Genomic DNA, 57,860 nt, shown 5'->3' on the forward strand with positions numbered 1-57,860 from the left:
CCCAGAGCTGGAACAACCACTCCCAGTAAAGTTGTAGAGCTGGCTAGGTAACTAGCAGAGGGTGTGATCTGATTAGAAGGCTAGGGCTAGCTAGGGTCTGTGGGGAGTGGGGAGCAGCTTGCTGAACCCGAAGCTGATCTGTCTGGTGTTCATAAATAGCAAGGCTTGGGAACATTCTCCAGAGCCTGCCATATACTCTGAACTTCATGATAGTCAATTTCAAAAAGTAAAACTTCCCCTCCCAATCCCTGGACATCAGTTTCTTCAAACCAAAATGATCATCTAGCACTAAAATCCTATAGGATTGGCAGGTTCCATAGTTAGAGATTCTAAGAGAGAATATCGTTTACAAGAGATGGGAGAGTCTGAAAAGCAAAAGTTTTGTCTGCCTGTACATTCACCATCGATCCCAACAAGGAAAAAGAAACCAATGCTGCTGCACGGGATGCTCTCTGATGAGACTAGATGTAAAGGATTTTATTTTTTAATTTTTTTTTTTAGGTTTTTGCAATGCAATGGGGTTAAGTGACTTGCTCAAGGCCACACAGCTGGGTCATTATGAAGTGTCTGAGGTCAAATTTGAACTCAGTGACTCCTGACTCCAGGGCCGGTGCTCTATCCACTGCGCCACCTAGCTGCCCCCGTAGAGAATTTTATTGGGAACAACAACAATAAAACTAGAGGGAAGGGTGAAAAACTGAGGATGAATTTGGAAGAGTGAGCAGGACCAGGTAGAATGTCAGAGCCTGGAAGTACCAGAAGCTCCAAAACAAGGATTAAAGAAAACAAAAAAGGCTTTTTTTACCTTTTGGAAGAAAAGGAACAAAGGAGGGAGAGGCCATCTCCAGGGAAGTAAGAAGGTGCAAGGAAAGGAGTTGTCCTTGACTCATTCAGCCTTTTGGAAAAGTGAATTTTTAATTGGCAAATGTTATCTAAAGTTTCATCAATTCACAACTAATGTTAAAATATATGAAGAAAAAGCAAAGAAGAAACAAGTATCACATGAGCAAGGACATGGAAAACCTGTAAACAAGTCAAAGAAAAAACAAAATAAAAAAATAAAATCTACTTATTAAAAAACCCCAATTTAATACATAACCCAAGAGTGGCCATGAATGACATAAGTCTAGTCTTTTCTTGCTAGTATGGTGAAAAGAAAAAAGAAAAAACAAGACAACCTGTACTACATGAACTGTAACAGTAACACTAGCATCCACTATCTTGATAATGAGTTATGTTACAGTTTGCTTTCTGCTTCAGTTTTGATTTCCAAGGTTATTTTGTATGTTTTGTATTCCTCCTTACTTGCACCAGAAGGATATTATATACAAATTATTTAGTCACATTGGGCACATTGTTTCCATCTTGTTTCTTTTGCTGTTACAAATAGTGTGGCCAGTTTTGTACAGATGGGTCTTTGGCTTCAGAAGTATATAAGCTGAGGGACAGCTAGGTGGTGCAGTGGATAGAACACTGGCCCAGGAGTCCCCGAGTTCAAGTACAGCCTCAGACACTTAATAATTAGCTGTGTGGCCTTGGGCAAGTCACTTAACCCCATTTGCCTTGCAAAAAAACCTAAAAAAAAAAGAAGTATATAAGCTGAAAAATGCAACAAAAGCTATGGATGTTTTGTAACTATTTTGGTGTAATCTCAGTTTTGGGTTTTTTTTTTAGGTTTTTGCAAGGCAATGGGGTTAAGGCCACACAGCTAGGTCATCACGAAGTGTCTGAAGCCAGATTTGAACTCAGGGACTCCTGACTCCAGGACTGGTGCTCTATCCATTGTGCCACCTAGCTGCCCCAAGCATAGCCATTGGAAAGAAGCAATCAAAAACCAAATTAGATCTAAGAAGCTTGGGAGGGATACTCCAAGTGAATTAAGTTCTGGAGGACAGCAGAAACTATAATTTAAGGTACCCTCAAATTCATGTGAGCAATCTTTGAAGAATGGTTCTTAAAAATTTAAGATGAGCAAATATTATCTTGATTTGCAAAGATGGGGAACAAAGTAGATCCTGGCAATTACAGATTAGTCACCCTGACATGGTTGCCTAGCAAAGTCAGCAAGGGGAATGGTTTCTCAGCTTGAAAAGGAAACACAGGCACTGTGAAAAAGCAATCAAAAAACCAAATTAGGTACAAGAAGCCAGGAAGAGTTATTCCAAATCAATTCTTGAGGACAGCAGGAACCATAACATAAGGTACCCAGCCCCAAAATGCACATGAGTATTGAGCAACCTTTGAGGACTGGTTCTTGAAAACTCAAGATGAGCAAATATCTTGATATTCAAAGATGGGAAACAAAGCAAATGTTGGCAACTATACAGATTAGTCACCTTGACTTTGCAGCCTAGCAAAGTCCTAGCACAGATATTAAATAGATGGTTCATGAGTACTTAGGGAAAAACGGCAGGGAATGCTTGGAGTTAACATGAATTTTAGTAAGTTTGAGTCTTGTCAAGCTAATCTCATTATTTTTGACTTGTTCTATCAAGGCCATTTGATGTAAGAGGGGGGAGGATTCGGAGGATGGAGTGTTTCCAGCAAAGCACATCATTCAATCTTTAATCTTTCCAGTTTCTTTCTTCTTGCTGATTCCATTGTAGCAAAATATTACAATTTATGTAACCATTCCCCTGTTATTAGAGATTTCAGTTGCTTTTTTAAAAAGTAGCACCATGTGTTCTAGGAACATTGTCAACCAGATAGCTTCTTTTTGATAAAGAAAAACAAGAGATTGTGAAAATATCCCTGACAAATGTAACAAATAATAACCTTTGATGGATGGAGGAAAGTGTCAAAAAAGCCACAGTGATAATTCTGTTACATGATGGCTGCATGGTCAAAGAATATGGACAAAGGATTTTCAGAAGAGGAAACAGAATTTGTTAATAGTCATTTGAAAAAACTGCCCAGCCTTGGTAATAATCAAATGGTTGCCAAGGAGTCATCATCAGCCATGGTCTCATTCGGTTTAATTGCATTTCCTTTGTTGTGAGGGAGTTGTATTGGAAAGCGACATCAATATTTTTAACAAGAGCATCAATAAAATATTTTTAAAACTGTCTGGTACTGGATGAAAATTAGAAAAGTCCATCAGTTGAATAGATTAGCTAAGTGAGATTCAGGGAAAAGCAAAGACAAGGAATGGGACCTATTCTTTGATCAATCCCAAATAAGAAAATTCTGAGGGAAGTTCTTGGGAAAAGACCATTCTCTTTACTCAAAATGATCTTTGGGAAAATTAGAAGGTGATTTGGAGAAAAACTGGTTTCAGTGAGCACATGCTACAAGACTCCAACAGGATACATGAGGCACACAAATAAAAAGGTATGCTCTTCATGAATTAGAAGAGAAATGAACATTCTCTTTTGTAGAGCTGTGGTTCCAGAGCTTGGCACACAGTAGGTGCCTAACTAATGTTTATCACTTGACTGTCCAAGAAGTCCAGAATCAGTCAGAGCATTGAGAATTCAACAGAAGGCTAAATCAGCTATTTTGAACACATCCAAACTAGAAGCTTTCACACACACACACCCCACCTAGAACTAGAAGAAAAGATAAGGAGTGAGGAAGGGGGAGGATCTTCACCCAAAACATTTTGGACAAAGGTCAGACATTCAATATTTCAGAGGAATTTACACAAATTTTAAAAATTGAGAGCTATGGCTCAATAGGTAAGAGACCAAAGAATATGAGCAGATAGTTCTTCAAACTAAGAAGCATAAACTATTAATAGCCATCTTTAAAAGGGCCCCAAATGACTATAATCAGAGAAATGCAATAACCAGAGCTGAGTTTTAAATCACATGGTGAAACAAATGGGAATGCATGGATACAATGGAACGTGTTGTACCAAAAGAAATAATAAAAATAAGGAATTCAGAAAAACCTGGATGGACTTCTATGAGCTGCTAAAGACTGAGGTAAGTTTAACCAGAGGAATAATATATACAATGTCTACAATGTAAACAGAAAGACCAATAAAATGAACACGGAGGCTGTATAATTATGATGACTAAGCTTGACCCTGGAGAAGAGATGAGAAAATGGAGCTCTCTCTTTTTTAGTGGAGAAGGAAGGGGCTAGGAATGTGGAACATTGCTGACAAACATGGTCACTGATTGGTTTCACTGTACTCAGATCTGTGTGTGTCTGTGTGTGTGTGTGTGTGTGTGTGTGTGTGTGTGTGTGTGTGTGTGTTAATCTGTGGTATGACTTGACTGGTAGAGGAGGGGAAGGCATATATTCAGAAACTAATTCCATTTAAAAATGTGAATGTGCTATTGAAAACCTGATAAAACTATATAAAATAAACCTCATGCTCATCAAACTGGAAAAGATGGTAAAAGATGGAAACTACTTCTTTGTTGGCAGGATGCAGGAAAGAAGAATGCTAAATTCACTGTTGATGGAGCTGTGAATTAGTCTAATTATTTGAAAAATGGAAATATTCAAGAAAAGTTTTGAAATTATTCATTCTCTTTCACACAGTTGTTTTGTATGTATACCAAGTGTAAGTTATTGACAACAAGATTTTTAACTGTGCCATTTGTCATTAATGCCAGTTCAGGGATTGATTGGATGACAGTCTACCTTGCAACTCTGCATTCTAGGATTCTTTTCTCAGAGGTACCTAGTGCAGGAGTGTACCAAAGCCCACTCAAATTGACTCCAGAACCAGTTAGGAACTGTTCACTGTAAGCACTTAACCCTCAGAAATATCCAGTATGACAGTTCAAGGTTGGCTTTTCTGTGTATGGATTTAATAATCATGGGGAAAATGGTAATAATGTGGATTAACCTTAAAAGTGTATCCTGGGGTGGCTAGGTGGTGCAGTGGATAGAGCACCAGTCCTGGAGTCAGGAGGGCCTGAGTGAGTTCAAATTTGGCCTCAGACATGTAATAATTAACTAGCTGTGTGGCCTTGGGCAAGCCACTTAACCCCATTGCCTAGCAAAACCCTAAAACAAACAAACAAACAAACAAACAAACAAACATAAAAGTGTATTCTGTATACTTTCTTCCCCTGGTGATCCTGTTGTTAAACATTTACCAGCATACTCCTACACCTATATAATGCCTAGGTTAACTGAAATCATGGTATGATTCTGTCCTCTGGACAGATGACATTTGGAATATTGTTTTTTAGTTCTGGGCAGCACATTTTACAAGGTTTTGAGTTTTACATTTTTCTCCCTCCCTCCCTTCCCTCCCCCCTCCCCCTGACAGAAAGGAATCTAATATAGCTCTACATGTACAATTATCTAAACATAGATCCATATTAATCATGTTGTGAAAGAAGAATCAAATCTAAATGGAAGAAAATAAAACAACAGAGAGAAAAAAATGACACAATCTATATGACAAGTTTAAAAAATTGAAGATAACAAGCTTTGGTCTACATTTAAACTCTGGAGATGGATGGCATGTTCTATCACGAGTCTTTTAGAATTGCCTTTGATTGGGGCTGCTAGGTGGCGCAGTGGATAAAGCATTGGACCTAGAGTCAGGAGTACCTGGGTTCAAATCTGATCTCAGACACTTTAATAATGACCTAGCTGCCTTGGGCAAACCACTTAACCCCATTGCCTTGCAAAAAAAAAACCCTAAAAAAATTGCCTTTGATTATTGATTGTACTGCCGAAATGAACAAGTCCATCTTTGTTGACCAGCACCCAATGCTGCTGTTACTGTATACAGTGTTCTTCTGGTTCTGCTCATTTCACTCAACATCAGTTCATTAAGTCTTTCCAGGCTTTCCTGAAGTCCCATCCCTCATGATTTCTTTTGAATTTTTTCAATTTTTCCTCTAATCTCACTTCCCTCCCCCCACTCCCCACAGAAGGCAGTCTGTTAGTCTTTACATTATTTCCATGGTATACATATTGATCTAAGTCCTCATGATTTATTATAGAACAATAACATTCCATCACATTCATGTATTACAATTTGTTCAGTCATTCCCCAATGAATGGATATCCCCTCAATTTCCAATTCTTTGCCACCATGAAAAGAGCTGCTAATGAATACTTTTGTACATGTGGCTTTTTACCCTTTTTCATGATCTTTGTGGGATATTGACCTAGTAGTGCTATTGTTGAATCAAAGGATAGGCACGATTTCATTGGGCAGCACACTTTAAAGAAACATTCTGAGAAACTGAAGTGTGTACAGGAGGTGATCATAAAAGTGAAGAGTCTGGAAACTCAGTCATATGAAACAGCTCAATGAACTAAGGATATTTTTTTTCATCATAGAGTTGGAGGAATCCTTGAAGGTTAGTTACCTAGTTGTCTAGAAACAGTTGAGTGACATACCAGGCAAGCTAGAGTAACGTCTAGATGGGAAGGATCTGCGGTCATGGTTCATCTAGGAGGCAGCAAGAGAAAACTGAACAAGAATATAAACTCTCTGAGGGCAGGATTGTTACACTGAGTCCCCCCTCACTCCCCAGCCCTAGTACATTGCTAGTTTATTTCATTTTTTAAGGCATTTTATGTTTCCCAATTATAAGTAAAGATAATTTGTAGCCTTTATTTTTACAAGATTTTGAGTTCCAAGTGTTTCATTCCCCGCCCCCCACTCCACTCTTCCTAAAATGGTAAGTAATTTGATATAGGTTATATTTCTTTGGTAATTTTGATCACTATTTGTTGAATGAATTGGAGCCAGGGTAGAATCTGAGCCCTGGACTCCGGTGGATTCAAATCTAGCCCAGGAGCATAACCCAACAATCGAGCTGACAGGTACCAGAGGAGCAGGAATCCAAAGGTAGAGTAAGAAGTGGGATTCTGGGCAGTTAGGTGTCACTATAGTAGCCCTGACCCTGGACTCAGGATGCCTCCCTGAGGTCCAGTCCAGTTGCAAACACTTCCTAGTTGTGTGACCCTGGGCAAGGCACTTCCCCATTTGCCTCCATTTCATTACCTGTCCAATGAACTGGAGAAGGCAATAGCAACCCACAACAGTATCTTTGCCAAGAAAACCCCAAGTGGAGTGAGGAAGGGTCTGACAGGACTGAAACAGCAAACAACAAAGAGTGGGAGGCATAGAACCTAGGGGAGCTTGCTAACTGCAGCAGGTGTCTGCCTCAAACCTCCAGGTTATTTTCTTGTCCCAGATTGGATCTAAGCTAAAGGCTTGCAGGAAGGTCAAGTAGGAACTACCCCTGGTGGGAAGCCTGGTGGTGGGAAGTAAGGCTGAGAGGCCATAAGTTCCCAGTGACCCAGAAGCTATTGAAGCAGAGGCTGAATGACTATGTCACAAAAGTTCTGAAGCAGTACCTCACTAGCTGAAGGATTCTCCCATGAAGTCAAGCCTGCATTCCAAAACATGGGATTTGAATGAAAGTTTAAGACAATGTCCTTATCCTTGAGTGAGAGGGGGAGGAGGAGGGGAGGGAACCTAACATACACCAAAGGACTAGAGAATCATCAAAGGTCAGACTAGGGAGCACCTCGAAGGGAGAGAAAAATCGGTAGGGCCTGGAGGAGGCAGAAAAACCAAAGAATGATGTCAGACATCAGACAGGTTCTTAGGGGGCCAAGTGGAGCACTGGAAAACTCATTGGCTTCAGGAGGAAGAAAACCTCTGATCTAGTCTGGGCTTTGCCATTTCTGAGACCCATGGGCAAGTGACTGCTTTATTGTGCCTCAGTTTCTACATCTGTAAAATAAAGTGGCTATAGTCTAGATCAGGAGTTTACTTTTGCTATGACATGGATCACTTCTTGATTTTTAAAGCATTAAATAATAATACATGAGATTACGAAGGACACCAATTATATTGGAAAATAGTTCTCAAAATATTTTTTTTGTTTTGTTTTGTTTTGAAGTACCTGACCTCTCAGGAGGCCCTGCTCTCAGCTAGTTCATGATCAATTACACCCAGTGTAATTGACCTTGGATCAAGTCCATCAAAACTGCCTAAGATGCTGAGAGCTGGGACCATGTTTAGCATCACCTACTCCCTTCTCCTCTTAGACAAAGCAAGACTTGAACCCAGGTTTTCCTGTCCCTGAGGTCAACATTTTAGAATGAATGCCTCTTTACATGGTGGTAGTGGTGGTTTTGGGCTGTGTGTGTGTGTGTGTGTGTGTGTGTGTGAGAGAGTGAGAGAGAGAGAGAGAGAGAGAGAGATTTTTAACACATTGACTGCCTTTTTTCAGCACAGTTTGGATCCTGCCACAATGAATGAATGAAGGAAGAAACAATACAATTATCTATGTGTTTCTTTTGTGCCTCACATTTAATAAATACTGTTTCATTTGATCATCACGACAACCCTGGGATATAGATCCTATTATTATCCTCATTTTACAGTTGAGAAAACTGAGGCAAACAGGTGCTGTAACTTGTCCAGGGTCACACAGCTAGGAAATAAGGAAGGGTTTGAGGCTGAATTTGAAATCAGATCCTCTTGACTCCAGGTCCAGGGCTCTGTGCACTGTGGTACCACCTAGCTGCCTCAAAGGATTGAGTTCATCAGTTTGTCACATCCTGAGGATGCATGAACGGGGGCAGGAGAATGAAATCTCTGTTAATAAGATTTGAATAACACAGAATAGGCAATTATTAAATCTCTCTCACTCATTTTTAAGAACAGGAAGCTCAGAGCTGTCTGAGGAACACAGTAGGGCTGTTTCTTGACACGATAATGACATGACAATCCTGGAGCTATGATTCGGTTACAATTAGCACAGATATCCTTAAGTCCCTCTTAAATCCACTTGGCCCTTGGTTCTTGGCCCTTACTTGAGCACCTACTTAGTCTTTCTGATATCAGTATCCTACAACTTTGGGGAGTCATTAATCTGGAAATGCCAGCCTTGGGCTGAATTGACCTAATAGGTAAGTGAATGAATGAGTGAGAATTTCCCTAACTCACTTTTTTTCAGGCCAGACCATGCTTTGTACCCTACCCACCAGAAAACCATACTCAGGGTTTGTGGATTTTACCATCTGGACATTGGAACCCCTACATCAACCCCCTCCCCACTTCTTGCTCTAACTATGAGAACAATAAAGAATCTGATGTTACCATTTCTTCTGGCCTGGGCCTGACAATTGGTTGCCTCTTGGAGTCTCTTTTCTATATCCCTGGGGATGCATCACACCAAACTCTCCTCCCTGGTCCTCTGTCCCTTATGTGCTGCCTCCCCTTATTAGAATCATGGGTAAACTTACCTGTCAGTTCTATGGATTGGAGAAGAGTCTATAACCATCAGGAGATAGAATTATGGGATAATCTGGATTACATGAAATTAAAAAGGTTTTGCACAAACAAAACCAATAGAGTCAAAAATAAGAACAAAGTAGGAAACCTGGAAATTTTCATGTCCAGTCTCTCTGATAAAGGCCTTATTTCTTAAATATAAGGGAACTGAGTCAAACTTGTAAAATCAAGAGCTATTCATGCCCAAAGGGCAACAAAAATGTGCATCCCCTTCCACCCAGCAATACCACTACTGGGGCTATTCCCTGAAGAGATGATGAAAAAGGGTAAAAAAAATCACTTGTACAAAAATATTCATAGCAGCCCTGTGTGTGGTGGCAAAGAATTGGAAATCAAGTGAATGTCCTTCAGTTGGGGAATGGCTTAGCAAACTGTGGTCTATGTGTGTCATGGAACACTATTGTTCTATTAGAAACCAGGAGGGATGGCAATTCAGGAAAGCCTGGAATGATCTGGATGAACTGATGCTGTGTGAGATGAGCAGAACCAGAAGAACATTGTACACCCTAACAGAAACATGGGGGCGATGATCTACCTTGATGGACTAATTCCATCAGTGCAACAATAAGGGACAATTTTGGGCTGTCTGCAATAATAATTTTTTTAAAAAAGAAAAAAAAAGTAAGAACTATTCCCCAGTTGAGAACTGGTCAAAGGATATGAACATGCAGTTTTCAGAAGAAGAAATTCAAAGCTAGCAATATATGAAAAAATGCTCTAAATGACCATTGATAAGAGAAATACAAACTAAAACAGCTCTGAGGTAAGTACTTCATACCCACAGGAGTGGTTAACATGACACAAAGGAAAATGACAAGTGCTGAAGGGGATGTGGAAAAATCAGGACACTAATGCACTGCTGGTGGAGTTGTGTACTGGTCCGACCATTCTGAAAAACTATTTGGAACTATGCCTAAAAGGGCTATTGTCTGTTTTGTTACAGTCATTTTCAGTAATGTCTTTGTGACCCCATCTGGGTTTTCTTGGCAAAGATCCTGTTGTGAGTTGCCATTGCCTTCTCCAGCTCATTGCACAGATGATGAAATGGAGGTATACAAGGTGAAGGGACTTTTCCAGGGTCACACAGCTAGTAAGTATCTGAGGCCAGATTTAAACTCAGTAAAGATGAGAGTTCCTGATTCCAAGATCAATGCTCTATCCATTTTTTCTCAAAAGGCTATAAAATCGTATATAATCTTGGACCCAGCAAATCTCAAAGTGATGGAAGAAAAGGGGAAAGGACCTATATAATATGCAAAAATATTTACAGCTGCTCTTTTAATGGTGGCACAAAAATTGGAAATTAAGAGGATTTCTGTCAATTAGAGAATGGCTGAATAAGTTGTGGGGGTCTGATGATGAAGGAACATTATAAGAAATGATGAGTAGGATGATTAAAAACAAACAAAGTGGGAAGGGTTATATGAACTGACACAAAGTGAGGGGAGCAGAACCAGAACATTGCAGGCAGTAACAGCAACACTGTGTGAAGATCAGCTAAGATGGATTTAGCTGCTCTGACCAAACAAGTATCCAAAAATATTCCAAAGGACCCATGGTGATAAAATGCTATTCACTTTCAGATAGAAAACTAATGAACACTGAGTGTAGATTGAAGCATATTCTTTATTTTTTTTTCTTTTTGGAAACACGGCTAATATGGAAATGTTTTACATGTTTTTTGAAACTCAAAAAAAAAAATCAAGTTGTTTTTTTTTTGTTTGTTTTGTTTTGTTTTGTTTTTAAAGCAACCGGTCAGTTCCTTGAGGGCAGTGACTACCTCACTTTTGTCTTTGTATCCCTAGAGCCTAGCAGAGTTCTTGGAAGAATGGAGGTGTTCAATATATGTTCATTGATTCTTTTGTTCACTTTACACGTCAATGAAGGAGAAGATTCTATTTATATTTTATTTATTTAAAATAAGTTTTATATATTTTGATTTTATATGAGCTATATTTTCTCTTAAATAACTTTATATATTTTTTCAATTTACAAGCACTTTCTTCCCCACTCCTCCAGTTGGGACCCCCCAACAACCCCAAATCCTTGTGACCAATCTAACAAACCCAAATATTGATCATATTCAAAAATGTCTTTTAGATCTCATTGTGCACCTCATGTCTGTCGTCTCTTTGCAGGAAGGGGAGTAGCTTGCTGCTTTATTTTTCCTGGGAACCTGGATCTTTCTAAGTTGTTTTGTCTTCGCAATGTCATTACTGTATAAATTGTTCTCTGCTCTAGTTCATACCAGACAAGGCTCCCCAAGTTTCTCTCAAACCACACTTTTTGCTATTCCTAAGGGCTCAATTATATTTTATTTCAATCTTCAACCATAATCTATTTAGCCATTCCCCAACTGATGGGTGCACCTCCCTCCCCCCTTAGTTTTTAGTTCTTGTTATAACACTATTACTATTTTTTCCTATGGTCTTTCTTTTCTGTTAATCATTAGTGATGGTTTTAGCATGTTTGGGGACATGGTGCCAGATTGCTTTCTAGAGTGGAGCTTTCTAGGGCTCCAACCACAATCCGTTCTTGTGCCTGTTTTCCTTCAACTCCTCCAATTGTTGTTTTCCCTTTTCAGTCACTTGTGCCATTATAAGAGTAGGAGGGCAACTCTGAAGTTGTTTTAATGTAATCATTAAGGATTTGAAGTTTTCTCACTCATAGATGGTACCTACTATGTAGATACACCCTATGTATTACCTTAAATAATCCTCATACCAACCTTGGGAGGTAGGAATTAGTATGATTCCCACTCTACAGATGAAGAGACTGAGGCAAACAGAAGTGAAATGACTTGTCCAAGGTCACACAAGTATCACTTATCTGAGGCAAGATTTGAATTGAGTCGATCACCCACCCATCAGATTGGCCAAACTGAGAAAAAGGGAAAATGATCCACTTTGGAGAGGTTGTGGGAGGACTGGGACATTGATGCATTGCTGGTGGAGTTGTGAACAGATCTACCCTTTCTGGAGAGCCATATAGAACTCTGCCCAAAGAGCAATAAAGCTGTTCATACCCTTTGACCCAGCAATTCCAATCTTAGTTCTATAGTCAGAAGAAATTATTTAAAAGAGGGAAAAGTCCCACACGTTTCAGAATATTCCTAGCAGCTCTTTGTAGTGGCAACGAATTGGAAACTGAGGAGATGCCCATCCATTGGGGAATGGCTGAACAAGTTAGTACATGAATACCATGGAATACTATTGTTGTATAAGAAACCGTAACTGGTCAGACTTTAGGGAAGTGTGGAATGACTTACAGGATCTGATGGTGACCGAAGGGAGCAGAACCAAGAGAACAGTGTCCACATCAACAACAACATGGGGAGATGATCCAGCTTGATGGAAGCAGCTCCTGTCGGCAGTTCAGAGAGCTGGGATGACCGTATCAGATCGGTTCCGAACAATGTTATCTCCATGAGGAGGAAGAAAAAAGGAAACAAAACAAAAAGACCAGCCCTTCCGAATCTGCTGAACACTTTATAAAAATGTTCTGTAGCTCTTTCCTTAATCCTAATTCCTTATTCTGAAAATAATTAATCTGTAAACATGTTTATCAAAGACATGCATGTACAATGTTAACCTGACTGTTCACCGCTGGGGGGAGGGGGTGGGAAGGGAGGGGGAGGGAGATTTTTGTAACTTAAAAATATACATGTGCACCTGGATGAAAATAAATAAATTAGTAAAAAAAAAAAGATTTGAATCAGGTCTTCCTGACTCCAAATCCAATCCCAAATCACCTCGCTGGGATCTACTGATTTCTCTACAAATATTTTGATGTTTATTGGGTTCTCTCTCTCTTTTTTAATCATTAATCACCTTGGGGTAGTGTATTTACATTTTAAACTTCTTTTGTAATCATTGATCTTTGAGGTCTTAGAAAGTGGGAAAAACTTTCTCTTACCACAATGGAGCAAATATTGGGAGAAGGAGAAAGTACTTAGCTCTTTAATAGAGAGAGCACCCCTTCCGGGATTGTCCCCCCCAGGGCTGGAAGTACCGTGACAAAAGGGTTTTATCTAATCTAACTTTCTCTTTAACTACAAACCCACCTTTCTAAAGTGAGGTCAAGTTTGCAAATTGCTTTTTAGGGACTCTGTACAACCTAATGAGGCAGCAAGTAAGTTTCTTGCTAACAGATCAGAGGCAGAAAGTGACTCAAGCAAGGTCACACAGCAAGTACCGAGTAAGTCTCGAGATTTCGAGTAAACCAGTTGGGTGCTCCACATATGAATTCTGTGTCTCTCTCTGCTGGGTGGCCCTTAGCATGGGGGCAGGTGGTGGGTCCTCTGCACTCAAAAGACATGCGGAGTAATTTACTGTTGATTGGAGAAATGCAAATGGGAACTATAGGACAAAAAGGAAAATGACATGTTGGAAGGGATGTAGGAAAAAAGGAGACATCCCATGCTTTGTGGATGGAGTTGAAGTATTCTGTAGAGCAATTTGGAACTCTGCTCAAAGGGGTGTACCCTTTGATTTAGTAATACCACTTACTAGGTCTGTATCCCAAAAGAAATGTAAAACAAAAAAGGATATTTATTTATAGCAGCTCTTTTCTGGTGGCAGGGACTTCGAAATTGGGGTGACTGGTTGAGGAAATGTGATTGTTTAGGATGGAATAGTACTAGAAATGACGAGCAGGGTGCTCTCAGAAGAACCTGGAAAGACTGATATGAACCGAGACAAAGAAAGGCATGGTCAAAAAGCCATCCCTGAGGGGATCAGCTTGAGTGTCTTCGCTTTTCTCAGCAATTCAACGATCCGAGCCAAGTGTGAAGCAGTCCGGATGAAGAATGCCCTTCATTCCCACAGAAAGGAGCGGGTGACTCCTGAACATCCATGGAAGCATGTTTTTAACCTTTATTTTTCTTGTTTTAATGGGGGGGATGGCTCAATATTTTCTTTGACAACATGGCTATTATGGAAATATGTTGCATGACTCCACATGTAAACCTGCATCTCGTGGCTTGTCTTCTCCGTGGGGGTGGGGGGTGGGGAGGAAGGAAAGGAAGGGAATCGGGCAACTCCAAGTTTGGAAAACGAAAGTTAAAACCTGGCGGGTGGGGGGGGGTAAAAGTACTAGGAGGAAGAAAGAAGGCACTGCTGAGCTGCCCCCCGTGGCTGCCCCTTCACTCCCAGTGGGGATCCCAAGAGCCTCTGCGCTGGGAGCGCTGAGTGCCCGCCGGCGGAGGAGGGGCCCCTCGCGGGGTCTCCCGCCGCCTTCGGCCACTGCTCTCAGCCCGGTATGCGGCAGCCGCGCAGCCGAGGTCTGCGATCTGGGCTGGGGACCGCCCCGCGGATCTGCTGGGTGACCTTGGCCAAGACCCCGGGCCGGCCCGGGGGTCGGGGGTGGGCGGCGGCCGAGGACCGGGGCGCAGCTGGCCTCCCAGAGGAGTTGGGAGCGCTCGGCCGGGGCGGGGAGGGGGGGGCGCGCAGCGGAGCCCGGCGCACCGAGAGGCCCCGCGCTCGCGCTCGGGAAGCGTCCTAGTTCCCAGCGGGAGGGGCCGGGCGGCGACGGGGCCGCGTCGGAGGCGCCGGGCCGGCCGCTGGGGCGGGGCCTGCGCGCCGTCGCCGTGGTCGCGGGCCGGAGCCGGCAGGGCGCCGTCGGTTGGTCGGCGGGCCCGTCCGTCAGGAGGCCGCGGGGCGGGCCTGGCCGTCCTCCTCCCTCGGCGGATCTCCTCCCACTCCCCCACGTTCCGCCCCCCGTCCCCTCCCGTCCTCCCCCCGCCCCCCTCCCCCCGCCCCCCCGCCGGGCCGCTCGGGCTCGCGCGCCGGGAGCGGGTGCGGAAAGATGTCGGACGCGGCGGTGGCGGACACTCGGCGCCTGAACTCGAAGCCTCAGGACCTGACGGACGCCTACGGGCCGCCCAGCAACTTCCTGGAGATCGACATCTTCAACCCGCAGACGGTGGGCGTGGGCCGAGCGCGCTTTACCACCTACGAGGTCCGGATGCGGGTGAGTGAGCGGGGGCCCGGGGTGCGGGCCCGGCGGAGGGGGAGGGGCGGGGAGCGCCGGCGGCCGCGCGCGGGCGCGCGCCCCTGCAGGGGCGGGGCCCGGCGGGACCGCGGGACCGCGGGGCCGGCCCCCCCCCCCCCCCCCCCCCGCTCCGGGCGCGGCGGCGGGCACGAGCGCGGGCCCGAGGCGCCGCCCGCCGCGTGCCCGCGAGGGAGCGGAAGGGGGCGAGGGTGGCGGGGAGTCGGGGCCGGAGCCCGGAGGAGGGGGCGGGGCCCCGAGGAAGTCTTGGGAGGGCTCCGACGGCGCGGCTAGAAAGTTTGGGGGCCGCCGCGCCATCTTGCTGCCCACCCTTCCTGAAGGCCTTTGGAGCCTTTGCACCCCCCCACCCCCCAAGGCCGGCTGGGTCCCGGCAGATCCCGGGTGAGAACCGGCAGGCCGTTCGAGGTCATCGAGGAGGGCTCGGGAAACTGAGGCTCAGCAAGCTGAGGGGCTGGGCCCGAGCTCCCGGCTTGATGCCCATTCCCGGCAGGAGGGAGGAGCGGAGGAGGCCCAACGCGGGGCTCCCGAATTAGCTGGGGAGGCCGCATTCGAGCGTTTCCAAAGCCTACGCATTTCCCTAGGCCCCGGTGCCATACAGAAGCAGGTTACGGGCCTGGTGGCCGAGGGGGAAACAAAGTCCCTCCACAGCCTGAAAATGGGTCGGCCGCCGGCCCAGGGCAGAAGTCCCAGCTTTCAGAGCTTCGGGACCTGGAGAATCTGGCCCGGGCCCATTTGGTATCCTGTGACTTAGTGAGTGCTCGGCTTCTCCGGAAGAAGAGCATTTCAGGGACGTGTAGTCAGTGACGCTCTATCCTAGCCCTGCCGGGGGGGGCCTCTCCCCTACGGGTTGGCCTTGACTGGACGGGCAGCTCCCGTGTACCAAAGCTCCCCATTCACCTCAGTTTTCATCACTCTGGGGAGGGGGGCGCACAGTATAAACTTGCACTGAAGTGCTTGCTTTCTAGAATGCTGATTTCCACTTCTTACACTCTGGGCTGCCCGAACCCTCTTAATGTTGTAAATGTGATTGTATTCGGAGTTATCTTATAGCCCAGATATTTATAGCCATCAATAACCAGATTGACAGGCATTTTATTTTGAGTTATTTTCAGGTCCCAATTCTCTCCCTCCACCCAACTCCACCAAAATGTACAGTCAAGCAGAACAAATCTCTTGTTAGCTGTGTCCAAACAAGCTCTTGCCCTTCTGAATGCTCCCCAGGAGGGAGTGGGGGTAGGGGGTGCGGCAGTGTGTTTCTTCCTGAGTCCCCCCTAACGATTTGACTCCACAGGGTCCACCAGAGTTCCTAAGCCATTCAAAGCTATTGGTCTTCACAGGATTATTGTTACCCTATGGCTTGTTCTATAGCATTCAACTTGGATTTCTTGGGAGCAGCAAAGTAGTTGAACTGACCATTTCTTTTTATTAGGTCACCAGCTGATGCTACAGGGAAGGTTTTTCTCCTTCTCCTTCCTCTTTGTAAACAGTCTGGATATTTCTGCCACCATTTCTCCTCATTTGGTCAAGGAAGGAATCCCAACTTCACAGATTTTAGTCCTGGAAAGGATGTCAAAGACCATATGCATAAGGAAACTAAAACTATACAGATGACAGCCAAGTCCACTAGGTCAAATCCACTTTTCTTTCTAGTCAGTTCTGAATACTCTTGTAAGACATTTCTTGGAGGCAGCACAGAATCTGGAGAAGATCTGCAGCAACTTTGTACTAAGGGGTGGCCTAGTACCATGGAGGGTCTAGTGCCAACTCTGAGGAAATGGAAATTATCAAATACCCACTCTAGTGTGACCTCCAGCTTTGTGTCTCTCCTTGCCCTTGGCTTTTATGGAGAGCATCCGTGGCCCAGACAGACAACAGTTTAGCTTAAGGAGCATCTCTACTTAAACAGAAAATGGGAGTTTATTTTTGTCATCTGATTCAGAGGTTAGTCCTGAGAGGAAATGACCTTTTCTTAGACAAGTAGGCAAAGGAGATGTCATTTCTCAGTCAGAGGAAGTCTGCACATTGCTACCTGGAGATTGGCAGGCTCCTTGCAGCGTTTTTGCCTTTTTCTTAGTTCTCCTGCTGGCACCTCTTCTGGCATCCTAATTAATATTCAGGAATCTACCAGAATTTCTCAGCTCATTTCCCAAGTAAGAAGGTACAAGAGAATTAGGCTGTGGCCTAAGTACTGAGTCATTTTTACTTAGAGGGTTACTAGGTGGTGAGTTAAAAAAAAACAAAACACCACCACCTCTTTGTAGAAAAGTTTCAAATAATAAAACAATTCTTCATATGTGCCTCTCTCCCATTCTGCTCTCTTTGCCCTGAGATGGCACCCTAGTGACTAGAAGCTGACCCTCCAGCCTCACAGATTCCAAAGTTCCTTTTTGGAAGCATGATAGGCTGCTGCTGCTGAGGTTTTGGTCCTTCATTCTTGAAGAAGACCATGACATCAGGGAGGTGACACCATGATAAGCAAGTGAAATGGGTTGGAGTGGAGGGGGGGCTGTACTAAGTCACTAGTCTCACTTTCTCCTGTGGAGCCATCTGGCTCCAGGGTCAGATAGGAATCAGGAAAATTGGAGATGGCCCTGGATGTGAGGTAATCAGGGTTAGTGACTTGTCCAGGGTCCCACATCTAAGAAATGTCTAGTGTCTGAGGCCAAATTTGAACTCAGGTCCTCCTGACTCCAGAGCTGGTACTCTAACCACTATACAACCCAGCTGCCCAAGCTCCAGGCTAAGAGGAAAGGGAGTCCTGAAGTAAGATTCCTGGATACTGTTACAGCTATAGGGGGCTAGGGAAAAGGGATAGAAACAGAGTCTTCTAAGTTCCACATTTTGCCCTAATTTGGTTGATGGGAAACCCAGCTATCTCATGTAGCTATTTCTGCCCATGACCTATAAATTAGTCACCCAGTCAGGGACACCACAGTGCAAAGAGAGGCAAAGAATCAGCAAGCCCAAATTCAAATCCAGCTTCAGACATTGGCAAGTTCACTTCACCTCTAACTCCCTCAGTTTTCCCAACATGAGGATAATACTGGCACCTGCCTCTCAGGGTGGTGGTGACGATCAAATGAAATCATCTGGGTAAAGCATTTAGCATACTGACCAGAAGATAGTAAGTGCTTAATACTTGTTTCTTTCTTTTCTTCAGCCCTTGCTGATCCCCGAGGAACTTTTGCATGTTTAGGATCAGGACCAGGCTGGTCAGTATGGTACAGAACAATCCATAGAAAGAGTTGGCTTCTGAGCTGTTCCTCCTGGTGTTTTCAGAGCAGAGGAGAAGCCCAACCCAGTTGTTACCTAGGGCACGGTATGGGCAGTCAGTCTACCTAGTTTTTGAACTCCCACTACATTATCAGCATTCCTGTAGGTGCCACCAAAGCTCCCTGGAGGGGAAACTGTGTTCTCTGCCATCTAGAGATTTAACGGTGTAATTGAGGAGAAGGCCACCACATGGCACAGCAGTGAAGATGGTGTAATATTGTATTCTCTAAGGGGTTGAATTGGTTGGGGCAACCCAACTAGTGTGAAAGTTTCAAAGAGGCCAGTGATGGCTGCTAGAGGAGTCTAGAGAGGTTGCCTAGAGAAGATGGGGTTGGGGCAATTTTGCTGGCTGGCAGGTAGGGTGGTCATTGCTCTGTTGAGTTAAAATTCCTGCTCCATTCAGGACATTTCTAAGACCCAAGTATGGTCCAGCCTGGGCATGACCAAGGCTTAGCATTTTTACTTTGAGCCTCTGAGAAGGGAGCCAGGAACCCAGAGCTGATCAAAACCTATCCCGGCCTGAGACGCCATAATATCTGTGTGAGGATGGACTGAGAGTTCCTTCCTCCTCTCCTCTTTCATTCCTCCTTTCCCTACAGACAAACCTACCTATCTTCAAGCTGAAGGAGTCATGTGTTCGGCGACGCTACAGTGACTTTGAGTGGCTAAAGAATGAACTGGAGCGGGACAGTAAGGTGTGGCCGACCCCCAAACACCCTCCCCTGTGGAAACCAAACCTGGGAAGGGTGGGCACCACTGGACAACCCCCACTGGACTCTTCAAAGGGGTAACTTTAGTGTGAGGCTAGGCCCACCATCGCTGGATGTTGTATCTCAAACTGATCATTGAAGGGTGTCAGGGACCATTCTCTAATGTTTTGGTGCGCTGTCATGAAGAACACCCTTGCCCTTCCACAGAAGTCCCTTAATGCCAGAATCAGATGCAAGACCATTCATTGGTCAGAGTCCCTCTTGTGAACACATGCTTGTATCCTTAGCTTTCCTGAGACCCTGGCTGTGGGACGTGGTGGGTCCTGGGCCCTGTTGTTGTTCCACATCCTCCAGGGGTTGATGTTTGACATCTGCCCACAGATTGTGGTACCCCCACTACCCGGGAAGGCCTTGAAGCGGCAGCTCCCCTTCCGAGGAGATGAAGGCATTTTCGAAGAATCTTTCATCGAGGAGAGGAGGCAGGGCCTCGAACAGTTTATTAACAAGTGAGCTGATGCCTTGATGCCTCTGACTATTCCTTTCCCACCCACCCCTTCCTCTGTTCTATGTTCTTAATCAGTGCTATATTGGTTGGTTCTGGTGTAGGTCGAACTGGAAGTGGGGGGCCATTTCATCCACTGGGAAGATTAGTCCCAAACCTCCAGGTCCTCTCATCCCTAGGACCTCTACAGGTGGTGCATGTTAGCTATAATCTGTGAAATTATCTCACCCCAACTTAGCTAGTCCTACTAAAGTAGAGGTCTTTAGAGCTTTTGGAGGTCTGTATGAAGCACTACCTCAGTAAGGCTACCTCAGCCCTGTTCTTTGCCTTTGGTGCTGGTTCTGGGTCTCTCTTGCCTTCATTACTGACGTGGGCCATCTTGGTTCCCTTACAGAATCGCGGGGCATCCATTGGCTCAGAACGAGCGCTGCCTACATATGTTCCTGCAGGAGGAGACAATTGACAGGAACTACGTCCCTGGGAAGGTGCGCCAATAGGAAAGCCCTCTGGCCACCTGCCTTCCACCTTCCTGGCAAAATGACACTGATTTTTACACTAAGCCTCTCTCTCTCTTGATCTGCAGTGGCTGTCATCCCCTGGCCTGACTGTCTGTCTGCCATCGTTCTCTCTGGCACTTGGCCATTTTGTGGGCACTCTTCTAAGATCTTCCTCTCTAAGGAGAGGTGGGAAGCTGCGGGCAGAGATCCTGGGCTTTTCGGGGGAGGGGGGTCAGGAATTGGACTAAGAGGCACCTGCTTGGGCTTCCTCTTGGGCAACAAGGGTGCTTCAATGGCCAAACAGGTCAGCGATGCTGTGAGTCTAAGGGAGGTTCCCCACTCAAAAGTTTAACCTGGAACTCTGAGCAGGAAGCAACTCTGCCCCTTCTACCTGCATGGAACCTTCCTTTTACCCTGTTGTGGGATGGGCGACTCTCATGGGCTCTCCCAGTTTGCTCTATTCCTCCCTTAGGTCTTCATTTTCTTGATTCCCTTCATCCCTCTTAGGTTGATGTCTGGGGCAGTCATCCACCCAGAAGCCAAGCATCCAGGTTGGGGGATTTGCTGGGTTCATCATACTTAGCTGCCTCAGAGTCTCAAGAAACTTCTGGGGAAGCAGAGGGGTTCCCCTTGTCTTTCTACCCCTCTCAAGGCCCCCAGCTGCTTCCTGTTCTTGGCTGGCTTTTCACCGTCCATCCTTAATTGACCAGTGGAGAGTCAGTAACTCTTCCTGAAATCTCCCTGCAAGGGTGGGCTGCCTTGCAGCCTTGGTGGCTCTTGGGTGATGGTGCCTAGGTGTCTAGGAAGCTCCAAGTGGCCAGAAAGGACTCCTTCCCATTCTTCTTTCCACTTTTTGTTCCCAAAGGGCTACTTGAACAAATAATGGAGTGGGGGTGGGGGGGCCAAGAGCTGTCTTCCCATCCCCTACTTGGGTCACAGGGTTATTGAGCTTTCTGGTCCTGGCTCTTCATAAACCAGTGATTCCTCTTGAAGCTAGGCCGGGGACAGCAGCTGGCTTGCTACAAAGCTGGTTCTTAGGGCTAGGGGCTATCCTGGGCTTTGGGCTGGGAGGGGGGCCTGTTGTCTGACCAGGGCAAGAGAGTAGGAAGAAGCAACAACAGGAAAGCAGGATGTTGGGGGAAGAGATGAGTAGCTTGATCTTGGAGTGTGGAAGGATTGGGAGCCTGTCTGGAGGCTGAAGTGCCCCTAGGACAGAGGCTGTGCCCAGGAGAAGCTCCCAGAGAGAGGCTCTGTTCCCTTTCCCACCTTGCTAATGTTGTTGTTGTTGTTGTTGAAATCGGCTTCCTTTTTTGAGCTGTAGCTTCTGTTCTGTATTTTGTAAGATATTCCTTCAGCATGCACAGGTGCTGAGAGTCTGCTGTGTATATATCCTGACTTGGGGGGTCCATTCAGCAACACTGTTCAATCTTCTCTCAGTCAATGGCCTGCCCAACTTCTGTTCATATTAAACCACTGTGAAGCAAACCTATCAAGTCCTCCTGTTTTGTTTTGGGGTGCCCTGCAGAAGGGAGACTCATAGCAAGTAGGAGTTTGGATCTGTAAATTTGCTGCCCTACCAAGCCATAGACATGTTCACATGCCCTTTTCATGCTTACCACTATCGCAGTAGTCTCTGCCACCAGGAAGAGGAGGAGACTGTTGGTGTGGATGATCCTTAGCAGATTGGGGTGGGGGGTTGGAGAGGGAACTTATGCTGATTTTAAAAGTCCTATGCTTTTTACTTAATAGGCTTTTAAGATGAAATTGAGAGAGTATTGTTTTTTTTGGGGGGGGGGGAAGGGAATAGATGCAATGCAAATGGAATAGTGAGAAGGCCAACAGAACTTGGAAAGGACCCCTAAAGACTCACCAGAAGTGGTAATGGGAGGAGGGTTTCAAATGAAGTGAGCTTGGTGTCTTGAAAGAGAGAGGGTAGTATAGAAGGAAGGTCCAACATGATTTAATCAGCTGATAAGCAAGGTGAGGCCCCATTGCGGACTGAGAGTGAGGAAGCTAAGGAAGATCTCTTAGGTTTAGAGGAATGGAGAGGATGGGGTGGGCTGGACTTGGAAGGAGACTAGCGCTGTTCTTTGCCTTCTGAGTGACTTGGGCCCCGTGATTCACCTGGTAATGTCTATGCATCCTTGGAAGGAATTAGTGAGGAAAAGAGGACTTGGGGTGGGGATATACGAAGGCCTGTCATGTGACGTATCTGAAAGTAATGTGGTAGGAGGCACAATATGAGGGAGAACTCCTGGTTAAAGCTGCCCCAGTGTGGAATGGACTGTCTCCAGCTAGTGTGAGGGCTAGGGTCAGGGCTTGGGGGTCTGAGTGGAGGCTGACTGACCATTTCATGTGATATACTAGGTGTTCTCTGAAGTCCATTCTCCCTAGGTAGCCTCAGAGAGGAATTGAGGATCACCTTATGAATGAGAATTGGGGTCCTAGAAGCCAGGAAGACTAAAATATGGATGTTTCCTAGGATTCCAAGTTCCAAGCTGGCCAAGACCTTTGAGCTCATTGACTCTCTTTAGAGTTGAGGAAACTGAGGTGAAATGACTTGTCCAGGTTCACTCGGCTACTAAATGTCTGAGGGAGACTCTGAAGCAGCTCTTGACTGCAAGTTGAATATGTTTTACCGTGTTGCCTTTCCTAGAGCAGGAATCAGACAATGGAAAGGCATTTGAGATGAAGATCCTGAGATTTGGAAGGAGGCTGAAAGTCAGAGCAGATAAAGCAGGGAGCGGAGAGAGCGGAGACCAGCTCCTGCCTTTGTCTGACACTAAGTGCTGCTGCCAGGGCCTGATCACTTTCCCTTTCTGAGCTATGACTTCTTTTCACAGCTATAAGCTCCATGAAGGGCGGCTTTCTTAGTTCAGGGAGATGCTTCCAGCGCTATACCAATGTCAGTAGCACCACAAGGGAGGCCCAGGCTTTATCTGGAGCCTTCCTCTTGTCCTCTACTTTCCTGCCTTGGGAGGCTGTGGTAGAGTTGGCTTCCTAATAGCTCAAAGGATTAGGAGGAATGAATTCTCATCTAGTAATTGGTGCTGTGTCCTCTCCATGTCAACTGCTCTAAGATACCCCAAGATGAAGAAGAGGTTCAGATCCAGCAACCAAAGCAGGTGGCATTGGAAGGAAAGAAGCATGTATTGGATGCCAGAAACCCAGAGAAGAAAGCTGGCCTTGTCCTTCTTAGGTCTCCATGATCTCACCCAAGGCTTGGGGGGGTGTGTGTGGCAGAGAACAGGTATTCATTGGATCGTATGCTAATGGTTGCTGCAATTGAATGAAGACCAGTGGAACCCCAGAGCTGACTGACCCTTGGTCATGTGACTGAAGCCCCCCCTTCTCTTCCTACATCTAGCCTGTTGTTAACCCTTTCCTTTTCATTACTACTATTCTGAATTGTCTTCAAATGATCATTGACTTAGGGCAGGAACAAAAGACTTTTGCATCTTTTATTCTGTTTAAATATCACTATAGCCATACTCACAATATTCATGCAGTCATCCCTCTCCCCACCCCATCACCAAAGTTTGTGGCTCCAAGTGAGCATTTAGGTCTCATTGTTAAGGTTTACAAAGCCCTTCACATGATCTGTCATCTTACATGAGCTTTACCATGGAGGTAGGTATTAGGATGCCGGTTTACATTTTTCACAGGTGTTGCTAGTGACTTACCCAGTCACACCACTAATAACTGTCTGAGGCAGGATTTGAATTCACATCTCCCCAGTTCCCAAGTCCAATACTCCATTTCACAACTCAGTAAGACTCCTTATTTCCACACTCCATTCCTCTTTCATTTAATGCCTTACTTGGAGAAAGCCAATTGTGCCTCTTTTAATTTAAAATTCGTTATTTTTTCCAACAACATGCAAAGATCGTTTTCAGCATTCATGTTTGTGCTTTTATCTTCGAAGTTCATATGCTATAGCTTCCTCCCAAAAGAGAGGAATTAGGAGGTTTATCCACATTAGAAAAGCAGTCTGCTTTGTCCCAAGGACCTGCACAGACTTCCTTTCTTAGGTGTTTCTCCCGCTTCTTAAAGGCATCCCTCCTTGTGGGGTGGGGAAGGCACCAGTAGGGAGACTTCCCTGTTGAGCTCTAAAGTGATGGGCAAGCCAAAGTTAAGAAAAAGTATCTGTAATCAAAATCAAGGGTTTAGGGTATATCAAGTTTCTATAGTATATATTGTAGAATGCTTTAATTCACTACAAATTTTATCTTTTTTCTTAGAAAATGATGCAAAGGGGCGGCTAGGTGGTGCAGTGGATAGAGCACCTGCCCTGGAGTCAGGAGGACCTGGGTTCAAATCCGGTCTCAGATACTTAATAATGACCTAGCTGTGTGGCCTTGGGCAAGCCACTTAACCCCATTTGCCTTGCAAAAACCTAAATAAAATAAAATAAAATAAAATAAAATAAAATAAAATAAAATAAAATGATGCAAAAGGAGTTACATCATAGCTACAAGTACAGTCCATTCTGAATGCTCCTTGCTAATAGAAAGGGACAAATGACTGGTATACAAAGAAGTCTTTGGTTTGGTCATGGGGTTTTCTTTAAAAATGGGGTGGGGGAGATTTGGGAGATGTCTGATGTTCTGGGAGCATGTTAATGGAGAACTCAGAGAGGGCTTGGGGGCTCTGGTGAGGGTGAAGGAAGCACAAGGTGATGGGAAGCTGACTCAAATTGGTTGATTTGGTTTATCCCTTGGGAACTGATGCTCCTTTCCTGGTTTCACTTAAACTTCATCTTCCCAGTCCCCCAAATGGTCAGGGTCATTTGGAAAGCTAATCAGTTTTGAACGGGGCTCTGGCCTCCTTACCCAACCTAGTGTGGGCCAGGGTCGACCTGGCAGCTTGTACTTGAGCAGCAATCTCTCTGGTACTACCTAAGAAACATTGAAACCTCTCAGCTTTTCATCCCTTCATCTCAACCTTCCCCAGCATTCATCCCATGCAGTATGCAGTGAGGAAAATGATCTGGGAGGCAGCCTGGTAGCCATCTGACCCACAGATAATGTTGGAAGGAAGCCTTCATGGCTGAAACCTTGCTTGGGGTTGCTACTCACCTTCAGCCCTTAGAGCAGAACTGGTGGATGAATTTCCATGTTTAACTCTTCAGAGTGGGGCCCTGTGGCCTCTGCTTCCTGGCTTACACTCAGACCTGCTACCTAGATGTCTTTGATTCATCTTTGGTGGACAGAGAAGGAATGTACTGGTAGTGACTTGGTGCTGGAGGGAGAAATTGGAAGAGAAGGAACAGTGGAAACTGGGAAGGGAATGAAGGACACGGGAAGCTTGTGAAAGAACTGAGCTGGGACAGGGGCAATTAGGTTTTTGGTGGCTGTGTGCCTCACTTTCCCCTTTCCTCTCTGAGAGGTGCTCCTGGCCTTGAGTAGTAAAATGGAGCCAGAGCTCATGGGTTTTGTTTTCTTTTGTTCTGATTCTTCTTTCACAGCATAACTAATGAGTAAAGGATGTTTAACAGTTATCCATATATAGCCTATATCGAATTTCTGCTCCCTGTCAAGGGGAGCGGGGGGAGGGAAATGTAGAACCCAACAGTTGACCCCAAAATGTATCTTGAAAAATGCCCTTGCATGTGATTGGATTGAGAAATAAGTACATTTAGATTCAAAAACAGGACTGGGGCTAGAAGAGGGCTGGGTCTCGGAGGAACCTAAGCAGAGTGAGCCGCCTCCTCGGGGCCTGAGTCCTGCGATAGGATCCCTCTTGTCACATTCTTCCCACAATCCCTGAGACCCTGGTACCTGATTAGCTGCCTTCCCTGTCAATCAATAACTTTGGAAGGCCCTTGAAGGTCCAAGGGCTTCGCTTGTCACTAGAAAGGCTGTGGGCCTCGGGGACTCGTGGTTCCCATCATCCTAGTCGTTGTTGTTGATGTTCTTCAGGTAAGTGTTGGTGTGAGCCAGGGTGATGCGGGGGGCAGGCCTGGAATCTCCAGGAACTCGGATCAAGCGAAGGGCAGGAAGGCATGGTGCTGGAGTGGGAAGTGGGGGCAGTGGTAAACTTCAACCGAGCCTGCCGGATCTAGGTCACATGGAGCCCCGGGGAGGCCCTGGGAGACCCTAGTCTCTGATGGGGCCTGTGTCATTGCAAGTGGCCCAGATACCCAACAGGCCCTAGCCACCTCAGTGCCAGGCTCTGCCCCCTCAGGAACAGCTTTGAAGAAACCTGCCCTAGATCCCCTAGTTGTTTGTATTTTTTAAAAACCCTCTCAAATAGATAAAGAATTTTGTCAAATTTATAGGAATAGGAGCCATTCCCCAATAGAGAAATGATGAAAGGATATGAACAAGTAGAATTTTGATGAAGAAATCAAAAACTATATAGTCAAAAAAATGCTCTGATTCACTATTGATTATAGGAATACAAATTAAAGCTACTTTGATATCACTATGTACCTATTAGATTGGCTAAAATGATAGAAGGGGAAAGTGACAAATATTGGAAAGGATATGGAAAAATTGAGCCACTCATTGCCTGCTGTAAACTGATCCAATCATTTTGGAGAGCAATCTGAAATTCAGCCCAGAGTTATAAAACTGTGTATATCATTGGGACACCTAGGTGGCAGTGGATAGCACCAGCCCTGCAGTTTGGAGGACTTGAGTAGAAATCCAATTTTAGACACTTCATACTTACCAACTGTGTGACTTTGGTCAAGTCACCTAACCCCATTGCCTCACCACCCCCCCCCCCCCAAAACAAACAAAATAAAATGAAACAAAACTATATACCCTTGGACCCAGCAATACCACTATTAGGCCTATTTCCAAAGGAGATTAGAAGCTAATTGTTCTAAAATATTTATAGTAGTCCTCTTTGTGGGGACAAAGAACTGGAAAGTGAGGGAATGGTTAAACAAGTTGTGGTATATAATTTCTGTAAGAAATGATGAGCTGGTTAAGTTTGTTTATTTATTTATTCAATTTATTTTCTTTTTCCAGTGACATGCAGTAGTGATTTTTCAACATTTGTCCATTTGGAAATTTCTGAGTCCCACATTTCTCTCCCCTCACTCCTCTCCCCCCTCTCTATAGCAGCAAACAATCTGGGAAAAGTTTTATATGTACAATCATGTTTAAAATAATTCCATATGAGTCATGATGTGAAAGAGGAATTAGAACTAAGGGGAGAGAAAACAAATCACGAGAAAGAAAGGAAAAACCAAAGAAATTTTTAAAAAGTGACCATAGTCTGCTTTGTTCTGCATTGAGATCTTGTCCATAGCAAGCAGTTTTCTCCTTGATTTCTAAACTTCTAAGAAGGAGCTGCATCCATCATAGTGGATTGAGCCAGCTGATTGTAGAAAAACATGGAAATCTATTACAGAGGACCTTTAAAGAAAGATACTATCCACCTCCAGAGAAAGAACTGATAAACAGAAATATGCATAGATACATTTACATGTAGCCATACATGTAAATCCATCCATTGAGCCAGCCATCCAGCCATCCAGCCATCCATACATAGAAATTTGAATCTAATGGTAGTGTTTTCTAGGGCATGGTGGGAAGGGAGGAGGAAAAAGCAAAAACTGTCCAACAGAGAACACAAGAAAACTTAGAAGGATGTAAAGAAAAAACAGTAGTTTTGAAAAGGATGTGTAGTATTTATTACATAGTATTTTGTTTTTTAATTAAAAACAGTGTGAAGGGGCGGCTAGGTGGCGCAGTAGGTAAAGCACTGGCCCTGGAGTCAGGAGTACCTGGGTTCAAATCTGGTCTCAGACATTTAATAATTACCTAGCTGTGTGGCCTTGGGCAAGCTACTTAACCCCATTTGCCTTGCAAAAAAAAAAAAAAAACCTAAAAAAAACTGTGAAAAGGAAAATCATGGTTTTATATTGAATCTTCTTTTTACATCATGCTGTATACATGGAATGACCTCTTTTGTCTTTTTTTGTATTTAAGTTCCAAATGAATTTTAAAAAAGGAAAAAAACCTCAGGAACCAGTGGAACCAAAAGAGGTATCAACGGTTCTCCTTAGACAAATTAGCAACAGTCAATGAACACCAATTATGTTGCTATGATGTCTCAAACACTGTTGCCCTAAGCATTAGAAGTCAAGTAAGGCCAAACCAATGCCTGTCCTCAAGGAGTTGCCAGTCTAATGGAGGAGATAACTTTCACCAATTCTGCACAAACAAGATTCCAATCTAGCTGACAACACATGTGACCCTGGGCAAACCATTCACTTCTGTCTGCCTCAGTTTCCCCACCTGCAAAATGGGGATCATAATAACCCCTCCTTTCCAACATTGTTGTCAAGATTAAATACTGAGCTCCACAGTGTCTGGCACGTATTAAGTGCTTAATCAGTGTTGATTTTTTTTCCTTCATAACCTCAGTGCCTCCTTCAATTCTTAACCCCTCCCACATATCTGAATCGGGTCTATTTGATTACTGCAATATCTCTCATATTTTTGCAAGTCACCACTCAGGTCAGGATTGAACATCTCTATCAAACTGTTGCTATTGTCTCTTAATTGATGTCCCTGCTTCAAGTCACTCTTTTTTTCCCCTTACCTTTATTGAAATTTTATTTAATTTTTTCAGTTACATGTAAAGATAGTTTTCAACATTCATCCATTTGCAACTTTATGAGTTGCACATTTTTCTACCACCCTTCCTTCCATCTCCCCTCCCCAGGGTTGGGGAACAATCTGGTAAAAGTTGTACACAAACATAATTACATAGTGTACATAATGTACATAAATTTACAATTAGCATAATTCCCTATTAGTCATATTGTAAAAGAGGAATTAAAATTAAGGGGGGGAACTATGAGAAAGAAAGGAAAAATATAATAGTTTTTAAAAAAGTGAACATAGCACACTTTTCTCTACATCCAGAATCCATAGTTCTTTGGATATGAATGGCATTTTCCTTAATAGGTCCATCAGGATTGTCCTTGATCACTGAACCACTGAGAGAAGCTGCAGCCATCATAGTTAATCATCTCCCAATGTTGTTAATGTATACAATGTTCTCTGGTTCTGCTCACTTCAGTCAGCATCAGTTCATGCAAGTCTTTCCAGGCTTCTCTAAAGTCCTACTGCTCATGATTTTTTATAGGAAAACAATTCTCTGTAACATTCATGTACCATAATTTGTTCAACCATTCCCAATTGATGGACATCCCCTCAATTACTTTGCTACTACAAAAAGAACTGCTATAAATACTTTTGTACATGTGGATCTTTATCCCATTTTTATGATCTCTTTAGGATACAGACCTAGTAGAGGTATTGCTGGATCAAAGGGTATGCACAGTTTGATTGCCCTCTGGGCACAGTTCCACATTGTTCTCCAGAATGATTGGATTAGTTCACAACCCCACTAACAGTACATTAATGTTCCAATTTTCCCACATCTCCACCATTGCTCATTTTCCTTTTTTGTCATCTTAGCCAATCTGATAGGTGTGAGGTGACAGGTACCTCAGAGTTGTTTTAATTTGCATTTCTCTAATCAATAATGATTTGGAGCATTTTTTCATATGACTAGAAATAGCTTTCATTTCTTCATCTGAAAACTGCCTGTTTATATCCTTAGACCATTTATCAATTGGGGAATGATTCAAGTCATTCTTGTACCTATTCCATTGGCAGAGAAGTCAGTTATTTTCCTAAAGCTCAGAATTGCTCTCCTGCTTATTGAACTCCAATGGCTCCCTGTCACTTCCAGGATCAAATAGGACCTCCTGTTCACCATTTAAAGCTCTTTATAACCTTACTGCTTTCTATCTTCCTCCTCCCCCACATTCACTCAACATTCTTCCATCTCCACCTCCATCCCTTTGCAGGGATTCTTCCCTTGAACAAGCCTGGAATGCTCTAGTTCATATCTCTTTAGTCTCTCTGACTTCCTTTAAGAATCAGTTCAATCACACTATTGTTCTATTAGAAACCAGGAGGGATGGGAATTCAGGGAAGCCTGGAGGGATTTGCAAGAACTGATGCTGAGCGAGATGAGCAGAACCACAAAAACACTGTACATCCTAACAGCAACATGGGAGTGATGATCAACCTTGAAGGACTTGCTCATTCCATCAGTGCAACAATCAGGGACAATTTGGGGCTGTCTGTGATGGAGAATACCATCTGTATCCAGAGAAAGAACTGTGGAATTTGAACAAAGACCAAAGACTATTACCTTAAATTTAGGGAAAAACCTGATATCTTATTGTCTGATCTTGCTATCTCTTATACTTTATGTTTCTTCCTTAAAGATATGATTTCTCGGGGCGGCTAGGTGGCACAGTGGATAAAGCACCGGCCCTGGAGTCAGGAGTACCTGAGTTCAAATCCAGTCTCAGACACTTAATAATTACCTAGCTGTGTGGCCTTGGGCAAGCCACTTAACCCCGTTTGCCTTGCAAAAACCTAAAATAAAAAAGATATGATTTCTCTCTCATCATATTCAGTTTGGATCAATGTACACCATGGAAACAATGTAAAGACTGGCAAATTACCTTCTGTGGGGAGTCGGGGAAGGGCAGCAAGATCAGGGGAAAAATTGTAAAACTCAAAATAAATAAAATCTTTAAATTAAAAAAAAGAATCAGTTCAGTCTTACTTTCTGCCAGAGACTTTTCTTCTGGGATTATCTTCCATCTATTCTATCTACATTTTATATGTACCAATTTTTTTTTTATATGGGACAGCTAGGTGACACTGCAGTGGAGAGAGTTACTAGATTTGGAATCAGGAAGACTCATCTTCATAAGTTCAAATTATCTATTGTTATCGTTTATCCTCTTGCTTTCAAAGAGGACCTTATCTGTAAATTGACCTGGAGAAGATGGTAAACCATTCCAGTACCTTTGTTTGTTTTTATTAAATAGTATTTTTTCCAGTTACATGTAAAGATAGTTTTCAAGATTTTTATAAGATTTTGAGTCCCACATTTTTCCCTCCCTCCCATTCACCCCTCCCCAAGACAGTAAGCAGTCTAATTTAGGTTATACATGTGAAATCATGTTAAACATATTTCCACATTAGTTGTCCTGTGAAAAAAGAAACAGAACAAAAGGGAAAAGGCACCCAAAACAAGTGAAAATAGTCTGCTTCAATCTGTATGCAGACTCCAAAGTTTTTTCTCTGGATATGGATGGCATTTTCTTCATGAGAAGAGTTAAGTCTACCCTCAATCCAGTATGTTTCTCAAGAAAACCCTGGATGGAGTCCCAAAGAGTTGAACAACTGAAAAATGACTAAACAACAATTGTTATTTCTATGTTGTGTTCCCTGACCCACCTCCCCTATTAGAATGGTCACTCTTTGAGAATGGACAATTTTTGCCTTTCTCTCCGTCTCCCAGTAACTAGCAGGGTACCTGACCCATAGGCCATCAGTTTCCCTCCAACCCAACATCCACCCCTCAGTTTTTTGCAGCTTTTCTTCAAAGGGCTTTGTGTGCCAAGGATAGAAGAAAGGAAGACTGTGATTAGAAGACCTTCCTTGGGAAACTAGGACACTAGGAACAGAATAACTAGAGATAAACTGAGAAGTGAGAGATACAAAGGACAAAGTACAATATCCAGACATTTTTACTTTGAAAAATGTTGACTATTTTTGTTAATTCTTATCAACACACAAACATTTCAATACATAAAGAATAAAAAAGGATTCTAAATGAAAACTTATCATTTCTAAGTTTGTATTAAATTTAACTAGATAAGAACAATGCTACTGTGTCTACTCCTTATTTGCTTTTGTCTTTTTTCATATTTTATTAATATTTTGCTCCTTTTACTCCTCTCATTTCTTTTTTTAATTTAATTTTTTTAATTAAAGATATTTTCCTCCCAATCTTACCCCCCCCCACAGAAAGCAATCTGTCAATCTTTACTTTGTTTCCATGTTGTGCATTGACACAAATTGAGTGTGATGAGAGAGAAATCATATCCTTAAGGAAGAGACAAGAAGTCTAAGAGGTAACAAGATCAGACAGTAAGATATCAGGTTTTTTTCCTTAAATTAAAGGGAATAGTCTTTGGTCTTTGTTCAAACTCCACAGTTCTTTCTCTGGATACAGATGGCATTCTCCTTTGCAGAGAACCCCAAGTTGTCCCTGATTGTTGTACTGATGGAATGAGCGAGTCCTTCAACCCCCATGAAAACCCCCATGTTGCTGATAGGGTGTACAATGTTTTTCTTGTTCTGCTCATCTCGCTCAGCATCAGTTCATGCAAATCCCTCCAGGCTTCCCTGAATTCCCATCCCTCCTGGTTTCTGATAGAACAATAGTGTTGCATAACATACATATACCACAGTTTGCTAAGCCATTCCCCAATTGAAGGACATTCACTTGATTTCCAATTCTTTGCCACCACAAACAGGGCTGCTATAAATATTTTTGTAAAAGTGATGTTTTTACCCTTTTTCATCATCTCTTCAGGGTATAGACCCAGTAGTGGTATTGCTGGGTCAAAGGATATGCACATTTTTGTGGTCCTTTGGGCATAGTTCTAAATTTCTCTCCAGAAAGGTTGGATGAGTTTACAGCTCCACCAACAGTGTAATAGTGTCCCAGATTTCCTACAACCCTTCCAACAATGATCATTATGCTTTCTGGTCATATTGGCCAATCTGAAAGGTTTGAGGTGGTACCTCAGAGAAGCTTTACTTTGTATTTCTCTAATAAGTAATGATTTAGAGCAATTTTTCATATGACTATGGATTGCTTTGATCTCCTCATCTGTAAATTGCCTTTGCATATCCTTTGACCATTTGTCAATTGGGGAATGGCTTTTTGTTTTTAAAATATACTCCTCTTATTTCTTACTAACTCACTCCCCTTATTGGAATAGGTGACCTCCTTTAGAACAAGTAAGCACAGTTAAATAAAACAAATCAACACACTGACGATGGCTGAAGTTGCAAGTCATCTCATGTCTAAGCCATCACTTCTTTGCCAAGAGGTGTGAGTAGCCTAAGATTTCAACCTTAGTCTTCTGAAGGTCTGATTGCTCATGTCATTCATTGATCAGAGTTCTAAACTCTTTTAGAATTATTACCCTTGGGGGCAGCTAGGTGGTGCAGTAGATAAGAGCACAGACCCTGGAGTCAGGAGTACCTGAGTTCAAATCCAACCTCAGACACTTAATAATTACCTAGCTGTGTGGCCTTGGGCAAGCCACTTAACCCCATTGCCTTGCAAAAAAAACCCTAAAAATAAAATTATTACCCTTTACTTTATTGCGGTCTCTGAATCATTTATATCTGTTGCCATTTCTTAGAGCACAACAATATTCCATTACGTTCACATAACACAGTTTGTTCTGCCATGCCTAATTGATGGGTACACCTAATTGATTTTTAGGTCTTTTCAGTACTAAAGGTACTAGTCTTTTTGTACATGTGGATCTTTTTCCTCTGCCTTTGACCTTTTTGGGATTCAGTTCTAATAGTGGTATCATTGGGTCTGAGGGTTTGTGACTCTGTGGATATGGTTCCACATTTCTTTCAAAAAGGGCTGTTGCGATTCATAATTGCCAACAGGATGTGGATACGGCATCTATTTCCTATTCCAGGGGTTCATCACCATATAGCCAGGCTACTGGAGATGAGCCTCTCCATCCTTAACTAGCTTGGGCCTCAGAAAACAGACTTGACCAGTTGCCAGGGCCATACTTGCAACCTTTCCTATAAATGGTAGGGTCTGTTAGAATTCTTATAATTTCCTGGTATAACCTTTAAGAACTTAGGGTTATCTCCTTGATATGATGAAGTGTTAAAGAAGGAATTTTGTTACCATGTTACATATTTGATATATGGTGAAAACCCATATATAACATAAATTACCAGCTCACATATGATTCTCTTTTCCCTTCTTTGCATTTTGAAATTTTCACATTTGTTGAAGCATAAAGGAAATTAAAAAAAATCCCATTGGGATATTGTTGTGCCTGACCTCCCACTCCCCCTTCAACACTGGCAATTTTCGTCATCTTTACCCAAATGTTTTCAGCTATATTTCTCTTTCACTGAGAGATTTGGGGCACCTTTTCATGTACTCATTAAGAAATTATATTTCTTAATTTGGAGCTGCCTTTGTACTTCCTCTGTCCAGCTATGGATCCCAGATCCTGGGGAGAATGCTTCTGGTTCATAGATACTTGTATCAGTTATCTGGCTAGCTTGGACATCAGACTTGGCTTAGAGATATTTTCTACTCCCCCCCCCCCCCCATTTAATTGCTCCTCTTCTAATTCTGACTGCCCTGATTTTACTGCTGTTGAAATTTTTATTTCAATATATTTGAAATTGTCCATTTCTCTCCCATGTCTGTTTCTATCTCTTGTTTAGTTGAGAATTCTCCTCTTTGCTATGGTTATGAAGATGCCTCCATTTCTTCTCTAACTTGTTTATGATTAGACCGTATTGTGATATATGAGGTAAGATGTTGGTTTAAAGAGTTCTTAACCTAGGGCCAAGACAGGGTATTGAAGGAGATACCCATGGTTAATGGGATGAAATTTCAGTAAAGAAGCCTGAGAAGGAGTGGTTTGGTAAGTAGGAGGTGAACCAGGAGATGAGGGGCCTGAAAGTGTTCAGTGGAAGAAAAGGATCCAACAGCATCAGAGGCCTTCTGAGAATGGTCTGTAGGTTTGCCACATACCCAAAGGGTTCCATGACAAAACAAACAAAAACCAAATAAAACTAAAATTATAGTGAGGAACTCTACCCTTAATTTATACCAGTTTTCTCAGCAATTTTTGTTCTATAGGAAGTTTACCTCAGCAGTCACTGTTCTTGGGTTTTTTGACTACTATGCCATCCCACATTCTTCCCACTACTGATCATTTCCCCTTTTGGTCATCTTGTCCAATCTGTTAGGTATGATGTGGTACCCTAGAGTTGTTTTAATTTGCATTTCTCTAATCAATAATGATTTGGAGCATTTTTTCATATGACTAGAGAGAGCTTTCATTTCTTCATCTGAAAACTGTTTGTTTATATCCTTTTGACCATTTATCAACTGAAGAATGACTTGTATTCTTAGAAATTTGACTCAATTCTCTATATATTTTAGGAATGAATCCTTTATCAAAACACTATTTGTGAAAATTGTTTCCCAGCTTTCTATATTTCTTCTAATCTTGGCTGCATTGATTTTGTATATGTAAATCCTTTTTAATTTAGTGTATTCAAAATCATCTATTTTGTAGTTTATAATGTTCTTTATCTCTTGTTTAGTCATAAACTTCTCCCCTCTCCAAAGCTCTGACAGATAGACTTATTTCATGTTCTCTTAATTGGTCTGTAGTAGCACCTTTTATGGTATCACACCTAAATCTGGCAATGTTATCTTGGTATAGAGTGTGAGATGTTGGTTTATATCAAGTTTCTGTCACTTACCTTCCAGTTTTCCTAGCAGTTTTTGTTAAATAGTGAGTTCTTAGCCTAGAAACTGGGCTTTCCCCAGCTTTTCTCCTTTTTTTAACTAACACCAAATCATTTGATGATTTACTGCTTTAGAATCTGGCTTGAGGTCTGATATTGCTTGGCTCCCTTTCTTCTTCCTTTTCCCCCTTATTTCCCTTGAGGTTCTTAATCTTCTCTTCTTCCAGATGAATTGTTATCATTTTATATAATTATATAAAGCAACCCCTCGATGGTTTGACATTAAATCTGTAAGTTAATTTAATTGTCATTTTTATTTTATTGGCATGTCTCAACCACGAAGAATTCATTTCTCTCCAATTATTTGTCATTTATTTCCGTAAAAAGTGTTTTGTAGTTGTATTCGTATAGATCACTAAATGTACTTTGGTAGGTTAGTTCCCAAATATTTTTATACATTTTGCAAATTATTCTAAATGGAATCTTTTTCTATCACTTCCTGTCAAATTTTGTTAGTATTATTTGGAAAAAGTGATAATCTTATTTTTCTCTCTTTCTCAGAGAGATTTCAATTGAAAAGTTAGGTCCATGAAGTCTTCCTTGATTCCTTGCTCTCCACCCTTCCACCAGACTAGAGTACATCATTTCTTAGTAACCTTAGTTTCCTCCCCTTCCAAATGAGGAAATTGAAGTAAATGACCTCTCCAGCTCCATCCTTCAGGACATTCTTGTTTTCCAAGTAGTCTTGCCAGTCTCTGATCTCCAGTTAGCACTTTCTTCCTACTCCCTCCCTGATTATATATATATATATATATATATATATATATATATATATCACTATTAATATTAATTCATCCATTCAACAGATTGTCTTGGTGTATTTGCTATGGGCCAAAGATCAGGGTTACAAAGATGAGCACCACCGGCCCCTGTCCCAAAGAGCTTTTGGTCTGAGAGAGGAAGGGGAGGACTCAGGAACCTAGAACCTAAGATTATTACTTGCCTCTTTGTCAGATTCTGAGGATACAGAGAAAGATGGGAACTACACACAAGGCAGAGCCAAGATCAATTAACTGGCTGGGGTTCCAAGGGGAGGCACTGAGATGAAGAGGCATGGGGAAAGACTCCTTGCAGTGGGTGGAATTTGAAGGAGAGCAGGCAAGCCAGGAGACAGCAGTGAGGATGGAGAAGGAAGGAAGATGTGGATGGAATTAGCACAAATTTATTGTCACCTAGGTACTCCAGGTAGATTCTGACTCAACCTTGGTGGAAGAGAGATGGCTTCAGCATTCAGAGTTTCAATATTAACTTTATCTACTCCCTTCTTTCAGGCTCAGTTACCCTGGATAAGAAGTAAGGCCCTCTCTCACTCTTCTATTCTCCAATTTTGGTTACAGAAGAAAATCCCACACTCAGGTGGGAGTATCTTATCTTGGGTGTACCTCCCAGAATGTGTATCGGTTGTTCTAACTGCAGGCTGTGCTTAGCTACCTCAACACAAATGAAAATTTTCCCCAAAATTAATCAAAGGCAGTTGGTGATCAGTTAAGTCTTTCCTAGCCCTTGCTCCTAACTGTAATCCAGAGTTGAACCTTAACCCCAGGAGGGGTCCCCTGGAGTTGGAGGAGTCTAGAGGGGAGAAGCCAGCTTCTTGGGTTGGTTTGATCCATCAAAAGAATGGTGGGGTATTTCAGTGACTCTTTGGCAGGTAGAGAGAAATAATAGAATATTGGACTTTACATATCCGGGAGGCCCTAAGGATTTTGGGCATGAGGAGAGACTGGGTCAGTTCTAATTCAACCAATCTCTTCTTTCTAAGCAGTTAAACATTGGGATGCCTGAACAATTGAGATCCTGCCTCCTTGCCTTTGTCCAAACTGTTTCTGCCACCTGGAATGCTCCCCCTCCTTGCTTCTGCCTTCCAGAAAGACTTTGCTGATCCCTCATGCTGTTTGTACTTGGCTCTCCTTTACTCTGGTATAACTGTCCTTATTTTGTCAAGATTTTCTTTTCACTTCTTCTCTGTGGACAGATTACAGCAAACAGGTTGGCAAGCTGGCCTCTTGGATCCCAGGAGCCTTTTCCTGTGCCTGAAACACAGGGAGGGCTAGGGATTGGGCCTAGGTCTCACTGATATATGGAAGTCCTAGAGGAAAACCTCCCTTTACCCTTACATGTTGGTATCTTCTCTACAATTAACTTAGTCTTTGAACAGGGAAAAACTTGCTGGAGGCAGGCTAAGCACATAGTGAGAGCTTAAGTATTCCTTATTCCTGTATTGCTTTGAATTGTTCTATGGTCCCTGGCCTCATGTGGTTTAAGGTTTACTAGATAAATAAAATGTAGCCAGAGCTAGCTCCTACACAGTAATGAAGGGAGGAAATGAATCTACTTTTTAAAAAAAACCTGTAACTTGAGGAAGTCACTGCACTTCAGTTTCCTCAGCTACAAAATGGAAAAGATGAAAAGATAATATTTACACTCGCGGCTTCCCTGGCTTATTGTTGGAAAAGAGAGTGCTCTGGGATGGGTAAGTTAGGGAAGTCTTCCTGGAAGAGGCAGTTTTTTGAGTTGGATGATAAAGGATGGCTAAAGGGCAGTCAGGTAGCGCTGCAGTGGATAGAGTGCTAGCCTGGAGTCAGAAAGACTCATCTGACCTCAGACTCTTTCTGTATGACCCTGGGCATGTCACTTCACCCTGTTTGCCTCAGTTTCTTTATCTCTAAAATGAACTGAAGTAGAAAATGGCAAACACTCCAGTATCTCTGCCAAGAACACTCCAAATGAGACCACGGAGAGTCAGACATGCCTGAACAACAACAACAACAAATCAAGACTGGGAGGCCATTCTTGACATGGGAAGCAGTGGGACCAAAGACACAGAGGTATAGTTGCAAGGAAGTAAACAAGGATTTCTAAAACACTTTCAAGTACTATTCTAAGCACTTTGCAAATATTTATCACATTTGATCCTCACAACAGCCTTGGGAGGTAGGTGTTCTTATTAACCTCCTAATTTTACAGATAAGCAAACTGAGGCAGGCAGCAATTGAGTGACTTGTCCTGCGTCATCCAGCTAATACGCGTTTGAGGCTGGATCTGCCAGTTCTCCATCCTCAATGCCACTGGCTTGCCTCCACTTGGTGCTCCGTTTGGGCTGAAGTGCTTGAGAGGAGCAACAGGAAACCAGACTTGAAGGTCAGCTTATCTTGATTGTCTGCCATAGCACCCCTGGAATCTCAGCTTTAGGGACTTCTTTGACTTACAAGGTAATGGAGCCTAGTGACATGAAGATGGGTGAGACAATGAGATGAAGGATGGATTCAAAGAGAAGGACTTATTGGAAAGCTAATGCAGGGGGTTGAAATGCAGGGCCTGGATTCATTCATGAAGGGCAGGGAGGGGTTGGGGGATGAGGGGGAGGATTAGGGTGGATGAGAGGGGGAAGGGTACTGGGATGGTCTACTAGACTAAGAGAATGAATGTTGGGACAACTGGAAGTGGGGAGAGCTGCTCCATTTTGGGTCTGCTGAGTTGGAGGTGATGGGGGCATCAAGGTAGAAACGGGGGGCTGGAGTTCAGAAATGGGCTTGAGGGAGGTAGCATTTGACAGAGGTGTTAGTGGGAGTTATGGCAGGGAAGGAAAATAGATGGTTGGGAAGAATGAGTAGGACCCAAGCTTGGGGACCAGTGGAGGAGGCAGGCAGGAGAGGGATTGGTCCAGTCTTGCTCTTTAGCAAGCTGCAAGGATATAGGAATTGGGGGAATCCCAGGGTTCACTTATGTAGACTCTTCTCCAGTTCTTTGTCTGAGGCACAGACCCATTTGCTAGGTTCGTCAAAGTCAGAATAATGGGAAAGAACCTTTAAAAAATGATGCTCTTAAAAAATTAAAATGACTTTCTTGAGGGGAGTTTTTAAATATTTTTTTTTATTTTCCATCCATTTGTACATGCATATTTTCTTTTTTTTCAGGTAAAAGGTAAAGTGGGTCCACTTTTCTAAGCTTTCTTTTTGAATTATAAAGATTATATTTATTTATCTATCTATCTATTTATTTATTTATTTTTGAGTTTATAAAGATTTTATTTATTTTGATTTTACAATTTTCCCCCTAATCTTACTCCCCCCCCCCACAGAAGGCAATTTGCCAGTCTTTACATTATTTCCATGGTATACACTGATCCAAATTGAGTGTGATGAGAGAGAAATCAGATCCTTAAGGAAGAAACATAAAGTAGAAGAGATAGCAAGATCAGACAATAAGATATCAGGTTTTTTCCTAAATTTAAGGTAATAGTCCTTGGTCTTTGTTCAAACTCCACGGTTCTTTCTCTGGATACAGATGGTATTCTCCATTGCAGACAGCTCCAAATTGTCCCTGATTGTTGCACTGATGGAATGAGCGTGTCCATCTAGGTTGATCATTGCCTCCAGTACATGCATATTTTCAAGTTACAAAATTTCCTTCCACCCTCCCTTCCCACTCCCCCTCCCTTCAGTAGGGAACATTCAGGTTAGCATTTTACATACATATTTTGTTAAACATATTTACAAATTAGTAATTTTTGGCATGAGAAATTAGGATTAAGGGAAAGAGATACATAAGAGATCATTTTTATAAAGTGTTCATCAGATTTGGTAGGGTTGTTTTTTTCTGTGTATTTTGTTTTGTTTTTCTTCCTCTGGTTGGGGATAATATAGACCATTACAAGTTTAATACAGTTGTCCCAGCTCTCTGGACTGCTGAGAGGAGCTGCTTCCATCAAGGTTGCTCATCTCACAATGTTGTTGATGTGTATATTGTTCTCTTGGTTCTACTCCCTTCACTCAGCATCAGATCCTGGAAGTCATTCCATGCTTCTCTAGAGTCCAACCATTTATGGTTTCTTATAGAACAATAATATTCTGTAGTATTCATGTATCATAAAACTTGTTTTATGCCCAATGGATGGGCATCCCCTCAATTTCCGATTTATTGCCACTACAAAAAGAGCTGCTATGAATATTTTGGAACATGTAGGACTTTGCCCATTTTTTATAATTTTATAATTTCTTCTGGATATAGACCTAATATTGGAATTGGTGGGTCAAAGGGTATGAACAGTTTTATTGCTCTTTGGGCATAGTTCCATATTGCTCTCCAGAATGGTTGGATCCATTCACAACTCCACCAATAGTGCCTCAATGTCCCAATCCTCCTACAACCTCTCCAACATTGATCATCTTTCCTTTTTCTTATCTGGGATAGATAATCTAATAGGTGTGAGATGATACCTCATTGTTGTTTTAATTTGCATTTCTCTAATTGGAGCATTTTTATATGATTATATATAGCTTTAGTTTCTTCATTTGAAAACTGTCTGTTCATATCCTTCGACCATTTATGAATTGGGGAATGACTTGTGACCCTATAAATTATTTATTTATTTATTTTGACCCTATAAATTTGATACAATTCTCTCTATATTTTTAGAAATGAGCTCCTGGTTGTGAAGATTGTTTCCCAGCATTCTGCTTTTCTTCTAATTTTGGTAGTCTTGATTTTATTAGTGCAAAACCTTTTTAATTTAATGTAGTCAAAATCATTCAGTTTGCAGTTTATAATGTGCTTTAATTCTTGTTTGGTCAATTTATCCCTTTTCCATAGATCTGATAGATAGAGTATATTTTTGGTCTATTAATTTGTCCATGGTATCAACTCTTTATGTCTAAATCCTGTACCCATTTTGACCTTATTTTGGTATAGAATTGAGGGGGATTTTTTAGGAAACTGGAGATTCTAAGAGGTGGAAGTGAGGCAAGAGGGCCTAAGTGCCCTTGGGAGAATGGAGTTGAACCAAGGGAGTCTGGCTTTCTCACTGTATGGTGACATGGCCATCAAGTTGTCACCTTTCTGAGCTTCAATTTCCTCTTCTATAAAATTGGAAGAATAATAATAATAGCAGCCAGCTTCTCTAAGTTGGGATCTGACAGGAGGATCAAGTGAGCTAATAAATCCCATCAACAAGTATTTCTTAAGCTCTTACTGGATGTCATGTCTCCAGGAGCTTCCAGTGCATGGTGGAGACAACTTGTCAACAGGTGAGTCAAACAAGCCCTAGAAGGCTGAATGGGAGAGAGTCTAGTTCTCCAGATTAGCTGACCGGCTCATGGCAGCATTTAAGGGGATGGACTTGAAGGGAGCTAGGAAGTGAGGAGGAGGAAGAGCATTCCAAGCAAGAGAGGCAAGCAGTGCCCAGAGCCAAGAGATGGAGGGTCTTGTTGGAGGAAAGTGGAGGGAATACTGTGTCAGGAACCAGGATCAGCAGATGAAGGGCTTTTAATGCTAAGCACAACATTTTGGTTTTGATCCTGCTGGTGATAGGGAGCCACTGCAGTTTACTGAGTCGGGGAGTGAGTGACATGGACACACCTGTGCTTTAGGAAGACCAGTTTAAAGAGTTGGAAAAAGGATGGCTGGAGTGGGGAGAGCCCAGAGGCAGGCAGATATCCCCCCCTCCCCAGCAGCTGCTTCAGTAGTCCAAGCTCAAGGTGATGAGGACCTGCACAGCATAGGTGACAGTGTCAAAGGTTAGAAGGGGCCTAATGGGAGAAATGCTGTGAAGGTAGAAACAATAAGCCTTGGCACCAACTTGGAGAGGACCCTGGGGACCAAGAGAAACTGAAGAGATAATAATAATAATAATAATAATAATAATAATAATAACAACAACAAAAACAACAACAGTAACAGTAACAACAAACATTGATAAAGGGCCCAGCATGTGTCTGGCACTGTGTAAATTCTACACAACCACTCTGGGGCTTAGGTCCTATTATGCTTCCTCCAAAGGCTATTGTCTTTTCTCACTACTTAAGCCCCTCCATTCTGGCTCCTAAACTCATCATTCCTCTGAAACCATTCTCTCCCAAGTTACCCAATGGTCTCTTGGGTGCCCAAGTGCAAGACATTTTCTCCATCCTTCTTGACCTCTGTGATCTCTGACATGGTGGGTCGTTCTTTCTTTCCACCTTGATCCTCTCTTCTTTCTCTCCTGGTCCCCCTCCCCCCCCTCTTCTGCTGGGTCCACCTCCAGATCACATCCTCTAACTGCAGATGTCCCCTGGTCTCTGTCCTGGGCCCTCTGCTCTCCCCCGCCAGACTTCTGCCCACGGACTGAATGACCCTCTATGTCTATGCTGACAATTCTCATATCTCCCATTCCTGAGGCCTTAGCCTCTCTACTCATTCTCCACTGGCCTTTTAGACTTCTTGAACTGGATATCCAACAGGCAACTTAACTTTCCCATGTCCACAATGGAACTCATTCTCTTTCCCCTAAACCCTCCCCACCTCCTAGAGTACTGACCTCGGATTCAGGAGAATGGGAGTTTGAATCTGGCCTCAGATACTTGACTCTTACTATCTGTGTGGCCTTGGGCAAGTCACCCTGAATTCCTCGCATCCAGGGCCATCTCCAGTCATCCTCATTCATATCTGGCCACTAGACCCAGATAGTGGTCCAGTGACCCAGATAGACCCTGGCTCTGGAGGAGAAGGTGAAGCTGGTGACTTAGCATAGCACCCCCTCACCCAAATCCACTTTGTGTGCTTGTCATGGCATCACCTCCTGATGTCATGGTCTTCTTTAAAATGAAGGACAAGCGTTATTATTAGATTGTACCTCCATCCTTCTAGTCCTCCAGGTTCTCAACTTGGATACCTTTCTAGCTCTCATCTTCCCCCCCCCCAATATTCAATTCAGTGCCATTGATTTTTACCTTAGAATCCTTCAAATATGCCCCCTCTTTTCTCCTCTGATACTGACACTAACCTGGTACAGGTCTTTATCTCCTCATTCCTGGACTATTGTAATAACTGGCTGGAGGTGGGTGGGATCTGCCTGCTTCTATCCTCCATTCAGCTAAAATGATTTTCATGTCTACCTCCCCATCCCCCAGCTCCATAAACTGATGGTCTCCAGGATCAAATACAATGTTCTGCATTTGTCAGTCCCCTTTCTCCTCCCTTTCCAGTCATCTTACTCCCCCATTCTCCAACACATATTCTTTGATCCAGTGACCCTGGCCAAACCAGATCCTCCATTTCTGGACTCTGGACAGTCTCTCTGCTTGTCCTCCAGAGCGGGAGCTTTCTCCCTCCCTGACTGGAACATCTAACTCAGTCCTCATTTTTGACAGGAAGTCTTCCTGACCCCTCTATCCAATACTTCCCTCTGTTAATTATTTTCTATTTATCTTGTACCTAGTTTGTATATGGCTATTTGTTTGCTTATTGTCTCCTGTAAAAGATGTAAAGCTCCCTGAAGGCAGGGATTGTCTTTAACTTCTTTTTGTATCATCAGCACTTGTTCAGTGTGGTTTCCTTGGCAGAGATACTGGAGTGGTTGGCCATTTCCTTTTCCAGCTCATTTAAAAAAAAAGAAAATTGAGGCAAACAGGGTTAAATGACTTGCCTAGGGTCACACAGCCAGGAAGTGTTTGATGCTGGATTTGAACTCATGAAGATGAGTCTTCTTTGACTCCAGGTCCATTGCTCTATCCCCCTAGCAGCAGCACCTAGCTACCTCTAGGCAGTGAAGGAATCAAAGACTACTTGCTTTCTCAAGGAGTTTAGACACAAAAGGAAGGAGAGATATGAATGGGGGAGACATGGACATGTCTTTAGGCAGTGGGGAAGGAGCCAATAGGAAAGGAGAAATTGAAGAAAGTGAGACTACAGATGACAGAGGGAGCAATCCGATGGAGAAGACAATGAATGGGATAGGATTGATTCATGGAAGACAGAGCTGAAGGAGAGTGGGGGAAGGGATCTGGGTGATGCAAAATACTCCTAAATTCAGCTTGAACCAGATTAAAATATAACTGGCAAAGATCGAACCAAATAAATAAAAATCCAATCAGACATAGATAATGTTAATATATTGTTTTCTAAGTTTGCCACTGCTGTTTGCAGAGCTTTCCTCCATGGACAGCAGTAAAGATGAGGATGAGTTTGCCTTCCTCTCTTTTGCTTTTGACATAGGGCCTGTTGCAATGCCTTGTTTACATACCAGATAGATTTTCGCTGGGACTGACTTGGGCACTTCCCTCACTTTGAACCAGGATCAAGAGAGCCCTGAGGGCACTGCATCCATTACTTTCACCCTCACATTCTCCACAGAAAGGTCTCCTTTCTGGCACCTTGGGGGCCTACCAGCAAGGAGGCAGCTTGGTATAGTGGAGAGAGCTGTGATTTTGAAGTCTGACACTCTGTATTCAGACCCTACCACTGACTTAGCACATGTGTTACCTTGGCCAAGTCACCTCCCTTTCTTTTTTATATATAGCACTTTTTTTGGACATTTTATTTGTTTTCCAATTATGTACAATAGTAATATGTACCCATCATTTTTTTAGGATTTTTCAAGGCAATGGGGTTAAGTGGCTTGCCCAAGGCCACACAGCTAGGTAATTATTAAGTGTCTGAGGCTGGATTTGAACACAGGTACTCCTGACTCCAGGGTGGGTGCTCTATTCATTGCACCACCTAGCTGCCCCTACCCATCATATTTGCAAGGCTCTGAATTATACAATTTTCCCCCCTCCTCCCTTCCCTCCCTCCCAAAGAAGGCTGTCTGATAGTCTCTACATTGTTTCCATGCCATACATTGATATTGATGTAAATTGAATATTATATGAGTAAACATAAGAATAAACATACCCCCCCCCCCCCGAAGACGAGAAACCTCAAGAATAGAGAGAGAGAAAAAAATGTACTTCAGTCTGTGTTCAGATTCCAATGGCTCTGTCTCTGGGGTGAGTTGCTTTCTTTATCATAAGTCCACCAGAGAAGTTGCTTCAATATTTTTCCCACAGTTGCTATTACTAGCTGTACCTCCACTCTATTCCTCCCCACTCTCATTTATTCTATTCTCTCTCTCCTTTCATCCTGGCCCTGTCCAAAAGTCTGTTGAATCTGAGTACCCTCTCCCTCGATCTTCCCTCTCTTCTATCACCTATTTCCCCCCCTTCCCTCCCCCCCATTCCCCCTTATCCCACCCCTTTCTTCTCATTTTTCTCTCTAGGGTAAGATAGATTTCCTCACTCTATTAAGTGTGTATGTTATTTCCTCCCTGAACCATTTCTGATGAAAATGAAGGCTCACTCATTCCCCCTTGCCTTCCCCCTTTCCACTCCATTGAAAAAGCTTTTTCTTGACTCTTATGTGAAATCTCTCAGCTTCTTTTTCATCCCCTTTCCCTTCCTCCCAGTACTTTCCTTTATCACCCATTGACTCCATCTTTTTACTGTATTATACCATTATATTCTTCTCCTTCCTGTGTCCTGTCTATATATGCTCCTTCTAACAGCTCTTATAAATGAGAAAGTTCATATGAGTCATCAATATCTTCTTCCCATGCAGGAATACAGACAGTTCAATGTCATTAAATTCCTCATAGTTAGTCCTTCTCTTCCACCCCCTCTATGGTTCACCAGAGCCCTGTACTTGGAGATCAAACTTTATGTTCAGCTCTGGTCATCTCAATAGGAAAGTTTGAAAGTCCCCTGTTTCATTGAAAGTCCATATTTTCCCCTGGAAGAGGATGCTCAGTTTTGCTGGGTAGTTTATTCTAGGTTGTAAACCAATATCTTTTGCCTTCCAGAATATCATATTCCAACCCCTATGAGCCCTTAATGTAGATGCTGCCAGATCCTGTGTAATCCTGACTATGGAGCCTTGGTAGTTGAATTGTCTGTTTCTGGCAGTTTTTAGAATTTTCTCTTCGATTTGGGAGTTTTGGAATTTGGCCATAATATTCCTGGAAGTTTTTCTTTAGGGATCTCTTTCAGGAGGTGACTGGTGAATTCTCTAGATTTCTATTTTACCCTCAGCTTCTAGGATCTCAGGGCAATTTTGCTGTATTATTTCTTGAAAAATGTAGTCTAGGCTCCTCTCCTGGGCTTTCAGGTAGCCCAATAATTTTTAAATGATTTCTTCTGGATCTGTTTTCAAGGTCGGTTGTTTTTCCAATGATATATTCCACATTTTCTTCTAAGTTTTGGCTTTTTGGGAAGAATTTTATTTCTTCCTGATTCCTTGCAAAGTCATCAGCTTCCTTTAGTTCCATTTTGCATTTGAAGGAGTTATTTTCTTCAGAGAGCTTTTTTATCTCCTTTACCAGCTGGCCAATTCTGCTTTTTAAGGCATTCTTCTCCTCATATGCCTTTTGTTTTGCTTTTTCCATTAGACTTAAACTGGTTTTTAACATATTCTTTTCTTCAGTATTTTTTTGTTTATCTTTCACCAAACTTTTGATTTGGTTTTCATGATTTTTCTGCATCGCTCTCATTTCTCCTCCCAATTTTCCCTCCACCTCCCTTAATTGCATTTCAAAGTCGTTTTTGAGCTCATCCATAGTCTAATCCCATTTTCTATTTCTCTTGGAGGTTTTGGATACAGAAGCTTCAATTTTATAATCATCTGAGTATGTGTTTTGATCTTCCATGGGACTAAAGTAATTCTCTATGGTCAGATTCTTCTTTTTTGTTGTTTATTCATTTCCTCAGCCCAAGACTAATTTACAGCACTTCCAAGGCTTTGGGTTTTTTTCTTTTGGGGGGGACACCACACTGGGACCTTTATTCCTCCAAGGTCTTATGCTCTCTACCCTGTGCTTTGATATGTAGATTACCACAGCACTACCCTCTGTTCTGGGGCTATAAGGAGAGATCCAGCTATCTTAGTATGGAAGCCCAAACTGCAACCTGGATCTGAGTGTAGGCAAAGAGCAGAGTTCTACCCCAGGGAGAGCAATCTCTGCAGACTTCCCTTACCATCTCTGGGGGTACAGGCTGCTTTCTCCAGATTCTTGCTGCAGGTTCTGAGACTGGTGCTCCTCACTCCACACTCATTCTGGTGTAGCAAAGTTCTCTCACCTCATCACCCTTTTTTTAAAAAGTTTTTTTTTGCAAGGCAGTAGCCCAAGACCACACAGTTAGGTAATTATTAAGTGTCTGAGGCTGGATTTGAACTCAGGTACTCCTGACTCCAGGGCCAGTGCTCTATCCACTGTGCCACCTAGCTGCTCCTCATCTCTCTTTATTAAGAAAGAAAAATAAAGTATAAGAGATAGCAAAATTACTTAATAAGATAATGGGGTTTTTTCTAAGTTAAAGGTCTTTGGTCTTTGTTTAAACTCCAAAATTCTTTCTCTGGATATAGATGGTATTCTCCATCACAGGCAGCCCAAAATTGTCTCTGATTATTGCACTGATGGAATGAGCAAGTCCATCAAGGTTGATCATCACCCCCTTGTTGTTGTTAGGGTGTACAATGTTTTTCTGGTTCTGCTTATCTCACTCTGCATCAATTTATGCAGATCCTTCTAGACTTCCCTGAATTCCCATCCCTCCTGGTTTCTAATAGAACAATAGTGTTCCATGACATACATAGACCACATTTTGCTAAGCCATTCCCCAATTGAAGGACTTTCACTTAATTTCCAATTCTTTGCCACCACAAACAGGGCTGCTGTGAATATTTTTGTACAAGTGATGTTTTTACCCTTTTTCATCATCTCTTCAGGCTATAGTAAGTAGTATTGTTGAATCAAAAGGTATGTACATTTTTGTTGCCCTTTGGGCAAAATTCCAGGCTGCTCTCCAGAAAGGTTGAATGAGTTCACGGCTCCACCAACAATGTAATAGTGTCCCAGATTTCCCATATCCCTTCCAATATTGATCATTATCCTTTCTGGTCATGTTGGCCAGTCTGAGAGGTGTGAGGTGGTACTTCAGAGATGCCTTAATTTGCATTTCTCTAATAAGTAGTGATTTAGAGAAATTTTTCATATGACTATGGATTGCTTTGATCTACTCATCTGTAAATTGTCTTTGCATATCCTTTGACCATTTGTCAATTGGGTAATTTTTTTTTATAAATATTTGACTCAGTTCTCTGTGTATTTTAGAATTTAGTCCTTTATCAGAAATACTAGTTGTAAAGACTGTTTGCCAATTTACTACATTTCTTTTGATCTTGGTTACAGTGGTTTTCCTTGTGCAAAAGTTTTTTGATTTAATCAAAATTATCTAATTTGTTTTTAATGATGTTTTTCATCTTTTCCATGGTCATAAACTGCTTCCCTTTCAACAGATCTAACAGGTAAACTACTCCTTGATCTTCTAATTTGCTTATAATATTGTTTTTTATGTCTAAATCCTGTATCCATTTGGATCTTATCTTGGTATAGGGTGTGAGGTGTTGATCTAATCCAAGTTTCTTCCATACTGACTTCCAGTTCCCAACAGTTTTTATCAAAGAGAGAGTTTTTATCCCAATAGCTGGACTCTTTGGGTTTATCAAACAGCAGATTACTATAACTGTTAACTGCTATTGCACCTAGTCTATTCCACTGGTCCACCACTCTATTTCTTAGCCAATACCAGACAGTTTTGATGACTGATGCTTTATAATATAATTTTAGATCTGGTAAGGCTAAGTCACCTTCTTTTGTACTTTTTTTCATTGATTCCCTGGAAATTCTTCTTTTCCCTGGAAATTCTTGACATTTTATTTCTCCATATAAATTTCCTTACAACTTTTTCTAACTCATTAAAGTAATTTTTTGGAATTTTGATTGGTAGAGCACTAAACAGGTAGTTTAGTTTTGGTAGAATTGTCATTTTTTATTATAGTAGCTCGATCTATCCATGAGCAGTTGATGTTTGCCCAGTTATTTAAATCTGATTTTATTTGTGTGAGAAGTGTTTTGTAATTGTTTTCAAAATGTTTTTGAGTCTGTCTTTCTGAGCCTTATTTTCCTCCTCTGTAAAATGAATGGGTTGGGTTTCATGACCTCTAGGGTCCTTTCTATCTCTGAATCTATAATAATGAGTAGAAATTTAATAGTCCCAAGAGGAACTTTGTAGCTATCAAATGAGAGGAACTGAACCGGGGACCAGAACAGGTGAAACAGCCCTTACCAGGAGCCAGGGTGTCCAGGACAAATAGGACATCCTGTTACCTTCCTCCAGCCTCCCCGGAAATTCTTTCTTAATTCTTAGGGGCTGTGGGGGTAGATGGTGGGATAAGAATCTGCCCTAGGGCAGTGTGTGGGAGGGAACTTTGATCCATTCCCCCCAACCCCGCAAGGTGGGAGAGAGTGCTTGGCAGCTGGGAGAGGCTCTTTACAACCCCCTAAGGAATGGATGGGCCATTAGTGTTCAGTAGCTTCTCCCAGTGCCCCATGAAGCAGGGAACATCTTCCCAGTATGGGATCAAGCCTAGAACTGCCCTCCTGCCCAGCCCACCTCCCAGGCTCCGGTGAACAACTTCTGGTGCCCTTCTCTGAAGCATAAGACAAAACCCAGAGCTTTGAAGAGGAATTCAGTTCTGTGGAAATTGGTTTAAAAATACCATTTTTAGAAAGTTCATGAGTCCCAGGTTTAGAAACCCTGCCAGCCTGTCTCTAGCCTGTCTCCAATTCTTGTCTCTCTCTCTGACTCTGTCTCTGCTCTTCGTCTGTGGATCCCTCAGCTCCAAGAGGATTTAGCTATTGTCTCTTTCTCCACAGAGGATTTCCTAATCTGGATTTATTCATTTCTAGGCTTTCTCCTAAAGCTAGTAGCTAACTAATCCCCAGCTCTTTACTGGATGTCTCTTTCTGGGCTCAGCTGCTCTAAAGTGACTAGCTCCTAAAACCTTCATTTTCTCCAACTGTCTCACTTCTCTACTTTCCTCTTTTTGTCCTAGGTGCCATCAGCCTTCCAGTCACTCAGGGGCAAAGCCAGGAACCACAGGAAGGGGAAGTACTCTTCAAGGGTATATGGTGAGGGGTCTTTGGCAGGCTTTCTTGGACCTTCTTAAAGAGATGTTATTCATCTCTCTCACCAAGTCCTTTCTGTGATGAGTGTGAACTTGCTTTGTCCCTTGATGCCTCGTTAATCACATTTAGAGTGATTGGCCCCCAGGCCTTTCAAATGAAGTTCAAAGATAAAGAGAAAAGAACTAGACAGCTGGAAGGGGAAGAACCCAGACTGCATAGGCAGTAGTAGTGGGGAGTCCTGTGTAGTTTCTGGGCCAAGCCTAGGCTTTCCAGTATGACCTTGGAAATTCTACACATTTCTACCAAATCTCTACCAAATGGCTTCTTTCTTTATTTCAGTTGACATTTTATTTTTTTTCCAATTACATGTTATGAAAGTTTTTCAACATGCATGTGCATCTTTAAAGTTACATGATTTCTTTCTACCCTCCTCCCTTGAGCAGCAAACAGGTGAAAATTGGACATACACATTTGTGTTTAACATGTTTACAGATTAATCATTTTCGGTATGAGGAATTAGGATTAAGGGGAAAGAAAGAAAATCATAAACCAGGAAAGAGAAATTTTAAAAAAGTGAATGTAGTGTTCATTCAGATTCCGTAGGGTTTTGTTTTGATTTTCTTCCCCTGGATGGGGATAGCATTGTCTATAGCCGGTCTGATGGGGTTGTCCTGGCTCTCTGTACTTCAGAGAGGAGCTGTTGTTCATCTAACAATGTTGTTAATGTGGACATTGTTCTCTTGGTTCTGCTCCCTTCTCTCAATATCAGTTCCTGTCATTTGTTCCATGCTTCTCTAGAGTCCGACCATTCATGGTTTCTTATAGAGCAGTAGTACTCCATAACATTCATGTATTATAACTTGTTCAGGCATTCCCCAATGAATGGGCATCCCCTCAATTTCCAATTATTTTCTACTACAAAAAAAGAGTTGCTATGAAAATTTTGGAACATGTGGGATTTTCCCCACAAAATAACTTATTTTTGCTTTAAAACACTGTACAAACTCCATAGCTTAGCATTGTCAGCTTTTATATTCTTGGACTCAAAGATCACTGCAGATAGCAACTGCAGTCATGAGATTAAAAACCATTGCTCCTTGGGAGGAAAACTATGGCAAATCCAGACAATGTATGAAAAAACAGAGACATCTGTATGGTCAAAGTTATGGTTTTTCCATTAATGATGGGCTGTGAAGCACTGCAGCATCGATACTTTGGAATTGTGCTGGAGAAGGCTTTGGAGAGTTCCTTGGACATCAAGGAGTCAAGCCTTAAAGAAATTAATCCAGGAGATTCTCTGGAAGCTTAAATCCTGAAGCTTCAATCCTTTGACCACATAATGAGAAAACAGAACTCATTGGAAAAGACACTGATGTTGGGAAAGATTGAAGGCAAAAGGAGAAAAGGATGGCGGAGATAGTGCCATGGAAGCAACCAACATGGACTTGGACAGATTTGGGGAAATAGGGGAGAGTAGAAGTGCCTAGTGTGCTGCGGTCTGTGGGATCACAAAGAGTAGGGAGTGAACAATGATGGACATGGTTTGGCTGCCATCTACCTCTCCGGGTTAATTGCACCTCATCTCCCTTCCCACACCAACCATTCTAGCCAAACTTAAACACCTACTAAGGGTCTTGGCACTGTGGTAGGGGGTGAGTATGCAAATACAAGAGTCAGTGCCTGCCCTCAGAGAGCTTGAATTCTAGCGGAGTATGCCACCATGGAGTGCCCACAGCCAAGTAAATCCTGGATATATACAAAATGAACTCAAAGACTATGGGAACATCGGAGCCCCAAACAGGAAAGGTCTAAGATGGAGGTAGCTCTTGAGCTGAACCTGGAAACTGACTTGAGGTTCTAAGAGGCAGAGGGGAGGAGGGAAGACATTTCTGGCCTGGAGAATTCCCGGAAGGTAGCAGATAGAATATGGGTTTGGAGGGGCTTTGATTCAGATCAGTTTAGTAAGCAATATAGAGTGCTCCAGGAAGAGTCGGTAGTTGTGAAGAACGTTACATGTGCAAAAGAGAAGTGGTCCTAGAGACCTTAGGGAGTCACTGGGTCTTCTTGGGCAAGGGAGTAACTTGGTCAGGCCTGTGCTTTAGGAAGATTATTTTGGCAGCTCTGTGGAGGGGGAATTGGAGAAGGGAGAGGTGAGAGGCAGAAAGCCCAAGGTTAGAACCAGGGGTCCATATGAGATTGTGAATAAGGGCAGCATCCACTTGAGTGGAGAGAAGGAGACATATAAGAAAAATTGAGGTGGTATAGCATCTGTCAACAGACTAGATGGGGAGGAGGGGAGCTTAAAGAAAGAGTAGCTAGGTGGTGCTGCAGTGAATAGAATGCTGAACCTGCAGTAGGGAAGACTGATCTTCCTGAGTTCAAATCTGGTCTCTGACATTTTGTGTATGTGTGATTTTATTTTTGTAATTACATACAAAGAAAGTTTTCCACATTCATTTTTTTAGGTTTTTTTTTTTGCAAGGCAATGGGGTTAAGTGGCTTGCCCAAGGCCATATGGCTAGGTCATTATTAAGTGTTTGAGACCGGATTTGAACCCAGGTACTCCTGACTCCAGGGCTGGTGCTTTATCCTCTGCGCCACCTAACCACCCCTTCCACACTCATCTTTTTGTAAGATTTTGAGTTCCACAGTTTTCTCCCTCCCTCCCTCCCTTCCCTCCACCCCTCTTGTAATCTGATATGTTATATATGGACAATCATGTTTGACTTATTTCCATATTAGTCATGTTGTGAAAGAAGAATCAGAACCCCAAAGGGAACGAAAAAAACAGAAAACAAGCTTTAAAAAGTGAAAATAGTCTACTTTGGTCTGCATTCAGACTCCACAGTTCCTTCTCTGGATGTGAATGGTATTTTTCATCACAAGTCATTTAGAAATATCTGGTCATTGTACTGCTGAGAAGAGCTAAGTCTATCTTAGTTGATCTTCACAGTGCTGCTGCTACTGTATACAATGTTCTCCTGGTTCTGCTCACTTCACTCAGCATCAGTTCATGTAAGTGTTGCCTGGTTTCTCTAAAATCCTCCTGTTCATGATATCTTACAGAACAATAGTACTCCATCACATTCATATGCCATGATTTGTTCAGCCATTTTCCAATGGGTGGGCATCCCCTCAATTTCCAATTCTTTGCCACTACAGAAAGAGCTGCTATGAATATTTTTTGTACATGTGGGACTTTGTACTCTTTTTTATGCTCTTTTTGGAATGCAGATCTGGTACTGGTATTGCTGGATCAAAGGGTATGCATAGTTTTATTGCCCTTTGGGCATCATTCCAAACTGCTCTCCTGAATGGTTGGATCAGTTCACAATTCCACCAACAATTCATTATTGTTCCAGTTTTTCCACATCTCCTCTAAGACTGATCATTTTCTTTTTTGTCATGTTGGCCAATTTAAGAGGTGTGAGATGGTTCCTCAGAATTATTTGAATGTGCATTTCTCTAATCAATAATGATTTAGAAATTTTTATGACTATAGGTATCTTTAATTTCCTCATCTGAAAACTTCCTGTTCATATCCTTTGACCATTTATCAATCGAGGAATGACCTGTATTCTTATAAATTTGATTCAGTTCTCTATATATTTTAGAAATGAGGCTTTATCGGAAACACTAGCTGTAATAATTTTTTCCTTTTTTTTTTTTTAGGTTTTTGCAAGGCAGATGGGGTTAAGTGGCTTGCCCAAGGCCACACAGCTAGGTAATTATTAAGAGTCTGAGACAGGATTTGAACCCAGGTACTCCTGACTCCAGGGCCGGTGCTTTAGCCACTGCGCCACCTAGCCACCCCAATAATTGTTTCCTAATTACTGTATTCCTTTTAATCTTGGTTGCATTGGTTTTATTTCTCTAGAAACTTCTTAATTTAATGTCATCAAAATCATCCTTTTTGCATTTATAATGTTTTCTCTTGTTTGCTCATAAACTCCTCCCCTTTCTATAGATTTGACAGATAAACTACTCCTTGTTCTCCTAATTGGTGGCTGGTATCACCCTTGGTGTGAAATGTGGGTCTATGCCTAGTTTTGGTCATACTATTTGCCATTTTCCCCAGCTGTTTTTGTCAAATAGTAAATTCTTATCCCAGAAGCTGGAAGCTTTGGGTTGATTAAATAGTCAGTTACTACGATCATTTACTACCATCTCTTTTGTACCTAATCTATTCCACTGATCCGTGACTCTATTTCTTAACCAGTACCAAATAGTTTTGATGACCGCTGCTTTATAATATGATTTTAGATCTGGTATGGCTAGACCATCTTCCTTTGCATGGTTTTGAAATTCATTTCATTGATATTCTTTTTTAAATTTAATTAATTTATTTATTTTCATTTCATTGATATTCTTTTTTTTTTTTTTAGTTTTTTGCAAGGCAAACAGGGTTAAGTGGCTTGCCCAAGGCCACACAGCTAGGTAATTATTAAGTGTCTGAGACCGGATTTGAACCCAGGTACTCCTGACTCCAAGGCCGGTGCTTTATCCACTATGCCACCTAGCTGCCCCTCATTGATATTCTTGACCTTTTGTTCCTCCAGATGAATTTTGTTACTATTTTTCCTAGCTTTATAAAATAATTTTTGGTAGATTTATTGGTATGGAACTAGATAAGTTCTTCCTTTGGCAGCAGTGGGATTCGAACCCATGCCTCTGAAGAGACTGGAGCCAAAATTCACTGCCTTTGCTCCACCATGAGGACTGACCTAAGAGTAAGGGAGGACGAGAGTTCGAATCCATCCTAAGACACTTGCTACTAACTAGCTGTGTGAACTTGAGCAAGTCAGTCACTTCACCCTGACTGCCTTGCATCCAGGGTCATCTCTAGTCATCCTGATTGGACTTAGGTGACTCTGGAGGAGAAAGTGAGGCTGGTAACTTAGCACAATACCCCCTCACTCAAATTCAATTCATGTGCTTGTCATGACATCACTTCCCTGATGTCATGGTCTTCTTCAAGAACAAAGGACAAACATTATCACTAAATAACTAATCTAATTTACGTAGAATTGTCATTTTAAAAAAAGTTTTTTCAAGGCAATGGGGTTAAGTGACTTACTGAAGGTCACACAACTAGGTAATTATTATGTGTCTGAGGTTGGATTTGAATGCAGGTTCTCCTGACTCCAGGGCTGGTGCTCTATCCACTGCACTACCTAACTGCCCCCTGTCATTTTTATTATATTGACTCTGCCTACCCATGAGTAGTTGACAATTTTCCATTATTTGGATCTGATTTTATTTTTGTGAAAAATGTTTTATGATTGTTTTCATAGTTTTCTAGGGTTGTCTTGGCAGGTAGACTCCTGTATTTTCTGTTATCTATAGTTACTTTAAATAGGTTTCTCTTTCTATCTGTGCTATGCTTTGTTGGTAATATATAGAAATGCTGATGATTTATGTGGGTTTATTTTATATACTGCAACTTTGCTAAAGTTATGGGGGGGGTTGTTTGTTTTTTGTTTTTTTAGATTTTTTCAAGGCAATGGGGTTAAGTGGCTTGCCCAAGGCCACACAGCAAGGTAATTATTAAGTGTCTGAGGGCGGATTTGAACTCAGGTCCTCCTGATTCCAGTGCTCTATCCACTGTGCCACCTAGCCACCCCCTAAAGCTATTGTTTCAAATAGATTTTTAGTTGATTTTCTAGGATTTTATAAGTATACCATCATATCATCTGCAAAGAGTGAGAGTTTTGCTAAGTCACTGCCTTTTCTAATTCCTTTCATTTCTTTTTCTTCTATTATTGCTAAAGTTAACATTTCTAATGCAATATTGAATAACAATGATAATGGACATCCTTGTTTCACCCCTAATCTTTTTGGAAATGCTTCTAACTTATCCCCATTACATATAATACTTCCTGTTGGTTTTACATAAATACTGCTTATCATTTTAAGGAAAACTCCATTTATTCCTATGCTTGTGTGTGTGTGTGTGTGTGTGTGTGTGTGTGTGTGTGTGTATGTGTGTGTTTAGTAGGACTGGGTACTATATTTTGTTAAAACCTTTTCCTGCATTTAGTGAGATAATCAAAAGATTTGTTAGATTTGTTATTTATGTGGTCAATTATGCTGATAGTTTTCCTCATATTGAATTTACCCTGCATTACTGGTATAAATCCTAACTGATCATGTGTATTGTCCTAGTGATAACTTGCTGCTATCTCTTTTCTAATATTTTACTTGCAATTTTTACATCAATATTCATTGGCAAGATCAGTCTATAATTTTCTTTCTCTGTTTTGACTCTTCTTTGTTTAGGTTATCAGTACCATATTGGTGCCATTGAAGGAATTTGGTAAAAGTCCTTCTTCACCTATTTTTTCAAATAGTTTATATAGAATTGGAATGAATGCTTCTTGAAATATTTGGTAGACTTACTTCATTTATAATTTCATCTGACCCTGGAAGTTTTTCTTAGGAAGTTCATTGATAGCTTTTTCAATTTCTTTTTCTGAAATGGGATTATTTAAGTATTTTATTTCCTTTTCTGTTAATCTGGGCAATTTATATTTTTGTAAATGTTCATCATTTCACTTATTTGTCAGACTTAGTAGCATATAGTAAGCTCTAATTTATTACTTTAATTTTCTCCTCATTGGTGGTGAATTTACCCTTTTCATTTTTGTTACTGGTAATTTGATTTTCTTCCTTCTTTGTTTTAATCAAATTAACCAAAGCTTTATCTATTTTATTGGTTTTTTCATAAAACTAACTCTTAGATTTATTTATTAATTCAAAAGTTTTTTTTCAATTTTATTTTAGTCTGTCCTTTGGTTTTCACAATTTCTAATTTGGTATTTAATCAGGGACTTTTAATATGTTCTTTTTTCCAGTTTTTTAGTTGCATGCCCAATTCATTGATTTCCCTTTCCTCTATTTTATTCATGTAAACACTTAGAAATATTAAACTTCCCCAAATAACTGCTTTGGCTTCTGCCTTCAAGTTTTGAAATTATATTTCTCAACTGTCGTCATCTTGGATGAAATTGTTGATCATTTCCATGATTTGCTGTTTGATTCACTCTTTCTTTAAAATTAGGATATTTAGTTTCCAAATAATTTTAGTCTATCTTTCTATGACCCTTTATTGCACATGATTTTTATTACATCATGATCTGAAAAGGACACATTTAATATTTCTGCCTTTCTGTATTTGATTGTATGGTTTTTAATGTCCTGATATATGGTTAGTTTTTGTGTATCTGCCATGTACCACTGAGAAAAAGGTATATTCTTTTCTATCACCATTCAGTTTTCTCCAGAGAAAAGAGTTCTGACTTTTCTAAAATTTTGTTCACCTCCTTACATTTCCTTCTGGTTTATTTTGTGGTTACATTGATCTAATTATGAGAGAGCGAGCTTAAGGTCACTCGCTAGTATAGTTTTGCTGTCCTTGTCTTCCTGTAATTCAT

General features: G+C 42.1%; 1 protein-coding gene across 1 annotated transcript; it reads left to right on the top strand.

Moving 5' to 3' along the window:
* The first annotated feature begins 15,005 nt into the window (after positions 1-15,005).
* SNX12 (sorting nexin 12) lies at positions 15,006-21,718 on the top strand. The gene is made up of 5 exons (XM_074200359.1): positions 15,006-15,208; positions 19,120-19,215; positions 19,612-19,736; positions 20,127-20,217; positions 20,316-21,718. Exons 1-5 carry the CDS (start codon positions 15,044-15,046, stop codon positions 20,475-20,477), a joined length of 639 nt encoding a protein of 212 aa, XP_074056460.1. The 5' UTR covers positions 15,006-15,043; the 3' UTR covers positions 20,478-21,718.
* Positions 21,719-57,860: the final 36,142 nt, after the last annotated feature.

The sequence above is a fragment of the Macrotis lagotis genome, chromosome X (genome assembly GCF_037893015.1).
Source record: "Macrotis lagotis isolate mMagLag1 chromosome X, bilby.v1.9.chrom.fasta, whole genome shotgun sequence".
Taxonomy (NCBI): domain Eukaryota; kingdom Metazoa; phylum Chordata; class Mammalia; order Peramelemorphia; family Peramelidae; genus Macrotis; species Macrotis lagotis.

What these genes read in the sequence shown, in the direction of transcription:
- SNX12 (XM_074200359.1), top strand. Translation starts at nt 15,044, where the DNA reads ATGTCGGACGCGGCGGTGGCGGACACTCGGCGCCTGAACTCGAAGCCT. An exon ending in AACTGGAGCGGGACAGTAAG is followed by an intron (nt 19,216 to 19,611) that starts GTGTGGCCGACC and finishes ATCTGCCCACAG; the next exon opens with ATTGTGGTACCCCCACTACC. An exon ending in GGAACTACGTCCCTGGGAAG is followed by an intron (nt 20,218 to 20,315) that starts GTGCGCCAATAG and finishes CTTGATCTGCAG; the next exon opens with TGGCTGTCATCCCCTGGCCT.